General features: G+C 36.0%; 1 pseudogene; it reads left to right on the plus strand.

Annotated features, from left to right (window-relative positions):
* Positions 1–5134: 5134 nt before the first annotated feature.
* LOC141390431 (low-density lipoprotein receptor-like) lies at positions 5135–39516 on the plus strand (annotated as a pseudogene).
* Positions 39517–72089: the final 32573 nt, after the last annotated feature.

Consider the following 72089-nt stretch of genomic DNA (forward strand, 5'->3'; position numbering starts at 1 on the left):
TTTTCTGTAGGAAAACTTTAATTCAGCCTGGCTGAATAAGGTTTTCTGTAGGAAAACTTTAATTCAGCCTGGCTGAATAAGGTTTTCTGTAAGAAAACTTTAATTCAGCCTGGCTGAATAAGGTTTTCTGTAGGAAAACTTTAATTCAGCCTGGCTGAATAAGGTTTTCTGTAGGAAAACTTTAATTCAGCCTGGCTGAATAAGGTTTTCTGTAGGAAAACTTTAATTCAGCCTGGCTGAATAAGGTTTTCTGTAGGAAAACTTTAATTCAGCCTGGCTGAATAAGGTTTTCTGTAGGAAAACTTTAATTCAGCCTGGCTGAATAAGGTTTTCTGTAGGAAAACTTTAATTCAGCCTGGCTGAATAAGGGTTTCTGTAGGAAAACTTTAATTCAGCCTGGCTGAATAAGGGTTTCTGTAGGAAAACTTTAATTCAGCCTGGCTGAATAAGGTTTTCTGTAGGAAAGCTTTAATTCAGCCTGGCTGAATAAGGTTTTCTTTAGGAAAACTTTAATTCAGCCTGGCTGAATAAGGTTTTCTTTAGGAAAACTTTAATTCAGCCTGGCTGAATAAGGTTTTCTTTAGGAAAACTTTAATTCAGCCTGGCTGAATAAGGTTTTCTTTAGGAAAACTTTAATTCAGCCTGGCTGAATAAGGTTTTCTTTAGGAAAACTTTAATTCAGCCTGGCTGAATAAGGTTTTCTTTAGGAAAACTTTAATTCAGCCTGGCTGAATAAGGTTTTCTTTAGGAAAACTTTAATTCAGCCTGGCTGAATAAGGTTTTCTTTAGGAAAACTTTAATTCAGCCTGGCTGAATAAGGTTTTCTTTAGGAAAACTTTAATTCAGCCTGGCTGAATAAGGTTTTCTTTAGGAAAACTTTAATTCAGCCTGGCTGAATAAGGTTTTCTTTAGGAAAACTTTAATTCAGCCTGGCTGAATAAGGTTTTCTTTAGGAAAACTTTAATTCAGCCTGGCTGAATAAGGTTTTCTTTAGGAAAACTTTAATTCAGCCTGGCTGAATAAGGTTTTCTTTAGGAAAACTTTAATTCAGCCTGGCTGAATAAGGTTTTCTTTAGGAAAACTTTAATTCAGCCTGGCTGAATAAGGTTTTCTTTAGGAAAACTTTAATTCAGCCTGGCTGAATAAGGTTTTCTTTAGGAAAACTTTAATTCAGCCTGGCTGAATAAGGTTTTCTTTAGGAAAACTTTAATTCAGCCTGGCTGAATAAGGTTTTCTTTAGGAAAACTTTAATTCAGCCTGGCTGAATAAGGTTTTCTTTAGGAAAACTTTAATTCAGCCTGGCTGAATAAGGTTTTCTTTAGGAAAACTTTAATTCAGCCTGGCTGAATAAGGTTTTCTTTAGGAAAACTTTAATTCAGCCTGGCTGAATAAGGTTTTCTTTAGGAAAACTTTAATTCAGCCTGGCTGAATAAGGTTTTCTTTAGGAAAACTTTAATTCAGCCTGGCTGAATAAGGTTTTCTTTAGGAAAACTTTAATTCAGCCTGGCTGAATAAGGTTTTCTTTAGGAAAACTTTAATTCAGCCTGGCTGAATAAGGTTTTCTTTAGGAAAACTTTAATTCAGCCTGGCTGAATAAGGTTTTCTTTAGGAAAACTTTAATTCAGCCTGGCTGAATAAGGTTTTCTTTAGGAAAACTTTAATTCAGCCTGGCTGAATAAGGTTTTCTTTAGGAAAACTTTAATTCAGCCTGGCTGAATAAGGTTTTCTTTAGGAAAACTTTAATTCAGCCTGGCTGAATAAGGTTTTCTTTAGGAAAACTTTAATTCAGCCTGGCTGAATAAGGTTTTCTTTAGGAAAACTTTAATTCAGCCTGGCTGAATAAGGTTTTCTTTAGGAAAACTTTAATTCAGCCTGGCTGAATAAGGTTTTCTTTAGGAAAACTTTAATTCAGCCTGGCTGAATAAGGTTTTCTTTAGGAAAACTTTAATTCAGCCTGGCTGAATAAGGTTTTCTTTAGGAAAACTTTAATTCAGCCTGGCTGAATAAGGTTTTCTTTAGGAAAACTTTAATTCAGCCTGGCTGAATAAGGTTTTCTTTAGGAAAACTTTAATTCAGCCTGGCTGAATAAGGTTTTCTTTAGGAAAACTTTAATTCAGCCTGGCTGAATAAGGTTTTCTTTAGGAAAACTTTAATTCAGCCTGGCTGAATAAGGTTTTCTTTAGGAAAACTTTAATTCAGCCTGGCTGAATAAGGTTTTCTTTAGGAAAACTTTAATTCAGCCTGGCTGAATAAGGTTTTCTTTAGGAAAACTTTAATTCAGCCTGGCTGAATAAGGTTTTCTTTAGGAAAACTTTAATTCAGCCTGGCTGAATAAGGTTTTCTTTAGGAAAACTTTAATTCAGCCTGGCTGAATAAGGTTTTCTTTAGGAAAACTTTAATTCAGCCTGGCTGAATAAGGTTTTCTTTAGGAAAACTTTAATTCAGCCTGGCTGAATAAGGTTTTCTTTAGGAAAACTTTAATTCAGCCTGGCTGAATAAGGTTTTCTTTAGGAAAACTTTAATTCAGCCTGGCTGAATAAGGTTTTCTTTAGGAAAACTTTAATTCAGCCTGGCTGAATAAGGTTTTCTTTAGGAAAACTTTAATTCAGCCTGGCTGAATAAGGTTTTCTTTAGGAAAACATTAATTCAGCCTGGCTGAATAAGGTTTTCTTTAGGAAAACTTTAATTCAGCCTGGCTGAATAAGGTTTTCTTTAGGAAAACTTTAATTCAGCCTGGCTGAATAAGGTTTTCTTTAGGAAAACTTTAATTCAGCCTGGCTGAATAAGGTTTTCTTTAGGAAAACTTTAATTCAGCCTGGCTGAATAAGGTTTTCTTTAGGAAAACTTTAATTCAGCCTGGCTGAATAAGGTTTTCTTTAGGAAAACTTTAATTCAGCCTGGCTGAATAAGGTTTTCTTTAGGAAAACTTTAATTCAGCCTGGCTGAATAAGGTTTTCTTTAGGAAAACTTTAATTCAGCCTGGCTGAATAAGGTTTTCTTTAGGAAAACTTTAATTCAGCCTGGCTGAATAAGGTTTTCTTTAGGAAAACTTTAATTCAGCCTGGCTGAATAAGGTTTTCTTTAGGAAAACTTTAATTCAGCCTTGCTGAATAAGGTTTTCTATAGGAAAACTTTAATTCAGCCTGGCTGAATAAGGTTTTCTTTAGGAAAACTTTAATTCAGCCTGGCTGAATAAGGTTTTCTTTAGGAAAACTTTAATTCAGCCTGGCTGAATAAGGTTTTCTTTAGGAAAACTTTAATTCAGCCTGGCTGAATAAGGTTTTCTTTAGGAAAACTTTAATTCAGCCTGGCTGAATAAGGTTTTCTTTAGGAAAACTTTAAATCAGCCTGGCTGAATAAGGGTTTCTTTAGGAAAACTTTAATTCAGTCTGGCTGAATAAGGGTTTCTTTAGGAAAACTTTAATTCAGCCTGGCGGAATAAGGGTTTCTTTAGGAAAACTTTAATTCAGCCTGGCTGAATAAGGTTTTCTTTAGGAAAACTTTAATTCAGCCTGGCTGAATAAGGTTTTCTTTAGGAAAACTTTAATTCAGCCTGGCTGAATAAGGTTTTCTTTAGGAAAACTTTAATTCAGCCTGGCTGAATAAGGTTTTCTTTAGGAAAACTTTAATTCAGCCTGGCTGAATAAGGTTTTCTTTAGGAAAACTTTAATTCAGCCTGGCTGAATAAGGTTTTCTTTAGGAAAACTTTAATTCAGCCTGGCTGAATAAGGTTTTCTTTAGGAAAACTTTAATTCAGCCTGGCTGAATAAGGTTTTCTTTAGGAAAACTTTAATTCAGCCCGGCTGAATAAGGTTTTCTTTAGGAAAACTTTAATTCAGCCTGGCTGAATAAGGTTTTCTTTAGGAAAACTTTAATTCAGCCTGGCTGAATAAGGTTTTCTTTAGGAAAACTTTAATTCAGCCTGGCTGAATAAGGTTTTCTTTAGGAAAACTTTAATTCAGCCTGGCTGAATAAGGTTTTCTTTAGGAAAACTTTAATTCAGCCTGGCTGAATAAGGTTTTCTTTAGGAAAACTTTAATTCAGCCTGGCTGAATAAGGTTTTCTTTAGGAAAACTTTAATTCAGCCTGGCTGAATAAGGTTTTCTTTAGGAAAACTTTAATTCAGCCTGGCTGAATAAGGTTTTCTTTAGGAAAACTTTAATTCAGCCTGGCTGAATAAGGTTTTCTTTAGGAAAACTTTAATTAAGCCTGGCTGAATAAGGTTTTCTTTAGGAAAACTTTAATTCAGCCTGGCTGAATAAGGTTTTCTTTAGGAAAACTTTAATTCAGCCTGGCTGAATAAGGTTTTCTTTAGGAAAGCTTTAATTCAGCCTGGCTGAATAAGGTTTTCTTTAGGAAAACTTTAATTCAGCCTGGCTGAATAAGGTTTTCTTTAGGAAAACTTTAATTTAGCCTGGCTGAATAAGGTTTTCTTTAGGAAAACTTTAATTCAGCCTGGCTGAATAAAGTTTTCTTTAGGAAAACTTTAATTTAGCCTGGCTGAATAAGGTTTTCTTTAGGAGAACTTTAATTCAGCCTGGCTGAATCAGGTTTTCTTTAGGAAAACTTTAATTCAGCCTGGCTGAATCAGGTTTTCTTTAGGAAAACTTTAATTCAGCCTGGCTGAATCAGGTTTTCTTTAGGAAAACTTTAATTCAGCCTGGCTGAATAGTGTTTTCTGTAGGAAAAAAAACATGCTATTCAGCCTTTTTTATATTAAAAGTTCTGTATGAAAGCTAAGGGAGAGTCAAATATGCTTTTCCTTTCATAATATTTTTACTATTCACTATTTTCTGTTCTAAATATTTAGCATTGCTTTCACTAATAAGTAGACTAGAAAAAAGAACCCTCAAAAATAAATTCCAATTCCTCTTGTTGCTTTTATTATTCTGATTGTTTTATAAACTCTTTTAACAAAGTAAGGAAAGCAGGCAAAGGAAAACATTGCAAAAATGCATTGTCATTGCTTTTGGGAAGTATGTATGTGTGAGCCCATGGCAGTGGTGTTGTTCCTTGCTTCTTTGGTTGCCAGGCATAGGTTGTGGATGTAGAAGTATTTGAGGCAAGTAGAATCGTGTTGAACATTGTTTTATTGTACAATTCCCCAAAGTTTTTTTGGAAGGCTTCAAGGGAAATGAATTTGATATTGTTTGGCAGCACATGCAAGCGGGAGTCGGATTGGTATCTACGTTCGAAAGTAAAAGGGGGTCTGTAGAGAATTTTAAAATTGAAATGAAAATGCTTTTGTTGTTAAAGTGCCTATTTGATGTACTGCAGGTTTTCTAAAGCCTTCAAATGGGTGATTGCAATAGTACCTGGGGAGAGGAAACGGGTAATCCGGATTGTTAGGTTTTCATGTCTACAGGGTCAGAGCTCATTTCTCAACTCCTTTCATTCCGGTCCATTTAACAGAAAGGACCTCCGTCAAACTCCAAATAGAAGACAGACCTATCCGTACTTGATTTCCGTGCAATAATTTTTTATTGTGTTCTTCTTCACAAATTTCTAATTTTTTCTGATTGTCCTTCCTTGATCTTTCGACAGCACAACCCTATCACTGGCTACTTAATTTCAAAACGAATTTAATCCAATTTTTCTACAATGGCAAATCATTCAATCACACCGAAGAACTAAAAACTCAACAAAGAAGGATAAGTAGAACAGAATTCGTGGAAAAACTCCTGCCAGGCTGAATTGAAGATTTCCTACGGAAACCTCTATTCAGCCAGGGTGAATTGAAGTTTTCCTACGGAAACCTCTATTCAGCCAGGCTGAATTGAAGTTTTCCTACGGAAACCTCTATTCAGCCAGGCTGAATTGAAGTTTTCCTACGGAAACCTCTATTCAGCCAGGCTGAATTGAAGTTTTCCTACGGAAACCTCTATTCAGCCAGGCTGAATTGAAGTTTTCCTACGGAAACCTCTATTCAGCCAGGCTGAATTGAAGTTTTCCTACGGAAACCTCTATTCAGCCAGGCTGAATTGAAGTTTTCCTACGGAAACCTCTATTCAGCCAGGCTGAATTGAAGTTTTCCTACGGAAACCTCTATTCAGCCAGGCTGAATTGAAGTTTTCCTACGGAAACCTCTATTCAGCCAGGCTGAATTGAAGTTTTCCTACGGAAACCTCTATTCAGCCAGCCTGAATTGCAGATTTCCTATGGGAAACCTCTATTCAGCCAGGCTAAATTGAAGATTTCCTATGGGAAACCTCTATTCAGCCAGGCTGAATTGAAGTTATCCTACGGAAACCTCTATTCAGCCAGCCTGAATTGCAGATTTCCTATGGGAAACCTCTATTCAGCCAGCCTGAATTGCAGATTTCCTATGGGAAACCTCTATTCAGCCAGGCTAAATTGAAGATTTCCTATGGGAAACCTCTATTCAGCCAGGCTGAATTGAAGATTTCCTACGGAAACCTCTATTCAGCCAGGGTGAATTGAAGTTTTCCTACGGAAACCTCTATTCAGCCAGGCTGAATTGAAGTTTTCCTACGGAAACCTCTATTCAGCCAGGCTGAATTGAAGTTTTCCTACGGAAACCTCTATTCAGCCAGCCTGAATTGCAGATTTCCTATGGGAAACCTCTATTCAGCCAGGCTAAATTGAAGATTTCCTATGGGAAACCTCTATTCAGCCAGGCTGAATTGAAGTTTTCCTACGGAAACCTCTATTCAGCCAGCCTGGATTGCAGATTTCCTATGGGAAACCTCTATTCAGCCAGGCTGAATTGAAGTTTTCCTACGGAAACCTCTATTCAGCCAGCCTGAATTGCAGATTTCCTATGGGAAACCTCTATTCAGCCAGGCTAAATTGAAGATTTCCTATGGGAAACCTCTATTCAGCCAGGCTGAATTGAAGTTTTCCTACGGAAACCTCTATTCAGCCAGCCTGAATTGCAGATTTCCTATGGGAAACCTCTATTCAGCCAGGCTGAATTGAAGATTTTCTTTCGGGAACCTCCACTCAGCCATGCTGAATTGAAGATTTCCTATCAAAACCTCTGTTCAGCAAGGCTGAATGGAAGATTTCCCATAGGAAACCTCTATTCAGCCAGTCTGAATTGAAGATTTCCTATCGGAAACCTCTTTCTGCCAGACTGAATTGAAGTTTTCTAGTGGAACCATTGTGTATACTATTTCTTCATGTCGCTTGTAGCTCCTTTTAGTTAGCTTTGTATAACTTTTTGCTCTGTTTTGTGATGCTAACAAAACAATCAACTTTGACATTGATTGTATAGATGAGAAATGTAAAGGAGTCCAGGAAAAAAACCTGCCATAGAGAACTGTTTAATTCATGTTGTAATTTATCCCCAAAGTTGGAAGGCAACTGCAGTTTCAGGACAAATGGAATGTTCTTCAATGTGTTTGATGTGTCCTGCGGATAATGAACCTTTGATTGCTTGGATTACTTCTGGGCTGCTGTGACCACCAATGGATTGCAAAACTTTCTGTGCTTTATTTTGTGAAGTTGAAGTTGTAGTTTCAGAATTTTTGCTTGCTTTGATTTTTTACTGGGTTTTCCCTACTCGGTGGGGCATGAACTGAAACACAATTGCTTTTATACTGGGGTTCGTTGGAAGCTTTATTCAAATCTTATTAATACTTATCCAAATTAGTTGTTTGTCTCCCTTTAACGATTTCTTCCTCTCTCTCTTTCTCTCTGTCCCTCTTCCAGGGTTTTAAAAATTTAACCAACACCAAAATCCCCTACCTGGCCCATGAATACCAGTGCAAAGACCGCATCACCTGCCTACACTCCAGCTGGTTGTGTAACGGAGATGATGAAGTCCAAAGTAATTGCAAAAATAAGACATGCCGTCCAGATCAATTCCAGTGCAGTGAACGTTCATGCATTACCGGCCACCTAATGTGCAATGGCCAATATGATTGTGCAGACAAGAGTGATGAACTTAATTGCGGTAAGTGTGAGGTTTTATTGAGAGTTTAAAGGAAATTACAGCAAATTCCAATTTCCTTTGGTTAGCTTACTCTTCTCCCCCTTTCAGGCGTTCGTAAGAAGACTGTGTGCAATTCAACAACTCATTTCGATTGTGATGGTGGCCAATGTATTTCCTAGTCAAGGGTGTGTGACAAACGCAAAGATTGTCCCGTTGGCGAAAATGAACCGACCAATAACTGTGGCATTAATGAGTGTGCCGAGGAAAATGGTGGATGTATGCATAAGTGCGTGGATCAACCGCTTGGCTATAGATGTGAATGTAAAACGGGGTAAGCACGAAACATGTGAATGTGTGTTATATCCCATGGAAACGCAGCCTAGCTGAATATAAGTTTTCCATTAGAAAACGCTATTCAGCTTTACTGAATAGAAGTTTTCCCTTAGAAAACGCTAATCAGCCTGGCTGAATGGAAACCTCTATTCAGCCAGGCTGAAGGACGATTTCCTATGGAATAGAAGTTTTCCTATGGCTGAATAGATGTTTCCGTAGGAAACCTTCAATTCGATAGAGGTTTCCGTAGGAAAACTTCAATTCAGCCTGGCTGAATAGAGGTTCAATTCAGCCAGACTGATTAGCGTTTTCTAAGGGAAAACTTCTATTCAGTAAAGCTGAATAGAGGTTTCCTTAGGAAAACATCAATTCAGCCTGGCTGAATAGATGTTTCCGTAGGAAAACTTCAATTCAGCCTGGATGAATAGAGGTTTCCGTAGGAAAACTTCAATTCAGCCTGTCTGAATAGAGGTTGCCGTAGGAAAACTTCAATGCAGCCTGGCTGAATAGAGGTTTCCGTAGGAAAACTTCAATTCAGCCTGGCTGAATAGAGGTTTTCGTAGGAAAACTTTAATTCAGCCTGGCTAAATAGATGTTTCCGTGGGAAAACTTCAATTCAGTCTGGCTGAAAGAGGTTTCCGCAGGAAAACTTCAATTCAGCCTGGCTGAATAGAGGTTTTCGTAGGAAAACTTTAATTCAGCCTGGCTAAATAGATGTTTCCGTGGGAAAACTTCAATTCAGTCTGGCTGAATAGAGGTTTCCGTAGGAAAACTTCAATTCAGCCTGGCTGAATAGAGGTTTTCGTAGGAAAACTTTAATTCAGCCTGGCTAAATAGATGTTTCCGTGGGAAAACTTCAAATCAGCCTGGCCGATTAGAGGTTTCCGTGGGAAATCTTCAATTCAGCCTGGCCGAATAGAGGTTTGTGTGTGAAATCTTCACTTCAGCAGGGCTGAATTGAGGTTTCCGTAGGAAAACTTCAATTCTGCCGGGCTGAATAGAGGTTTCCATGGGAAATCTTCAATTCAGCCTGACTGAGTAGAGGTTTCCGTAGGAAAACTTTAATTCAGCCTGGCTGAATAGAGGTTTCCGTAGGAAAACTTCAATTCAGACTGTCTGAATAGAAGTTTCCGTAGGAAAACTTCTATTCAGACTGGCTGAATAGAAGTTTCCGTAGGAAAACTTCTATTCAGACTGGCTGAATAGATGTTTCAATAGGAAATCGTCAATTCAGCCTGGCTGAATAGATGTTTCAATAGGAAATCGTCAATTCAGCCTGGCTGAATAGAGGTTTCCATTGGAAAACTTTTATTCAGCCTGGCTGAATAGAGGTTTCCCTGGGAAAACTTTTATTCAGGTTAACTGAATAGAGTTTTCTATGGGTAAATTGTTATTCTGCCTGGTTGAATAGAGTTTCCTAACGGAAAACTGTTATTCATTATCATTTTAAAACATCAATGATTAAACGCCTACTCGTTCAACTAACCTCCCACACATTTTCCCTTTTATGGCTTATTCTAGTCCCCAGACAATTGTTTAATTTTTTATTCATTGTCTGTTTTGTTGTTGTGTGACCACAATTCATTTCTATACCCTCAGCCTTTAGGCTAAAGAGGGTATTTACACTTTGATACCACCAAAAATGTGCCTCATCGAAATAATGGTTTTAGACCCCAAGTATGTTTGTACGATATCCGTTTCAGACAATTTTGAGTAGATCTAGCAATGTCCGTCCGTCTGTCTGTCTGGCAGGCTGGTGCGCACGATAACTCTCGAACGGATCAATCGATTCGGTTCAAATTTTGGGTATCGAAATATTTTGTCCAGATTCGATTTAAGTTCGAAATTGTCGCAAATCTTGTGCGCACGATAACTCTTGTAGGGAATAACCGATTTGGTCCATACTTTGCACGTCGTGTAATTTCTACCAAACGTAGATGAGGTTCCAATATGGACTCAATCGGTCCACTCCTTCGGGTACCTCCCACACAAAATTTCGGAAAAGTTCAGTTTAGGACCTGGTCTCGAATCGCTTTGATTTTTATTTACGCAAGTTGTATTCGCTGTCCTCTATACGATGCTGTAAGTTTCATTAGGGGCAAGTCCATACTTCCTGAGAAAATAGCCTGAAAGTTACAAAAAACCCTATGACACCATGTGTAGTAGTTGGAGCGCAAGATAACTCTCGAACGGATCTGCCGATTCGGTCCAAAATTTGGCTTTCGTAATATTTTGTCCAAACGTAGTTCAAGTTCAAAGATGGATTATATCGGTCCACTCCTTCCGGTACCTCCCCCACAAAAGTTCGAAAATGTTCGGAAAATTTGTGCGTACGATAACTCTTGAAGGGAGTAAACGATTTGTTCCATACTTTGCACATTATGAACTTTCTACCAGACTTAGATGAGGTTTCATTATGGACTCAATCGGTAAACTCCTTCGAGTACCTCCCACACAACATTTGGGAAAAGTTCAGTTTAAGACCTGCTCTCGAATCGCCTTAGTTTTTGTTGTAACATCTTGTATACGAAGGTACAAGCTTCCTCCGGGGCAAGCCCATACTTCCTGAAAAAATAGCCTGAAAGTTGAAAAACAAACCCTATGACACCATGTTTATGGGTGGAAGCGCAAGATAATTCTCGAACGGAAATGTCGATTGCTTCCAAAATTTGGCCTTCGTAATATTGTTTCCAAACTTACTTTAAGTTCGTAGATAAGCCATATCGGTCCACTCCTTCAGGTACCTACCCCACAAAAGTTCAAAAATAATCGGAAAAATTGCGTGCACGATAACTCTTGATGGGAGTGACCGATTTGGTCCATACTTTACACATTCTCATAATATCTACCAGATATAGATCAGGTTCGAATATGGACTTATTTGTCCATTCCATCCCGTACATCCCACACAAAATTTTGGATGAGTTCACTTTCAGACCTGCTATTGAATCACTTTGATTTTTGTTGAAGCAACTTACATTCGCTGCTTCAATTACGATGGTAAAAGTTGTTTCAGGGGCAAGTCCATACACCTTGAGAAAACAGCCCGAAGGCTGTAAAAACCCCCTATGGCACCCCCATGATCTATGTCGGTCCATTCCTTTAAGTACCTTTTCCGCAAAATTTTTGAACTTTAATCCTAATCAACATTTTTGTCGGTTCATACGACCAAAATTTTGAAACCCCCTAAATACATAAGTTTTTTGTGAAAAAAGTGTTTCAATTTGCACAGGCTGAGGGTATATCTCTGTCGGCAAAGCCGACTGATACTTTTTTACTTGTTGTTTAATCTTTCAGGGCACCAGGCAGTGATACCTTGCACTCAAGGTGGATACTGTTACATCAAATGGTTTGGCTGTCGATTGGATTTACAAATCACATCTACTTCACCGATACACAGAAATGTACCATTGAGCTGACAAACTTTGATGGTAATATGGGAAAGTGCTCATCGAAGATAAATTGGATATACCACGGTTAATAGCATTGGATCCCATAGAAGGGTAAGTAATGCAAACAAACAAACAATCAATAAAGGAGAATATAGAAGAAGAAAAATAAAAAATCTCAAAGAAGACTTCTCTTGAAAGGAGAACAATAAGTATAACAACAAAAACCAGGCCACCATGATTGCCACTTCACATTATGATGAAGAAGAATAAGTGGTTGACATACGACCTTAAACACTTACATCCTCCCCAAGCCCCCTCTTTGGGAAATGGAAGCCATGACATGGTCCTTCCAGCCAGCACAAGCAAATGCTTGTAATAAAATCCCAAATAAATGGTTGTGCTTTAGTTGGCTCTTATGCTCTTATGCTCGAGATATTTCATTTTCTTATTTTCTTCTCCCTCTTTCCGATGTTAAATAGCCAAATGGCATTACTTTGGATTTGATGCGAAGACGCATTTACTGGGTCGATTGTAAATTGAACATCATCTCTTCGGCCAATTATTATGGTTCGCAACGCCGTCAGATTTTATACTAAACGGAATATTTACGTCATTCATTCTCCATAACCACATTTGAGGATAGCATCAATTGGACAGATTGGGATAAGCAGTCCTTTTTTAAAGCAAACAACTTTAATGGTAAAGTTGTTCGACCCATTACAGAACTGCTTACTATGGTGAGTACCGCAACATGCATTATGGGAAATAAACAGGGAGGGAGAACCTAAAGGCCCGTCTAAAGGAAAACGGAAAAAAAACTTTGAAAATTCAAAAAATCTAAATCTCTAACCAGAACACACGCAAATCTTCAAAGAATGTTCCAAACATGGATTTTTTAAGAATTTCCCAAACGTGGATTTTTTAAAAAATATTCCAAAACTGGATTTTTAAAGAATTTTGCTGCCGTGGATTTTTTAAAGAATTTTGCAGACGTGGATTCTTTAAAGAATTTTCCAAACATGAAGTTTTTAAAGAATTTTCCAAACATGAAGCTTTTAAAGAATTTTCCGAACATGAAGTTTTTATAGATTTTTCCAAACGTGTATTTCCTTAAAGAATTTCCTAAACATGGATTTTTTAAAGAATTTTCCAAACGTGGATTTTTTAAAGATTTTTCCAAGCGTAGATTTTTAAAGAATTTTCCAATCGTGGATTTTTGAAAAAAAATTCCAAAGGTGGATTGTTCAAGAATTTCCAAACATGGATTTTTTAAAGAATTTTCCAAACGCTTATTTTTTAAGAATTTTCCAAACGTGGATGTTTTTTTAAGAATTTTCCAACGTGAATTTTCCAAACGAGGATTTTTTAAAGACCTTTCAAAACGTGGATTTTTTAAAGAATTTTCTAAACGTGGATTTTTTAAAGAAATTTCCAAACGAGGATTTTTTAAAGAATTTTCCAAATGTGGATTTTTAAAGAATTTTACAAACGTGGGTTTTTAAAGAATTTTCCAATCGTGGATTTTTTAAAAAAAATTCCAAACGTGGATTTTTCAAGAATTTTCCAAACATGGATTTTTTAAAGAATTTTCCAAACGCTTATTTTTTTAAGAATTTTCCAAACGTGGATTTTTTAAAGAATTTTCCAAACGCTTATTTTTTAAGAATTTTCCAAACGTGGATTTTTTAAAGAATTTTCCAAACGAGGATTTTTTAAAGACCTTTCCAAACGTAGATTTTTTACAGAATTTTCCAAACGTGGATTTTTTTAAAGAATTTCCCCAACGTGAATTTTTTAAAGAATTTTCCAAACGTGAATTTTTTAAAGAATTTTCCAAACGAGGATTTTTTAAGAATTTCCCAAACGTGGATTTTCTAAAGAATTTTCCATACGTGGATTTTTTAAAGAATTTTCCATACGTGGATTTTTTAAAGAATTTTCCATACGTGGATTTTTTAAAGAATTTTCCATACGTGGATTTTTTAAAGAATTTTCCAAATGTGGATTTTTAAAGAATTTTCCAAATGTGGATTTTTAAAGAATTTTACAAACGTGGGTTTTTAAAGACATTTCCAAACGTGTTTTTTTAAAAGAATATTTCAAACGTGGATTGTTTAAAGGATATTCCAAACGTAAATTTTTTACAGAATTTTCCAAACGTGGATTTTTTTAAAGAATTTTCCAAACGTGGATTTTTTAAAGAATTTTCCAAACGTGAATTTTTCAAACGAGGATTTTTTAAAGACCTTTCCAAACGTGGATTTTTTTAAAGAATTTTCTAAACGTGGATTTTTTAAAGAATTTTCTAAACATGGATTTTTTTTAAAGAATTTTCTAAACGTGGATTTTTTAAAGAATTTTCCAAGCGTGTATTTTTTAAAGAATTTTCCAAACGTGGATTTTTTAAAGAATTTTCCAAAAGTGAATTTTTTAAAGAATTTTCCAAACGAGGATTTTTTAAGAATTTCCCAAACGTGATTTTCTAAAGAATTTTCCATACGTAGATTTTTTAAAGAATTTTCCATGCGTGGATTTTTTAAAGAATTTTCCAAATGTGGATTTTTAAAGAATTTTACAAACGTGGGTTTTTAAAGACTTTTCCAAACGTGGTTTTTTAAAAGAATATTTCAAACGTGGTTTTTTAAAAGAATATTTCAAACGTGGATTGTTTCAAGAATTTTCCAAACGTGAATTTTTTAAAGAATTTTCTAAACGTGAATTTTTTAAAGAATTTTCCAAACGAAAAGAATAAGAATGAAAAAAACGAAAAAATAAAAATAAAACAACCTACGCTTTTTTTAAATTAAAACATGATGGGAATTGGATTTTTTTTTTTTGTTTGGAATATCCAAACGTAGATTTTTTACAGAATTTTCCAAGCGTGGATTTTTTTTAATGAAATTTCCAAACGTGAATTTTCCAAACGAGGATTTTTTAAAGACCTTTCCAAACGTGGATTTCTTAAAGAATTTTCTAAACGTGGATTTTTTAAAGAATTTTCCAAACGTGTATTTTTTTAAGAATTTTCCAAACGTGAATTTTTTAAAGAAATTTCCAAACGTGAATTTTTTAAAGAATTTTCCAAACGTGAATTTTTTAAAGAATTTTCCAAACGAAAAGAATAAGAATGAAAAAAAAAACGAAAAAATAAAAAAAAACAACCTACGCTTTTTTTTAAATTAAAACATGATGGGAATTGGATTTTTTAACAAATTAAAAAAAATTAAGCCATGTTATAAAAGTATCTATTTTCTTGTCGTATTTTTATTTTTCTGTGATCATCTAGCATTAAGAACCACTGTGATATTTACATATTTTATTAATTATTGTTTGCATTTATTTATCGTTTATTTGTGTCATTTTTATGAAAAAACCCCTTCAATTTAACAAAACTAAATGTAAAACCTGACGAAAGAGTATATATTTAATAAATAAATTATCCCTGAAGATGGAATGGAATTGAAAAATGGAATAAATAATCTTTATTTTCATTGACACATTAAAGACCTCAAAGCCCGATAAGACAAAATCTAAACAAAATAAATAAAATTTTTTAATAATTTAAACGAAATACAAATTTTTTTAAAGAATTAAAAAAAACTAGTTTTGTAAGAATTTAGGAAAAAATAAATTTCAATATTTTTTAGAGAATTAAAAAAACTTAAACGTACGTGCCTTTTTAAAAAATTTAAAAATTAAAAATTTATTATTTTTAAAGATTAAAAAAATAGTTTAAATTTTACAAAAAAATTAAAAACGAAATAAATTTAAACATGGATTTTTAAAGACTTTCGAAACAAATTAGACGTGGATTTTTTAAAGACTTTCCAAAAAAATTAGACGATTTTTCTAAAGAACTTTAAAACAAATAATGGTTGATTTTTCAAAGAATAAAAGAAAATAAGGAATTTAAAAAAATAAGAACTTAAGAAAATTAAACGTGGTTTTTTAAAGATTTTTTTAGAGATTTTTTTTTCACTTGCAAAAATTTTAAATCAAATTTAATATTAAAATGAAATTCGCCCTAATGGGCACAATTTTCAAATGAATAAAAATAAGCTTGAGCCATGTTGGGGTTTGAGCCCACATCCTTAAATAACATATGAAAAAAGTGTTATTACGACCTGTTAGAGTCAAACTCGTATCTTCCGAAGGCTGCGCCAAAAGCATGGAGGCCATACAAACTGAACGAGAAAAGAGCTCTTCACTGTAAAAAAGAACTTACATTTGAGAAATTAAAAGTTCAATGACAGAGAAGCCACTACGCAGCCGATATGTCTGGTGAGCTGCGACCAACAGCGAAACCGGTCATATAATGGCTGTGGTGTGGTTTCGATTCATCGGCTTTCCTTTTTCACTTCCAAAAAAATCGTCCGTCCAACGAGAAATTAATTAAAAATTTAATTTTTTTAAAAATTGTTAACACAAAACCAAAATAATAAATTTTAAAAATAAATTCTTAAAAAAAACTTATAAACAAAAAAATAATTTTTTAAATAATTTAATTTTTTTGTATAATTCTTTGAAATATTTAAATTCCATAAAATATTAAATTTTTTTAATTATTTAAACAATTACGTTTTTTTAATTCTTCAAGAAATTTAAATTCTTTAAAAAATTTAAATTTTCAAATGAAGTAAAAAAATATATTTTCAATTTCTTTATAAAAAATAAATTTTTAATAGTTCTTTTTTAAGTCTGGAGTATTACTCCAATGGCTTAAACTTCATCATTACTTTCCGTTACAGAGAGTAATGTTTTTCAAAACAAACTGACAGTGTTGTAAAATTTTACTGATCGCTTCCAATATCATGATTTCATCCCGGCGATTTAATTCCTTAAAAAATCTACGCCTTATTTTTTAAAAATTCTTTAAACAATTGAAATTTTCGAATTAATTCCCTTTCGAGTTGAGCTATTTTGACCTAAGAGGTACATTGAAAAATTGGGAATCCACCGAAGCCCCACACATTCAACCACTATGCTACGTTTCGCGGGTGGTTAGACCGATCATCAGGCATATTGAATGGTGTTTTTAGTGGGTGGAGAAGGCTATGCTTGGAAACTAGCATTTATATCACAAATCATTCAAATTATTTATTTTATTTTAATGTAAGTCATTTAATTCCAAAATAGCTCAACTCGAAGGAGAACTAATTCAAATATCACTCTAAAAAAAACCTTCGCCTTAATAAGGAAAAAAATTTAAATTTTCATTTTTTAAATTCTTTGAAAAACGTTTTTTAAATTTTTTATGAAACCATGTCTAATTTTAAAATAATTCCTTAAAAATCCACGAAAAAAGTTCTCTCTTTTTTTTTAAATATTTCAAAAAATTATCGTTTTATTTTTTTAAAAAATCTTTCAAATCTTTCTCTTAAAATTTTTAATTTAAAAAAAAACCACGTTTGATTTTTTAAAAATTCTTTAAAGACACCCTAAATGCATTAAACACGCAAATCCAATTCACGACGGAAACTGAGGTAGATAACAGATTGCTACACCTAGACGCAATAGTTATAAGAGATGGTGGTGAGCTTAAATAGTCCGGTCAAAATAGACATTGAAATAGCAAAAATTCCCACAAAGCTGAATTTTGCTGGAGAGCTAGGGTTTGCCATTAGAAGCAACGTCCTAAAAGTCCCCATCGATCCCATGTGTGCAAAAAAAATTATTCGGGGTCAAAGGTCAACATTTAAGGGTTTTTAGGTTTTCGGATTTATTTTTTGAAAACGGTTGATAAAATCAAAAAGTGGCTAAAAGAAATATTGTAGACAGAAAAATTATCTACAAGTTTGACCCTTATAATTTTTTTCTTAGAAGGAACCATTCTTGAGATATAGCTGTTCTAAAAAACACATGATTTTTATGCACTTATAAGTAGACATCGGATTTTGCATATTTGCATATTTTTTATTAATAAAGATACGAAAATTCTGATTGGACCAAAATTCGTTTTGAAAAAAACTGAATGCAATGACAGGCTCATATTTTTTATTTTTTTGCATATTTGCATATTTTGCATATGCACAAAATATGCAAAAAAAATATGCTAAATATGCAAAAAATATGCAAAATATGCAAAAAATATGCAAAATATGCAAAAAATATGCAACTAATTTTTTTGACGAAAATCGTCAAATTAAATTTGGAAAGTCATCAAAAAGTGTTCTAAATTAAGTTTATTGTCGTTAAACGTCGATTTCTTAACAGATTATTATGTTATTAATTATTATCCGCCACAGCAATAAATCTGGACTAAAAGACTTAGAAAATTTCCTATAACCCAGCCTTCTTATTACAACATAAGTTGCTTTCTAATACAAATTTGTTCAAAAACTCAATCAGAAATGTCAAAATGAACGTATCCAAATATGTTGATAGTTTCTGCTCGGCCAAATTGTGTGACAGAATAAGCTACTAGATTCGCTTCATGATGGCATATTCTAGTCGAATCGACAAAAATATTCCCTTTTTGGGTATAAATATGGAAAAAAAATTGTGCAATTTGGGAAAGGAAACAAATTATGCACGGAATTTTTATTCATGATTGCACTGATAACTATATTTTAATACCCTAAGGGTATTTTGTCTTAGTGAATGAGTTTGCGACATGCAAAAGGAAACGAAATAGACCCACAGTTCCTTTTGATGATCTGCATAGATTCGCACTTATCCACCTGTCAGGTCTTTTTGAAAACAAAGTACAGGTCACATTTATAGACCAATTCGCATAAAAATTGTAGATTTTTTGGCCCTAGGGCGATCCCTGTTTATTTTGGTAAGAATCGATTCAGATTTGGATATTGCACCCATATATACAGTATAATCTTGATAATCCCTACACCACAGGTTTTGGCGGTGTCCGAATTATCAAATTGTCCGGATTAACGAATAGTAAAGAAAATAAATTATTTTCTATGATTAAATAACTCGTGGTAGTTATATAATACTCTACGTGCTCTAAGTGTTAAAACTAGTGAGATTTTTCTATACGACAATCAGGACATTTTTATTGGCATTGCCCGTATTTGTTCCTTTCCTTACTTTTTACCAATTTACCATGCAACAAGACTCAATTTCCCAAATTACAGAGAACGCCAATCAGATTGTGAAAGTAGAGCTAGAAATATAACGTTTTTAAAGTATACCTGATGTATACTTTATGTAAGCAAAACACGGACAAGTGTGAAATTTCATTTTTTTGACAACAACAAGACTAAGGTGTTATAAAAGGTGTTATATCCTTGTACTCGATCATTTTTTCTATATGTTTCTGAAACAATTTTTACAGCAACTCCTCCATTAAACAACTGTCCAAATTCGAAACATTTGTAATAATTAGTTCAAATTATCGAGTACACGGTCAGGTATAATTAATTGTATATTTTCTTTTCGACTGTGTTATCAAAATTGTTTTCCTGTAGCAGAAAACTATATTTTTTTAGCATTCCAAATGCTTTTCTAGCAGAAATATGTGAGTGGTTTTGCCATGATAAAGATAATTCCAAGGGTTTGACTTATTTTATTTGAAAACAACAAAACCCGAGATTATGCTAAAATTATTTTACAACAATAATAAATACACATCTCAACAAAACTGGCAAAAGTGAATCTAAAAATAATGCATTACTTTTCGCCGAGGAGTGAACATTTCCCAATTCTGCATTAAGCGGTTGTATACTTACAATACACATATAAAATTATGTATTTTTAGTGCATTAAACTAAAACCATGTCATCGATATTAAAGCTGCAGTTAGAACATTTTTCCAAAGAAACTTTTTGACCACAAGTATAGGACTAAACACTAAAAAATATATTAAATTCTAATAGGTGGATATTCAAAACGTATACTTCTAATTATAGTTATATTCCAGAACCTGAAATCGTAAATGGTACTTCAGTACTTTTTCCCATTTTGCGCTAAAAAACGAACCCTTTTTCCAAAAACTAGAAAAAATTGCGCTTTTATCTAAAGAAAAATAGCGATGACTAACTCTAGCTCCTTTTTTTTGCTAGACAATTTTGGCCGCTTAGACTATCACCATATTTGGACATGTTGACTTTGACATTTCTGATTGAGTTTTTGAAATTTTTCCATTATCTATCTACATTTGTATAGAAGGCAAATTATGTTGTAATAGGAATGCTGGGTTATTTGACATTTTCTCACCTTGTGAAAACTGATTTAAGTCTTGTTAGTCTAGATTTATTGCTGTGGCGGAATATCTGGAGAGTCTCAATAACATAATAATCTGCAAAAAACAATGTTAAACGTCAAAAAACTTAATTTAGAATGCTTTTTTGATGATTTTCTAAATATCGAAAATTTGACCCTCAAAACGCCTAGATCCAAAATTTGAGTCCAATCGGATAAGAAATAAAAAACATGCTAAAATCCGATGTCTACTTATAAGGGAAATATGCACATATTCAGACGAACCGGCTAAAATAAGCGAAGTAATCGGGTCTGTCCCCCAAAAAAATATATATTTTCTTGAAGAGCGAAATTATAGCTATCTTCTAAAAAAATTCCAACAAAATCGGAGTGTGTTTAGTAGAGTTATTCAATGTTAGAGTCATTTTATGCAAAAATAGCCCATATAACCCACATGTATAATCGAAAGCCCAACGGGAACGACCCCAACGAAAACTCTCCGATTTTTTTTTTTTTCAAGTTTTGTCCGAAGGTAGGGTTTGTTGCGCTGATTACGGAAATGTATAATTTTGATCGGTTGCGGATCCGGTTCGCCGGTTATTAGACCTGAAAGTCCAAATTTAAAAACCGGGTTAGACCCGGTTCTACTGAACCGATTACTGCAAAGTGGATATCGTTTGAAAGCTTACGGAAGTGTCTAACACATAGTGTCGTTACTTTAACCGGTTCGCCTCATAATGTACTTACGCGGCTAATTTTTTATTTGACCTTTAGATCGAGATATATCGAAAATGGTAAGTCTTTTTTGAAAATCATAAACACCAATCTTGTAGACAATTATTGAATCTACAACTTTTACTTTAGCGGGCTTTTGCTAAGTATTACCGTTTTTGGGAAAATTAAAAAAAAAAACTGAATAATGCCTCCAAAAATGATCTTTGACCCCGAATAACTTGTTTTGCACACATGGGATCGATGGGGACTTTTAGGACGTTGCTTCTAATGGCCAACCCTAGCTCTCCACCAAAATTCAGCTTTGTGGGAATTTTTGCTATTTCCCCCTTATACGCATGTCTATTTTGACCGGACTAAAAGTGAACTGGTACCAAAAGCCCATAGCAACGGGTAGATCAATTAACTTCACCTCAAAACACCCTAGGAAACCCATTATTAATACAGCAACGAATTTTTAATGAGATTACCAGACATCAGCGACAAAGACTTCCACATCGAGAACATTAAAATAATTAAAACTATTTTAAAGAAAAAACAATTTTCCCATAAAAACCATTGACGACTTGCTTTCGCTGGCAATAAAAAGAGACAGAACGCAAGCCACAGAGAAGGAGCCAAAAATCTAGAAAACAATGACATACACAAGGTGTTTCTCAGAAAGAATAAAACCATCCAATATATATGAAGATTTTAGATATGAACTGACATTTAAATCCCATAACACCCTCCATAATGTTTTCAGTAAATTAAAGGATAAAATTAAGGACGAGGATAAATCCAATATAGTATACCAAATTAACTGTAAAGGGGACTTTTGGCACCACCAAAAGTAAGCTTAAAACAGAGTATCGGGACACAGACCAAACCAAAAAGCCACTAACAAACCCCTGGCACCAAAAACTGCATTAGCAGCCCACTGTGCCGTAACAGATCACACATCTGATTTTAACAATATTAAAATATTAGCTCAAGTGGCAAATTATAACAAACGTTACACTCTGGAGATGTTGCACATCATAAACAGTCTAAATGATATTAGAATGAACTACAAATCAGACACAGACAATTGTGCTCAAATGTATAGACACACGGTAAAAAAATAGAGACGGGACAAACTTCAGTTGAAAAAAAGCTCTTGGAAGCAATTAAACCAAATTCTTTCAAGTAATATAACTGCCAATAATTTTGTAATTACATCCATTAACAACATTATTATTTGTAGTTTTCTGGGGACGATTGGAGATTCCAATCGAAATACTGGATAATAAAAACAAAATTAAAATAAACTAGTTTTATTAAAAAAAATGTAGCCGAACAATACCTAAAACACAATTATTTAAACAATTAAAATTGATATTTTAATTCTTTAAAAATTTACGCTTAATTTTTTAAAAATTCTTTAAACAATTGAAATTTTAAATTCTTAAATTCTTGAAAAACTTTTTTTAAAATTCTTTGAATTTTTCTTTAAAAATATTCTTTATGAAACCACGTCTAATTTTTAAAAAATTCCTTAAAAATCCACGATTATTTTTTTTAATTCTTTGCTCCACTTTTACATTTTTTCTGGAAAATCTTTCAAAAAGTTCTCTTTTTATTTTTTTTTAAATCCTTCAAAGAATTCTCATTTTATTTTGTTAAAAAATGTTTTAAAGCGTTTTATTTTTTTTTTTGTTTTTTGAATTTTTTAAGAAATCCGCTTTTTATATTTTTAAAAATCCAGGTTTCATTTTTTATAAATTCTTTAAAAAATTAATTTTTTAAGTCATTAAAAAAATTTTAATATTTAAAATTTTTAAAAATTATTTCAACGAATTATTCTTCATTAATTTTTTCTTTAAACAATTCATTTTTTTATTTTTAATAATTGAATTATAATAATTATTAATCGATTTAATAAAAAACATTAAAAGTTAATTTTTAAAGTTAAAAAAAAATAAAATTGAAATTTTTAAAGCATTTAAAAAATTAATGGTGGATTGTCTAAAAAATTTAAAAAAAATTAAACGTGGATTTTTTAAAGAATTAAAACAAAACAAGTAAAAAGTCGTTAAGTTCGGCCGGGCCGAACTTTTTATACCATCCACCATAAAATAGTCTTAATTAAAATGGAATAATTAGGGTCCTTTTACAATTTTAGGTGGAACAACTTTTCGACAATGGTTAGACTCCTACTGCCTCCCACAATTGCTTAAATTACACTGTGAACACAAATGTTGGGACAGAGATAATTCCTTTTGGAGATGAAAGCCCTTGATGTGTGTATATTAAAAACCCCGAAGGACAGATGCGCCGTGATTCGAACTTCCGCGTTATGGCGTGATGAAGTTTTTGCAAGAGACCCTGTAAGCCATCATGAATTAGCATTATATCTTTGTTTGTTGTTTTTGTAGAGCACTTAAGCAACAGTGAACAAAGATATAAGGCTAATTCCTGATGGCCACAGGGTCTCTAACAAAAATTTCATCACGCCATAACGCGGAAGTTCGACTCACGGCGGATCTGTCCTTCGGGGTTCATAATAAACTCACCAAGGCCTTTCTTCCCCAAGAGCAATTTTCCGTGCACAAACTTTCACTCCATTTTGTTGCACAGTGTTATCTGATCTAATCTAAAAAAATGTGTTCAGCTAGGGGAAAGGTACCACCTACGGGGCTATATCAAAGAGTCAACCTATCTTTAAATTTTTTGGCGGAAAAGTTTTATAGCTGCAGGGAACTTCAAGAGTCAAATTGAGGGTAGTTTCATCAAAACAATGTAGACCCTCAAAAATGGACCCATGTTGACGAATTTTAGTGAAGATATTTCGTGACCACTGAAAATTCCCGAAAATCGGGAGGTACAGTTATATGGGGGGATATTCCAAAACATGGACCTATATTGACGATTATTTTTGAATAGACAAAATTGTACCTAAAATTCTCAAAATACCGATCATTACAGCTAGTTCGGTTAAAAATTGCAGCTAAAATTCTCAAAATACCGTAAATGGGGAGACACCGTTATATGGGGGCTATACCAAAACATGGACCTATGTAGACGATGTTTCGTTGGAGATGTTTTATGACCACTGAGAACTTCAAATGTCAAATTACAGCTATTTCGGTTAAAAACTGTAGCTAAAATTCTCAAAATACCGAAAATTGGGAGGTACCGCTATATGGGGGCTATACCAAAACATGAACCTATGTTGACGATGTTTGGTGGAGATATTTCATGACCACTGAGAACCTCAAATGTCAAATTGCAGATATTTCGGTTACAAATTGTGGTTAAAATTCTCAAAATACCGAAAATCGGGAGGTACCGTTATATGGGGGCTATACCAAAACATGGACTTAGGTTGACGATGCTTGGTGGAGATGTTTCATGACCACTGAGAACCTCCAATGGCAAATTACAGCTAGTTCGGTTAAAAATTGTAGCTAAAATTCTCAAAATACCGAAAATCGGGAGGTACCGTTATATGGGGTCTATACCAAAACATGGACCTATGTTGACGATGTTTCGTGGAGATACCGTTATATGGGGGCTATACCAAAACATGGACCTATGTTGACGATGCTTGGTGGAGATGTTTCATGACCACTGAGAACCTCAAATGGCAAATTACAGCTAGTTCGGTTAAAAATTGTAGCTAAAATTCTCAAAATACCGAAAATCGGGATGTACCGTTATATGGGGGCTATATCAAAACGTGGACCTATGTTGACGATGTTTGGTGGAGATATTTCATGACCACTGAGAACCTCAAATGTCAAATTGCAGATATTTCGGTTACAAATTGTGGTTAAAATTCTCAAAATACCGAAAATCGGCAAATTACAGCTAGTTCGGTTAAAAATTGTAGCTAAAATTCTCAAAATACCGAAAATCGGGAGGTACCGTTATATGGGGGCTATACCAAAACATGGACCTATGTTGACGATGCTTGGTGGAGATGTTTCATGACCACTGAGAACCTCAAATGGCTAATTACAGTTAGTTCGGTTAAAAATTGTAGCTAAAATTCTCTAAATACCGAAAATCGGGAGGTACCGTTATATGGGGGCTATACCAAAACATGGACCTATGTTGACGATGTTTCGTGGAGATATTTCATGACCACTGAGAACCTCAAATGTCAAATTGCAGATAGTTCGGTTAAACATTGTGGCTAAAATTCTCAAAATACCGAAAATCGGGAGGTACCGTTATATGGGGACTATACCAAAACATGGACCTATGTTGACGATGTTTCGTGGAGATATTTCATGACCACTGGGAACCTCAAATGTCAAATTGCAGATAGTTCGGTTAAACATTGTGGCTAAAATTCTCAAAATACCGAAAATCGGGAGGTACCGTTATATGGGGACTATACCAAAACATGGACCTATGCCCATATCCTTTGGGATATAAGTTTGTTGATCACTAGGAACCCTAAATCCAAAATTTTAGCCAATTCGGTCTGCAAATGTGGCGAAGAACGTCAAAATACCTGAAATCCGGAGGTACCGTTATATGGGGGCTATACCAAAAAGTGGACCGATATAGCCCATCTTCGAACTTGACCTGCCTATGGAAAAAAGACCTTCGGGTGCAAAATTTCAGCACTCTATCTCAATTATTGCGGACGCTAGAGTGATTACAACAGACGGACAGACAGACGGACAGACGGACAGACGGACAGACGGACATGGCTAGATCGTCTTAGAATTTTATCCTGATCAAGAATATATATACTTTATAGGGTCGCAAATGATTAGTTCGATGTGTTACAAACAGAATGACAAACTTAATATACCCTCCATACTATGGTGGAGGGTATAAAAAAATTATTTTTTAAGAATTACAACAAAATTTAAATGTTGTTTTTTAAAGAATTTTAAAAATGTTTAAAAGTGTTTTTAAAAATTTAAAAAATTATACGTGAATTTTAAAAAAATTTTAACGTGGTTTTTTAAAGTATTAAAAAAAATTCAACTTGAATTTTTTCACAAAAATGTAAACATATATTTTTAAAGAACTTTTCAAAAAATTAAACATATATCTTTAAAGGCGAATTAAATGTGGATTTAAAAAAAGTGTTTAGGTAACGTGGTGCACTTCGAGCTGAAGAAATGATCTAAGTCAGCGGGGGTTAAACTGTATGCATAATATTAATAATTTTTCCAGAGTATATCTGAATATTCCATGTCCAGGTCCTTTAAACATTACATTCTCTATCTTTGTTGTTTCCAAGTACAATCAACAACATTGCCACAACATGACCAAGTCATCGGAACCATTGCATTATTACTAGATCAATTACTTGAAAAAAATCATCACTTCATATACTTTGTTAGGGGGAAATCGTTCATGTTTTTAGTTCGGGCGCGTCTACAATTCAATTATACAGCTTAGAATTAGTTTCTCAAAAAATCTATATTGATTAGCACATTTAGGGGAGAATATTTTAATTGTATCAGTTGAAGTCGATTACGCCATGTTCAGGTGTAAATCCAATTTTAGGCCAACTCTCAAATCTTCTCTGATCGTGTGGAAATTTTAACTGCGGCCCACTGTTTACTGTTTAACATTAGGGATCTATTTATAGGACACTTCGATCCACCCCTCATGTTATTGTTTTTTAAACAGTTATGTTTTTATGTCTAGCACCATCTACATTTCAGTTTTATGAATATATTGAATAGGTTGTCTGAAAACCCCTTATTGATAAGACCTCTAATAATGACCATAGTTTTTTGGGCGGAATATTCACATTCTTACACTTTCCTATAAAAATCTCTTATAACACCTACGATGTTAGTGGAGCATGACTCTTTAATTTTGGCACCATCTACACTTCAGTTTTACGAATAGTGTTGCATGAGTTATACGGGAAACTTATATTGATGTTGATACTTTTGGGCGAATATTTAATTTCTAATAAATGCCGAATTGCGGAACCGACACCTCAACCAAAGTTATGATCGTCCTTATAGGTAAAATTGTTGCGCGGCTTATGAGAGTTAGAGGTAGCTTTTCAGGTAAAACCACGAAGAGTTTTAATTCTAGCACCATCTATGTTTCAAATTTACGAATATATTTAATAAGTTGTCGGATAACCCTTTATTGATGGGAATATATTTTTGGCGGACTATTTAAATTGTAAAATGTTTAATTTTGAAAAAAAAACTCTTATTATCCCATCTACGAAGTTTCTGAAGAAAGACTTATTAATTCTAGTGCCATCTACATTTTAAGTTTAATATGCTTATGGGTGAAATATTTAATGTGTAATAAATGCCAAATTACTAAACCAATACCGCAACCCCAACATTACCATTGATCAAAAATAACATCGTCCTGCAGCCTTTGATATGAGCTAAAAATTTCCCTTAACTCTTTTGATATGTTGATGCTAAATAAGTTTAAATAATAATAATTATTCCCCCCATAGTAGTTATACATAATTACCGCATTGTTATATATTACATACTTGTTTCGTTTTGTGTTTTTTTTCTTGCAACAATTGTTGTTGTTTTTCGTTTTGTACCACACCTTATGGTGTTGAAGTACCGTGAGGGTGTTAATAAATTTTCAACATGAAGTGAAGCATATTCATGTGTGTATGCATACTCCTATATGTTGTGATGACACACCATGGCGCCTTGTAACTTCTGTCTTTAGCAACTGGACAGCAGTTATGTTGGGCAGCAAATTAAAAGCCACTGTATTTTGAGTGTGAAAACTGTGGCCATTGTTGGTATCATTTGTTTGCCTTTTAATTTCCATTCATGTTTTTGTTGCTGCTGGGTCTCCTCAACAACATTACCGCTACAATAATAATTCATGATTTTAATTTTTTCCAAGATATTCTTTGGGGAATACATGCAGCTATATATGTATGTGTGGGTGTGCGGGCATGTGTATAACTTTGGGTCTGAGTGCACGGGTTTAACTTTGCACGTGCATTCCTTTACTCTGATATTGAAAAGTCACAAACTTGCTTGTGGTAGGGAATATTTTACTACAGCTCGAGCACGTGTGAGTGCGTGTATATATCTTGTAAATTATGAAAGATATTCTGACACCAGATTGGATAAAACACAGTTTTCTCTTATATTCATGGAAACTCTCGCATGCATACATACATGAATTTATTCTTGCATATGAACACACAATAATTCCCAACACACACACAAACAAAAGCGCGTGGTGTGCAGGCAAAGTACCATCCAGGATTTCCATACGCACATAAATTATGCAATAACCAGCCACGCAACACCACAAGCGTATGCAACTGCTTCGCTGACGGGCTTGTAAGACAGGCGAACGTTGTACATAAATACTCGGTAGAATAAAAGTAAAAAAAAAAATTAAGGCATCATAACAGCCATCCAACACTAGTTGAAACCGGGGGCCGGGAAACTATAGCAGCTGTAAATCCGTTTCAAGCAGTTCCACTGACACACTCCCCATTTCTGCTATACTGCCATTTTAACTACCAACACAGCACATCGCAGAACATCACAGCCAACTTCACCATTTCAAGGAAATACAACAAATTTGTGATGCGTTTATTCTTCTTTTCTTTTTTGCTGGGAAGTAGGTTTGAGCGTGGATGGGCATGAAATATTATAATTTGATTTAAACCCATCCACAAGAAGAAAACAGAAAGTGGCAAATGATGGAGTTTGTGCTGAGATAAGACGAACATTGTGAATTACATACATACATATGTATATCAAGCTAATGTGATTTATTTAAAAACTTTATGTTTCTGTGGGTTTTTCCGACAAAGGAGAATATTTTGTACTTTTTCATGTTTCATTGAGAAGGACGGAGGATGTTTGGGTGTTTACCACAGATATTCTTCTTTCACATTTGGACATTAAATTTATATCTAAATCAGGCCAGAGTTCTTTCAGTTGCTACACGAAGCCGAAGCCTTGTTCTAGCACCATCTACACTTCAATTTTAGAATGGTGTTGTTGTTATAAAACGAAAAAAATTTCGTTCGTATAGTTTATTCATTTACATGGTTCCTCTGTATTCAGATTCAAAAATTCTGCAACCTGGACTGGCTGCGTCCATAAAGAATCAGAATCCTCAGTCCAACTTAACCTATGTAGGCGTGGGTTTTTTAAACAAATTATTCAGCCCAGCTTCAGCTACATATCGTCGGTGTCATGCTTAAGTGTTCCATACGCCATTTGCCTGATTCGAGAAAAACTCAAGTTAATGTTTAAGGCCATACAGGATAAAAATGGTGCAATAATCCAATACTTTAAGAACTCAGTTCTACTTAACTAAACTCATAGAATATATCAGTAGTTTATTTTAGTCAGAAATCCGTGATAGTCTAGAAGTTATGGCCAATTTTTAAAATAGCAAAAAGTTGCAGAATTGTTCCATGGAATCTTTTTTTCGTGTTTTTGGCAGTTTGTGTCACATGGAACACGTTTTGTCACATTTCAACCAAAACACTTTTTATCAAACGTGTTCCACCTCCCTTATATGAAGTGCTACTGTGAAGTTTAAAAATCAGGACTTTAAATGAAACATTTATTTTTCTCATATAAATACAATAAGGACCATTATTATAGGTTTCCTTAACATTTATTTAAGGGATTGCCTCCTCTTTTATCACTACTGTTTGTGGTAAAAATTTCGATCGGACAAAACGGAATGATATTTTGCATTTCCAAGGTAACATAAAACATTTAAACGCGTTTTTCTTATAATACCATTTTTGTAGTCGGTGTCCACACCACCTTCAAGTCGAATGGACGTTTTTGCGTATATTTTTTGTTAACTTCCAGCAAAATTTTGTATTTAAACAAGGGATTTTTTGTTTAAACGATTGATAAATTTTAGTTTTCGTATAATAATACAATATACAAAAATATTTGGATTTAGAAACTATTACTCTTCAGTTTTTAAAGCAAGTCCTTTAAAACAATTTGTTCCATATGCCACATTATTCGTAACTTGGCAAAAATGGGCAATTGTTTGTTCCAAACGCCATCATTTTTGATGCGGAACAATTCGTTTTTGTCTCTTTTTGTTCCATACGCCAAACGACATGGATATGGAACTAAAAAGTTCAAAGTTGTTTTGTTCCATACGCCAGGCTTTATGGATATGGAACAAAACTACAAGATTTTTTGGGTCACAAAGCGGATATGGAACATGCTGGCATCTGTATATCTCAGAAACTATAAGAGATAGAGAAAAACCGACCAAAAAATCTGAAAGAGCATGGTTCAAAACCTTGCAAGGTACCTTTATCTCAAAATGTCAAAAATGGCGTATGGAACACTTAAGTATGACACCGACGATATGTAGAGGGGGGTTTTTATGTGTAGGCGAGGGTTTTTTATAAAATTTTTTCAGCAAAGCCTCAGCTATGTAGGCGTGGGTTTTTAAACCAATTTTTCAGCCAAGCCTCAGCTATGTAGGCGAGGGTTTTTACACAAATTCTTCAGCCAAGCCTCAGCTACGTATTTTTTTAAACAAATTTTTCAGCCAAGCTTCAGCTATTTAGGCGTAGGTTTTTAAAACAAATTTTTTGGCCAAGCCTCAGCTACATATGTAGAGGGGGGTTTTTATGTGTAGGCGTGGGTTTTTTATACAATTTTTTCAGCCAAGCCTCAGCTATGTAGGGTTTTTTAAACAAAATTTACAGCCAAGCTTCAGCTATGTAGGCGTGGGTTTTTTAAATAACTTTATCAGCCCAGCCTCAGCTATTTAGGCGTGGGGTTTTTAAACAAATTTTTCAGCCCAGCGTGGCATGGGTTTAAAAAAAAAAATTCAGCCCAGCCTTAACTACGTAGGCGTGGGTTTTTAAACAAATTTTCAGCCTAGATTCGGATATGCAGGCGTGGGTTTAAAAAAAAAATTCAGCACAGCCTCAGCTATGTAGGCGTGGGTTTTTAAAACAAAATTTTCAGCCCAGCCTCAGCTATCTAGGCGTGGGGTTTTTAAACAAATTTTTCAGCCCAGCCTCAGCTATGTAGGCGTGGGTTTAAAAAAAAAAAAATCAGCCCAGCCTCAGCTATGTAGGCGTGGGTTTTTTAAACAAACTTTTCAGCCCAGCCTCAGCTATGTAGGCGTGGGTTTTTTAAACAAACTTTTCAGCCCAGCCTCAGCTATGTAGGCGTGGGTTTTTTAAACAAAATTTTCAGCCCAGCCTCAGCTATGTAGGCGTGGGTTTAAAAAAAAAAAAATCAGCCCAGCCTCAGCTATGTAGGCGTGGGTTTTTTAAACAAATTTTTCAAACCAGCCTCAGCTATGTAGGCGTGGGTTTTTTAAACAAATTTTTCAAACCAGCCTCAGCTATGTAGGCGTGGGTTTTTTTAACAAATTTTTCAGCCAAGCCTCAGCTATGTAGGAGTGGGTTTTTTAAACAAATTTTTCATCCAAGCCTCAGCTATGTAGGCGTGGGTTTTTTAAACAAATTTTTCAGCCAAGCCTCAGCTATGTAGGAGTGGGTTTTTTAAACAAATTTTTCAGCCAAGCCTCAGCTATGTAGGAGTGGGTTTTTTAAACAAATTTTTCAGCCAAGCCTCAGCTATGTAGGCGTGGGTTTTTTAAACAAATTTTTCAGCCAAGCCTCAGCTATGTAGGCGTGGGTTTTTTAAACAAAATTTTCAGCCAAGCCTCAGCTATGTAGGCGTGGGTTTTTTAAACAAATTTTTCAGCCAAGCCTCAGCTATGTAGGCGTGGGTTTTTTAAACAAATTTTTCAGCCAAGCCTCAGCTATGTAGGCGTGGGTTTTTTAAACAAATTTTTCAGCCAAGCCTCAGCTATGTAGGCGTGGGTTTTTTAAACAAATTTTTCAGCCAAGCCTCAGCTATGTAGGCGTGGGTTTTTTAAACAAATTTTTCAGCCAAGCCTCAGCTATGTAGGCGTGGGTTTTTTAAACAAATTTTTCAGCCAAGCCTCAGCTATGTAGGCGTGGGTTTTTTAAACAAATTTTTCAGCCAAGCCTCAGCTATGTAGGCGTGGGTTTTTTAAACAAATTTTTCAGCCAAGCCTCAGCTATGTAGGCGTGGGTTTTTTAAACAAATTTTTCAGCCAAGCCTCAGCTATGTAGGAGTGGGTTTTTTAAACAAATTTTTCAGCCAAGCCTCAGCTATGTAGGCGTGGGTTTTTTAAACAAAATTTTCAGCCAAGCCTCAGCTATGTAGGCGTGGGTTTTTTAAACAAATTTTTCAGCCAAGCCTCAGCTATGTAAGCGTGGGTTTTTTAAACAAATTTTTCAGCCAAGCCTCAGCTAAAAAAAAATTCAGCCCAGCCTCAGCTATGTAGGCGTGGGTTTTTTAAACAAATTTTTCAAACCAGCCTCAGCTATGTAGGCGTGGGTTTTTAAACAAATTTTTCAAACCAGCCTCAGCTATGTAGGCGTGGGTTTTTTAAACAAATTTTTCAAACCAGCCTCAGCTATGTAGGCGTGGGTTTTTTTAACAAATTTTTCAGCCAAGCCTCAGCTATGTAGGAGTGGGTTTTTTAAACAAATTTTTCATCCAAGCCTCAGCTATGTAGGCGTGGGTTTTTTAAACAAATTTTTCAGCCAAGCCTCAGCTATGTAGGAGTGGGTTTTTTAAACAAATTTTTCAGCCAAGCCTCAGCTATGTAGGAGTGGGTTTTTTAAACAAATTTTTCAGCCAAGCCTCAGCTATGTAGGCGTGGGTTTTTTAAACAAATTTTTCAGCCAAGCCTCAGCTATGTAGGCGTGGGTTTTTTAAACAAAATTTTCAGCCAAGCCTCAGCTATGTAGGCGTGGGTTTTTTAAACAAATTTTTCAGCCAAGCCTCAGCTATGTAGGCGTGGGTTTTTTAAACAAATTTTTCAGCCAAGCCTCAGCTATGTAGGCGTGGGTTTTTTAAACAAATTTTTCAGCCAAGCCTCAGCTATGTAGGCGTGGGTTTTTTAAACAAATTGTTCAGCCAAGCCTCAGCTATGTAGGCGTGGGTTTTTAAACAAATTTTTCAGCCAAGCCTCAGCTATGTAGGCGTGGGTTTTTTAAACAAATTTTTCAGCCAAGCCTCAGCTATGTAGGCGTGGGTTTTTTAAACAAATTTTTCAGCCAAGCCTCAGCTATGTAGGCGTGGGTTTTTTAAACAAATTTTTCAGCCAAGCCTCAGCTATGTAGGCGTGGGTTTTTTAAACAAATTTTTCAGCCAAGCCTCAGCTATGTAGGAGTGGGTTTTTTAAACAAATTTTTCAGCCAAGCCTCAGCTATGTAGGCGTGGGTTTTTTAAACAAATTTTTCAGCCAAGCCTCAGCTATGTAGGCGTGGGTTTTTTAAACAAATTTTTCAGCCAAGCCTCAGCTATGTAGGCGTGGGTTTTTTAAACAAATTCTTCAGCCCAGCTTCAGCTATGTAGGCGTGGGTTTTGTAAACTAATTTTTAATAATTTTTTTAAACAATTTTTTCAGCCCAGCCTCAGCTATGTAGGCGTGGGTTTTTTGAACAAATTTTTCAGCCAAGCCTCAGCTATGTAGACGTGGGGTTTTAAAACAAAATTTCCAGCCAAGCCTCAGCTATGTAGGCGTGGGTTTTTTAAACAACTTTATCAGCCCAGCCTCAGCTATGTAGACGGTTTTTTTTGTGTATGCGTTGGTTTTTTAAACAAATTTTTCAGCCAAGCCTCAGCTATGTAGGCGTGGGGTTTTTAAACAATTTTTTCAGCCAAGCCTCAGCTATGTAGGCGTGGGTTTTTTAAAAATTTTTATCAGCCCAGCCTCAGCTATGTAGACGGGGTTTTTTTTGTGTAGGCGTTGGTTTTTTAAACAAATTTGTCAGCCAAACCTCAGCTATGTAGGCGTGGGTTTTTTAAACAATTTTTTCAGCCAAGCCTCAGCTATGTAGGCGTGGGTTTTTTAAACAAATTTTTCAACCAAGCCTCAGCTCTGTAGGCGTGGGTTTTTTAAACAATTTTTTCAGCCAAGCCTCAGCTATGTAGGCGTGGGTTTTTAAACAAATTTTTCAGCCAAGCCTCAGCTATGTAGGCGTGGGTTTTTTAAACAAATTTTTCAGCCAAGCCTCAGCTATGTAGGCGTGGGTTGTTTAAACAAATTTTTCAGCCAAGCCTCAGCTATGTAGGCGTGGATTTTTTAAACAAATTTTTCAGCCAAGCCTCAGCTATGTAGGCGTGGGTTTTTTAAACAAAATTTTCAGCCAAGCCTCAGCTATGTAGGCGTGGGTTTTTTAAACAAATTTTTCAGCCAAGCCTCAGCTATGTAGACGTGGGTTTTTTAAACAAATTTTTCAGCCAAGCCTCAGCTATGTAGGCGTGGGTTTTTTAAACCAATTTTTCAGCCCAGTCTCAGCTATGTAGGCGTGGGTTTTTTAAACAAATTTTTCAGCCAAGCCTCAGCTATGTAGACGTGGGTTTTTTAAACAAATTTTTCAGCCAAGCCTCAGCTATGTAGGCATGGGTTTTTTAAACAAATTTTTCAGCACAGTCTCAGCTATGTAGGCGTGGGTTTTTTAAACAAATTTTTCAGCCCAGTCTCAGCCATGTAGGCGTGGGATTTTTAAACAAATTTTTCAGCCCAGTCTCAGCTATGTAGGCATGGGTTTTTTAAACAAATTTTTCAGCCCAGTCTCAGCTATGCAGGCGTGGGTTTTTTAAAAAAATTTTCAGCCAAGCCTCAGCTATGTAGGCGTGGGGTTTTTAAACAAATTTTTCAGCCAAGCCTCAGCTATGTAGGCGTGGGTTTTTTAAACAAATTTTTCAGTCCAGCCTCAGCTATGTAGGCGTGGGTTTTTTAAACAAATTTTTCAGCCAAGCCTCAGCTATGTAGGCGTGGGTTTTTTGAACAAATTTTTCAGTCCAGCCTCAGCTATGTAGGCTTGGGTTTTTTTAACAAATGTTTCAGCCCAGCATCAGCTATGTAGGCGTGGTTTTTTTAAACAAATTTTTCAGTCCAGCCTCAGCTATGTAGGCGTGGGTTTTTTAAACAAATTTTTCATCCAAGCCTCAGCTATGTAGGCGTGGGTTTTTTAAACAAATTTTTCAGCCAAGCCTCAGTTATGTAGTCGTGGGTTTTTTAAACAAATTTTTCAGCCAAGCCTCAGCTATGTTGGCGTGGGTTTTTTAACAAATTTTTCAGCCAAGCCTCAGCTATGTAGGAGTGGGTTTTTAAAACAAATTTTTCAGCCAAGCCTCACCTATGTAGGCGTGGGTTTTTTTAAATAAATTTTTCAGCCAAGCCTCAGCTATGTAGGCGTGGATTTTTTAAACAAATTTTTCAGCCAAGCCTCAGCTATGTAGGCGTGGGTTTTTTAAACAAATTTTTCAGCCAAGCCTCAGCTATGTAGGCGTGGGTTTTTTAAACAAATTTTTCAGCCAAGCCTCAGCTATGTAGGCGTGGGTTTTTTAAACAAATTTTTCAGCCAAGCCTCAGCTATGTAGGCGTGGGTTTTTTAAACCAATTTTTCAGCCCAGTCTCAGCTATGTAGGCGTGGGTTTTTTAAACAAATTTTTCAGCCCAGTCTCAGCCATGTAGGCGTGGGTTTTTTAAACAAATTTTTCAGCCCAGTCTCAGCTATGTAGGCATGGGTTTTTTAAACAAATTTTTCAGCACAGTCTCAGCTATGTAGGCGTGGGTTTTCTAAACAAATTTTTCAGCCCAGTCTCAGCCATGTAGGCGTGGGATTTTTAAACAAATTTTTCAGCCCAGTCTCAGCTATGTAGGCATGGATTTTTTAAACAAATTTTTCAGCCCAGTCTCAGCTATGCAGGCGTGGGTTTTTTAAAAAAATTTTCAGCCAAGCCTCAGCTATGTAGGCGTGGGGTTTTTAAACAAATTTTTCAGCCAAGCCTCAGCTATGTAGGCGTGGGTTTTTTAAACAAATTTTTCAGTCCAGCCTCAGCTATGTAGGCGTGGGTTTTTTAAACAAATTTTTCAGCCAAGCCTCAGCTATGTAGGCGTGGGTTTTTTGAACAAATTTTTCAGTCCAGCCTCAGCTATGTAGGCTTGGGTTTTTTTAACAAATGTTTCAGCCCAGCATCAGCTATGTAGGCGTGGTTTTTTTAAACAAATTTTTCAGTCCAGCCTCAGCTATGTAGGCGTGGGTTTTTTAAACAAATTTTTCATCCAAGCCTCAGCTATGTAGGCGTGGGTTTTTTAAACAAATTTTTCAGCCAAGCCTCAGTTATGTAGTCGTGGGTTTTTTAAACAAATTTTTCAGCCAAGCCTCAGCTATGTTGGCGTGGGTTTTTTAACAAATTTTTCAGCCAAGCCTCAGCTATGTAGGAGTGGGTTTTTTAAACAAATTTTTCAGCCAAGCCTCACCTATGTAGGCGTGGGTTTTTTTAAATAAATTTTTCAGCCAAGCCTCAGCTATGTAGGCGTGGATTTTTTAAACAAATTTTTCAGCCAAGCCTCAGCTATGTAGGCGTGGGTTTTTTAAACAAATTTTTCAGCCAAGCCTCAGCTATGTAGGCGTGGGTTTTTTAAACAAATTTTTCAGCCAAGCCTCAGCTATGTAGGCGTGGGTTTTTTAAACAAATTTTTCAGCCAAGCCTCAGCTATGTAGGCGTGGGTTTTTTAAACAAATTTTTCAGCCAAGCCTCAGGTATGTAGGCGTGGGTTTTTTAAACAAATTTTTCAGCCAAGCCTCAGCTATGTAGGCGTGGGTTTTTTAAACAAATTTTTCAGCCAAGCCTCAGCTATGTAGGCGTGGGTTTTTTAAACAAATTTTTCAGCCAAGCCTCAGCTATGTAGGCGTGGGTTTTTTAAACAAATTTTTCAGCCAAGCCTCAGCTATGTAGGCGTGGGTTTTTTAAACAAATTTTTCAGCCAAGCCTCAGCTATGTAGGCGTGGGTTTTTTAAACAAATTTTTCAGCCAAGCCTCAGCTATGTAGGCGTGGGTTTTTTAAACAAATTTTTCAGCCAAGCCTCAGCTATGTAGGCGTGGGTTTTTTAAACAAATTTTTCAGCCAAGCCTCAGCTATGTAGGCGTGGGTTTTTTAAACAAATTTTTCAGCCAAGCCTCAGCTATGTAGGCGTGGGTTTTTTAAACAAATTTTTCAGCCAAGCCTCAGCTATGTAGGCGTGGGTTTTTTAAACAAATTTTTCAGCCAAGCCTCAGCTATGTAGGCGTGGGTTTTTTAAACAAATTTTTCAGCCAAGCCTCAGCTATGTAGGCGTGGGTTTTTTAAACAAATTTTTCAGCCAAGCCTCAGCTATGTAGGCGTGGGTTTTTTAAACAAATTTTTCAGCCAAGCCTCAGCTATGTAGGCGTGAGTTTTTTAAACAAATTTTTCAGCCAAGCCTCAGCTATGTAGGCGTGGGTTTTTTAAACAAATTTTTCAGCCAAGCCTCAGCTATGTAGGCGTGGGTTTTTTAAACAAATTTTTCAGCCAAGCCTCAGCTATGTAGGCGTGGGTTTTTTAAACAAATTTTTCAGCCAAGCCTCAGCTATGTAGGCGTGGGTTTTTTAAACAAATTTTTCAGCCAAGCCTCAGCTATGTAGGCGTGGGTTTTTTAAACAAATTTTTCAGCCAAGCCTCAGCTATGTAGGCGTGGGTTTTTTAAACAAATTTTTCAGCCAAGCCTCAGCTATGTAGGCGTGGGTTTTTTAAACAAATTTTTCAGCCAAGCCTCAGCTATGTAGGCGTGGGTTTTTTAAACAAATTTTTCAGCCAAGCCACAGCTATGTAGGCGTGGGTTTTTTAAACAAATTTTTCAGCCAAGCCACAGCTATGTAGGCGTGGGTTTTTTAAACAAATTTTTCAGCCAAGCCTCAGCTATGTAAGCGTGGGTTTTTTAAACAAATTTTTCAGCCAAGCCTCAGCTATGATGGCGTGAGTTTTTTAAACAAAATTTTCAGCCAAGCCTCAGCTATGTAGGCGTGGGTTTTTAAACAAATTTTTCAGCCAAGCCTCAGCTATGTAGGCGTGGGTTTTTAAACAAATTTTTCAGCCAAGCCTCAGCTATGTAGGCGTGGGTTTTTAAACAAATTTTTCAGCCAAGCCTCAGCTATGTAGGCGTGGGTTTTTAAACAATTTTTTTTCAGGCGTGGGTTTTTAAACAAATTTTTTCAGCCCAGCCTCGGCTATGTAGGCGTGGGTTTTTTAAACAAATTTTTCAGCCAAGCCTCAGCTATGTAGGCGTGGGTTTTTAAACAATTTTTTTTCAGGCGTGGGTTTTTATACAAATTTTTTCAGCCCAGCCTCGGCTATGTAGGCGTGGGTTTTTAAACAATTTTTTTTCAGGCGTGGGTTTTTAAACAAATTTTTTCAGAACAGCCTCGGCTATTAGGCGTTGATTTTTAAAATAATTAAGATACTTTTAGGCAGAATAATTCTATTCAAACTAATTTGTACATCATAATTGTAGAGGTTTGCGATTCATATTTTCTAAACAAATTTGCACAATCGATTTCCTACAAATTCTAATCGTTTACTTTGTTTTTCCCATTACAGCTACAACATCCCATGGAAATTCATGTCTATCATCCATATCGCCAACCCGATGCAACCCGATGACGTCAATCACTGTGAAGCTGTTAATGGTCATTTTTCACATTTATGCCTGCGGGCGCGCACTGATCGAAACCACTGATCTAGCAGGGTGAAAGTTGAAAAATCAAACTATGAAATTGCGAAATGTTTTCGATTGTATCGATTACAGACACTCTGCTGACTATAATGTTGTTTTTACTTTTTTGTTGTTTTAAATATTTACTCAGTTATTCCCAATCAAATACAAGAAATTTTGCTACATCAGATTTTAATAAAATTGTGGATAAAAAATTTAATTCATATTTGTTTAATTCTTAAATAAAGTTAATAAGGCTAAACGAAATTTATTTTTAATTAATAGTGGAGGGTGTGATTTAAATTTTAAAAAAATGTTTTGGGGTCTGGAGGCTATAATTATATATCAATACATTTTCAAAAATTATTATTATTGTGTTTTAATATACCTTGTTGATGGAGTGTATCTACAAATGTTCTGTGATGTTCAGTCCAATTCTTTATACCATCAGCATTTATGCTAACAAGAGTATATAAACTTTCATACGGACAAAATGTTTTCAAACGAAATCCCTTTCAGACAATTTGGGGTCGATTGAGCAATGTCCGTCGGTCTGTCCGTCTGCCTGGCCAGTTGGAGCGCACGATAACTCTCGAATGGATGAACCGAATTGGTCCAAAATTTGGCTTTCGTAATATTTTGTCCAAACCTAGTTTAAGTTCTAAATGGGCCATATCGGGCCACTCCCTTGGGTACCTCTCCCACAAAAGTTCAAAAATGTTCGGCAAAAATTGTGCGCACCATAACTCTTGAAGAGAGTAACCGATTTTGTCCATTCTTTGCACGTCGTGAAAGTTTTACCAGCCACACATGAGATTTAACATGGACCCTATCGGTCCACACCTGCGTGTACCTCCCACAAAAAATTTCAGAGAAGTTCTGTTTAGGACCTGCTCTCGAATCGCTTTGATTTTTGTTTTAACAATTTGTATTCGCTGCCCCCGTTACAAGAGTACAAGTTTCATCAAGGGCAAGTCCATAGAGTCCGGAAGCTGTAGAAAACCTCTATGGCACCGTGTGGAAAATGTAGCATACATCCTCAAAATAGCCAAAATCGGGCGGTATAACTATATGGGGGCTATATCAAAACGTAGACTTATGTTCACGATTTTTGGTGGATAATATGTATGACCACCGAGAAACTTCAATGTCAAAATTCAGTTTATTTGGTCTGAAAATGTGGATAAAATTTTCAAAATACCTTTACCACATTTCCTCCTTCCATTATATATACCAACCGATATTTACCAAATTTGGCAGATTAGTTTCTAGGCCTATTATGAACATCTACACGGAATTTTGAAGGTCTAGCTTGCCCCTGTGGTTTGTTGCCTTATAAACCTAGATTTGGCCCCACAGCGCACTGTGCGGCGCCGCGAATTAATGAGCGCAGTCCACGCATCTCATGTGCCTGTCCCACAGGCCTAAAGCTTATGGAATATAGGCTGAAGTGTGTTGAAGATCGTAAATAAAAAAATAATAAAAAAATGTTTTAGTAGTTATTTACATTAGACAATTTAAATAATAGGAATTTTTCAGTTTGTGGGGAAGATACCGACAATCAATTTGCAGTATGAATTAATATGAACGAAAGAAAAAATCCATCTTGAAGTTATGTCGGTATATCCGGTTCAAAATTGGGATAACTGGATCTATCCTCCAAGAAAATTTCTTATTAATGTCTTCATGATTACAAGAGCTATTTGTGGTAAGTATTTCAGAAGCGCCTCAGATGTCCATATTCTACGAAAATATTCGCCATTCGAATTGACTGAAAACATGTGATCTCAAAACAACGATACAATAACGCCGTCCGTCCGTCTGTCCGTCCATTAAATGTTGTACGCGCCATACAGGCCGCAATTATGGACCAATCTTAACGAAATTTGGTATGGAGGTTGGGTTTAGACCAGAATAGGTGGCGATGATCGTAAAATAATTAGGGGGTGAAATTGACCTTCTTCTTCTTTATTTGCCGATCCGCATTCGGATTTTGGCGATCATACAATAACAAATTAAGTATTTTTTTAGCTGTATATATAGATATATGTTTATGAATATGTTGTGGTAAATTATTCAGCAATGGTGATCTCTCTATTCCTCGCAGCGTTGATAAGGCTTCTTTCATTTGGTTGATTTGTCCACTCCAAAATGTTTTTTATCCAGGATATTTCTCTTCTTCCTCTTGGCCTTTTTCCCTCAATTTGACATTTAATTATGCTCTGGATGACAGAATACTTTTCGTTTCTCATTATGTGTCCCATATAGGATATCTTCCTACTTTTTATGATATCAAGAAGTTGTCGTTTAGTGTTCATTCTTCTCAGGACTTCTTCATTTGATACTCGGTCAGTCCAAGGAATTTTCAGTGTTCTGCGATAAATCCACATTTCAAATGCGTTCAATTTTTGTTCGTCTATTGACTTTATTGTCCATGTCTCGGCAGCATATAGTAGAGTGGACTATACATAGCATTTTATGAAGCGCATTTTTGTTGTGATGTAGACGTCATGACTTGTTAATATTTTGCGATGGTTAAAAAAGGATTGCCTAGCTACTTCTATTCGGCATTTTATCTCTCTCGAGGCATCCCATTGGTCATTTATAAGGACCCCAAGATATTTAAAACTCCTTACCCGTTCTATTTCGTCACTTTTTATTTTCAATGATGTGTTGTTTTGGTAAGTTTTTCTACTTATTACCATATATTTCGTTTTCTTAATGTTAATCTTAAGACCGTACAATTCGCTTTTTTGAGTAAGCGAGTTAACCAGTTTCTGTAGACCATATAGGCTAGTGGCAATTAATGTTGTGTCGTCGGCGTATCGTATATTGTTTATTAATTCAGAGTAATTCACCCTTACGCCAATTTGCTCGTTTTCAACTGCTTCTTGAAATATTTTGTTGGAGTATAAATTAAATAATAGAGGTGATAGGATACACCCTTGTATAACGCCTTTGGATATTGGGATATTGTCAGTGAGTTCTCCATCAACTTGAATGTTTGCAGTTTGTTGCCAATAAAGGTTTTTTATGCATCTTATTTCCTTTTCTGTTATTCCGGTATCCATCAAGATATCCATCATTTTTTCATGCCTGACCGTATCGAAAGCTTTTTCGTAGTCGACGAAACATAAGAATATATCTTTTTGAACATCTCTACATTTTTGAATAAGGACTTGGATACTTAGTAGTGCCTCTCGCGTTCCCATGCCTTCTTTGAAACCGAATTGTGTTCTCCCCATATTTGGCTCACACTTAGGGTAGATTCTTTTATGTAGTATTTTAATAAATATTTTTAGGGCATGACACATTAGACTAATTAGTCTATAATCACCGCATTTTCGTGCATGTGCTTTTTTTGGTATAGCTATAAATGTAGATTTTAACCAGTCGTCGGGGTACTGTCCTGTATCGTAAACATGATTGAAGAGTTTCAGCAGTAGTTGTATATTGTTTCCCTCTATTAATTTCAAAATCTCTGCGGGTATTTCATCAGGGCCGACGGTCTTCTTATCTTTCATTGACTGAATTGCCGATTTGACTTCATCTTCCGTGATCGGGTTTCCTGTTATGTCTGATTCAGTATTAGTGTTATTTTCTGGCCTTTCATCATCAGTGAATGTTGTTTTGATATATTTGTGCCAAACACTTTTTCTTTCTTTGGTCTCGAAGATGGCTTTACTGTTTTCGTCGACAAGTAGAGCCGGATGAGTTTTGCGGTATATTCCGGATGCTTCTTTTAATTTCTTGTGTAGGTTGAAATCGTCGTGTAGTCGGTGTAGCATTTCGATTTCTTCACATTGTTTGTTAAGTTGAGCGTTCTTTGCAGCTCGTGTGGCATTTCTAATCTCTTGGTTTATTTCCCAATACATTTCATAGTTGGTATTTTTGTGTATTTTTCGCTTTTCGCGAAGTTCGAGGATTTCTGTTGTTATCCAAGGTTCTTCTTTTCGGGTGGTTTTTGTCCCTAATATAGTTGAGCTTGTTTTAAAGACAGTTTTCATTTCATTCCACAACTCCTCAGTGCCTTGTCTGTTGACGTTATTAAGATTGGTGTTTATAAATTCTTTTACTCTTTCTTTTGTTGATGGGTCTTCTAGTTTTTCTAGATTAAGTTTAGTTTTTGGAGCCTTTTTTCTTGGCATTCCAAGTCTTATTCGCATTTTGCATAATAAAAGATTATGGTCGGAAGGGACGTCCGCTCCGGGATATGTGGAGCATGTTACAACACAAGAACAGTAGCGTCGATTTATTAGTATATAGTCAATTTGATTTCTAACTGGATTTTCTGTACTATCTTGTGGCGATCGCCATGTATACAGACGTCTTGGGTGATGGCAAAATAGAGTATTTACTATTTTCATGTTGTGTTCTTGGCAAAATTGTATGAGCCTGTCCCCTCTTTCATTTCTGGTGCCTAGTCCAAATTTTCCCGTGATATCCACTGTTTCTATATTTCCTACCTTAGCGTTCAAATCTCCTTGAACAATCGTGATTTCATGTGGTTTTGTCATTTTCATGAGTTGTTCAACATCGCTGTAAAATTGTTCTATTTCCTCGTTATTTGAGTCACACGTTGGTGCATAGACTTGGATAATATTCATATTAAGTGGTTTTGCACATATTTTTATCATCATTACTCTATCGGATAGTGGGACAAATCCATTTATGCAGTCTGCTATCTTATTTTCCACAATGATTGCAACACCTCTCCTGTGAACGTCATCGTAGTTTCCCGAGTGATATATTTTAGTATTCTGTGACCTAAATTCGCTACTTTCGGTCCACCATGTTTCACTGATTCCTAGTATATCTATATTCGGTCTTTTCATTTCATCTATGGTGTTGTTTAGTTTTCCAGGTTCGTACAGACTTCTTACATTCCATGTTCCGATATTAATTTTTGTTTTATTTTTACCTCCGGGGATTCTTAGCACCCTCGTTTTGCCGGAGACTGAGGGCCGTATATTACCTATTGTATTCATTGCGTTTGTATGATTTTTCTAGGGATGTTACTTTAGTGGTTTCCCGTTGCCTTCTAAAGGGTTTATAGTTTTCCTTCTTTCGTTCAGCCGCTCCTATGAAGTACAGACGCTGTTTGCAGCCGCCAAAACTTGGACAGACGCTGCCTTTTTCCTTTTTTTTTTTTGGTTCACCCCGCATATTTTATTTCTGCGGTACCCGCCATATCTGATGAGCATTCCCCTATCCACCACCTGGGGAGGCGTCCGATGGGAGAAAAAAGAGGAAAAAAAACAACTCCGCACGGAGAAATTGACCAAAAACAAAATTTTTATCCAATATTGTAGTGGCTCTGTAGGTCGCCGTGGTAGTCTGATCGGGCCGAAATATTATGTAAGCTTTGGGTTTACGACAGAGAAGTAGCTTGCAATTTAAAGTGATGATCATATAATATTTAGAGGGTTAAATGGACCAGAAACTTTATGTGAAAGGACTAATCTTTATTGAGATTGAAGGATTTCTCACTGATGATATGAGGCGCTCAGCGCCAAGACGGCCTAACAACTAGAGTTGGGTAATCTCGTTCCTAGTTCCTTGTACTAGTTCCAAAACGTATGATTAACATCATGAAATGTAACGTGATCTGTTAAGTATACGCAATTTGTTCAAAGAAAATAAGTGGGCCATTGGAACTGCGAAGTGAACTAGATCGTTCCATATAGTTCTTTTGGTACAACTCTACTAACAACCCACATGTTCAAAAGAATCAACGTGACTAAAGATATCTAACTAGAAATTTTTAAAATAAATAACACTGTGCAGCAGCATTTTTGGGGGGTGGAAAATTTCTTTTGGAGATGAAAGCCCTTGATGAGTATACTAAGAACCCAAAAGGAAATTTTCGCCATAGGTCAAGTTTCTGAGAAATCGCGCGATGAAGTTTTTGATTTTTTCCCTATAATACTTTGGAAAATAGCTCCATATCTCCGTTAGGCGTTGTTGTAGCTTCATTTTGAGGTGACATGTCTTCAGTCAAATCGATTGGCGAATCTTTTTGTAGAACATTTCATTCTTCTAACTCAATGCCTTTCATGTCCTTTTCGTCCTTTATTTCTTGAACCGTAGTGAAAGTACCACAAAATTAGATTTTTCAGCTTCCAAATATTCTACAAAAATGTTGCTCAGAAAATTTTAGGTACGGTTCTCTTTGACAACTAATCGATTTTGTCCCGTTTTCATTGTCCTTTTTGAGATTTAATCGGCTTTGGTTCAGAAATAAACTAAGTTTTGTTTTTCTGTATATTCGTCATTGGGTATTTATTGGTATGTACACATAACCATTGGTTATTGCTTATGCAGACATCTGGGGTGCTTCTGAAATATTTACCACAAATAGCTATTGTAATGTTGAACACGTTAATAACAAATTTTCTTGGAGGATAGATCCGGTTATCTCAATTTTTGAACCGGATATTCCGACATTAAAACCGATTTTTGAACCGGTTTTAAGTAACCGATTAAACTTATATGTATACCGTTAAAAAGCTTATAGAGTTGTCAATCAAATTAAATTATTTCGCTTCTGAAAACTTTGTTAGTTGCAGTTCTAGAACAAAAAACCGTTTTCTTAAACCGTTTTTAAGGAAAAATGTCAATATGCGCAAATATGGAGATCAAAGGCTGGGGGCCGAAAAATTCTTTTTGGGGATGAAAGTCGATGAAGATAACATTACGAACCCGGAAGGACAGTTAAGCCGTAGGTCAAACTTCTGAGTTATGACGCGATCAAATTTCGTTAGGTTTTTTGTCATGTAGGTATGTATAGTTTGTCAAGAAATTAATTTCGCTATAACTCAGAAGTTTGACCTACGGCTTAACTGTCCTTCCAGGTTCGTAATGTTATCTTCATCGACTTTCATCCCCAAAAAGAATTTTTCGCCCCCAGCCTTTGATCTCCATATTTGCGCATATTGACATTTTTCCTTAAAAACGGTTTAAGAAAACGGTAATTTTTTCTAGAACTGCAACTAACAAAGTTTTCAGAAGCGAAATAATTTAATTTGATTGACAACTCTATAAACTTTTTAACGGTATACATATAAGTTTAATCGGTTACTTAAAACCGGTTCAAAAATCGGTTTTAATGTCGGAATATCCGGTTCAAAAATTGAGATAACCGGATCTATCCTCCAAGAAAATTTGTTATTAACGTGTTCAACATTACAATAGCTATTTGTGGTAAATATTTCAGAAGCACCCCAGATGTCTACATAAGCAATAACCAATGGTTATGTGTACATACCAATAAATACCCAATGACGAATATACAGAAAAACAAAACTTAGTTTATTTCTGAACCAAAACCGATTAAATCTCAAAAAGGACAATGAAAACGGGACAAAATCGATTAGTTGTCAAAGAGAACCGTACCTAAAATTTTCTGAGCAACATTTTTGTAGAATATTTGGAAGCTGAAAAATCTAATTTTGTGGTACTTTCACTACGGTTCAAGAAATAAAGGACGAAAAGGACATGAAAGGCATTGAGTTAGAAGAATGAAATGTTCTACAAAAAGATTCGCCAATCGATTTGACTGAAGACATGTCACCTCAAAATGAAGCTACAACGGAGATATGGAGCTATTTTCCAAAGTATTATAGGGAAAAAATCAAAAACTTCATCGCGCGATTTCTCAGAAACTTGACCTATGGCGAAAATTTCCTTTTGGGTTCTTGGTATACTCATCAAGGGCTTTCACATTCAAAAGAAATTGTCCACCCCCCAGACTTTGAGTTCCATTTTGTGTCACAGTGTAATAAAAACGCTCCTTATTGTATTGTATAACACTGGGTTATACTGCCTGCTAAAACAATGCAATATGAAGTTTATTAGTAGTTATTTCAAAAGGTACCCGTTAGATCTTTATACTCACATTAAATGTTTTGTACATATGGGTTAGGCCATACCTTCTATACCTTTTCCTTACTTCTTCTATTATTATTTTACTTAAAAATGGGTGTTTTGAGATAGATAAGTGTATAATCTATCTCAAAACACCCATTTTTAACAACCAACGGAAATATGTTTACTTGAATTTCCTATCGTTGTTGTTTTTTGTGTTTTCTACTCAACACTCATTTGTACTACTTATAAATGTAAACACTTCCGTTTTCCGTTTTCAGATTTGTTTGTTAGAAAAAGTACCCTGCACTTCTATCATTTATTCCCCACATTTGCTATTTGTGTGTGTCTTTCTGGAGAGTACTGGACAAAATTGTTGTACATCTTGGCAAAAGAGTAATTTGTGATTCATTACATTTTCCATGCCTGTATGAATGTTATTTTGTGTCTGTCTGTTTGCCACCTGCTGAACTGACATCATTAATTCATTATGGTATTCCATTTTTTCTGTTTCTTTTGTTTTCATCATCACAATAATCTCATCCGCATCATGATTACTATCACCACAACACCATCACAATAACAACATCATCACAACTACATTTATAATGACCATGGTTTTCTTTTGTGTAAACATTTCTACTCTTTATCATATACATATAACTTACCTTAACGATGATGGAATGAATTCTTATTATGACGACGAGGAGTATACAGATAATGATATTTCTATAGAAGATCAGACTGCTAATGTGGTTGCGCCTGATGATGACGACAACAATTCAACTCATCACCAGCCAACCAATTTCCATGTGGAACATAAAGAGAATAAGTAAAAAAGTATCAGTTGGCTTAGCCGACAGAGATATTCCCTAAGCCAATGTGAATTGAAATAATTTATTCCAAAAAAAAAACCTATGTATTTGGGGGGTTTTAAAAAATTTGGGGTATGAATCGACAAAAATATGAATTTGGATTAAAGCACAAACGTTTTGCAAGGGAGGTGCCTAAAGGAATGGTATGTTGGTCCATTTTAGATGTGGGATATTTTGGGATTCATTCCTCTCGATAGATATCGCACCGATTTGTCATTTCAGTTGGTCACCATATAATTTAGAGCTTTTAGACCAGTGCCGATTTATGATAGTGCGTGCGGGTCACTTGTGTGATTTGCCGAAAAACTTCGTAATCTCAACAAAACCAACGAACGCCATCGGCTTAGACACATATCAGGAAACATGTGCTTGCCTACAAAAAACTTAAAATCACTTTAAACAGGGCCACGGATTACCTTCGGTAAAAATTTCAAAGGATCCTCGAACATTCCTTTAACCGCATAAAAATGTTGAAAAGTTATGTAGGTGGTAATACCCTCAGCCTGTGTGAATTGAAACACGTATTTCCCAAAAAAAAAACTATGTATTTAGGGAGTCTTCAGAATTTTGGGCATATGAACTTGCCGACAAATATGTGGATTAGGTTAAAATCTCAAAAGTTTTGCGGGGTAGGTGATAAAGGAATGGGCCGATATAGTCCATTTTGGAAGTGGGTCTTATTTTGAGAGTCATTCTTCTGGATAGGAACATTATATCAGGAAACATGGACTTGTCCACGAAAAACATCATATAGTTGTAAACGGGGCTACTAGGAGTACCTTCGGTAAAAATATCTCGCACAGGCCCTTAGCCATATATAAACAAAAATGTTGCTCAATTGTGTGGGTGGTACTCCAAGGAGTGGACAGATAGGGTCCACTTTTGAACATAAAATAAGTTTGGACAAAATATTTCAATATCAATCGGTTAATATGTTCATAAGATATCGCGCGTACCATTTTAACGAATATTTTAGAACTTTTGGGGGGAGGTAACGGAAGGAGTGGACCTTTAAGCACTACCATCGAATTTAATTAAGAAATATTACGATATGCAAGGTGTGGACCAACCCAGTATTCGGTTCGAGAGTTGACGTGCGCACCAGCCACTATACATGCTGGCCGTAGGGGGTTTTTCAGTCTTCGGGCCATATTCTCAAGAAGTATAGGCTTGCACTAATAAAAAATTTTACCATCGTAAAAGGGGCTTTGAGTGCAAGATAAATCAGAACGATTTAAGAGGAGGCCCTTAACTGAATTTTTCCGAAATTTTGTGTGGGAGGTACCCGAAGGAGTTGACATATATAGTCCATATTCTAACCGGATCTATATCTCATAGGAAATGTTACGATGTGCAAACATTGGTTAAAATCGGTTACTGCCTTTGAGAGTTATCATAGGCACTATTTTAGCAAAGAGTTTTGAACTTTTGTGGGGGAGGTACCCGAAGGAGCTGACCGATATGGCCCATCTTAGATTTTGTTTTAATTTTGCGCAAAATATTACGACTGCCAAATTTTGGACAGATTCGGTTTATCCGTTCGGGCGCTCCATCCACTACACATGTGCCGTAGCGGGCTTTTAGAGTTTACGGACCATTTTCTCAGGAAGTATTGATTTGCCCCTGAAAAAAAACTTGTACTGTCGTACAGGAGACGGCAAATACAAGTTGTTACTAGAAAAATCAAAACGATTCGAGAGGAGGTTTTAAACTGCACTTTTTCAAAATGTTGTTTTGGAGGTACCCGAAGGAGTGGACCGATATAGTTCATATTCGAACTTGATCTATGTCTGGTAAAAATATTACGATGAGCAATGTATGGGTTAAATCGGTAAGTCCCTTCGAGGGTTATCGTGGGCATAATTTTTGCGCAAAATTTTGAAATTTTGTGGGGGAGATACCCGAGAGAGTGGACCCAACTCTCCCCCACATCTCGGGTATCTCCCTCACCATCTTCAAACTTAAACTAAGTTTGGACAAAATATTACTTACTTACTTAGCTGGTCCATAACAGAACATTTGTTCCATAGACAAAACTAAGAAAATATCTCCAATTCTCTCCGTTTAGTGCTTCGCTGTCTGGAATACCGCGCCTTGTCATCTCTTCATCCACATGTTTGCGCCATCTATTCTTTGGCCTGCCAATTCTGCGTGTATTCTTCGTTCATTCTTATTATATGGCCTAGCCAATGCAATCGCTGCATCTCGATACGTTAAACTATATTGATGTTGTTGTATAGCAGATACAGCTCCTGGTTCATATGACGTCGATATTCACCGTCAACGCAGATCGGTCCGTAGATCTTTCGAAGTACCCAGGCTTCGGAACCATACATCAGCACGGGTAGTATAAGTGCTTTGTAAAGCGTTATTTTTGTTTGACGAGTTGTGACTTTGTTTTTGAAGTGCTTACTTAAGCCAAAGTAGCATCTGTTGGCCAATACAATTCTTCTTCTTATTTCACAACTAATGTCGTTTGTTGTGTTTACGGCGGCGCCGAGGTATACAAAATATTTTACTACCTCAAAATTATAGGAACCAACTTCAACAGTCGGTCCAATCTTAATGGACGCATTGCGCGTCGACGCCATCAACTTGGTCTTCTCGCCGTTTACCGCCAGACCCACTTTAGCAGATTCTCCATCGACCTTCATAAAGGTATCGGTTACTTCTTTTACTGATCATCTCATGATGTCTATATCATCAGCATAAGCAAGTAACATGTGGCTATTGGTGTAGATTGTGCCACTTCTTTTGACGTATAACCTTTTCTGAGCAGGATGTTGAAAAGATCACACGAAAGGCTGTCTCCTTGCCTGAAACCTCTTTTGGTACAAAACTCTTCGGAGAGGTTCTTTACTATTTCTACTGAAGATCTTGTGTCAGTTAGTGTCATTTTACAAAGCGGAATGAGCTTTGCGGGGATACCAAATTCAGACATGGCTTGGAATACCTTTGAGCGAAGAGGGCTGTCGAAGGCTGGTAGGTGTCGATCTGCATCTCTTGGGTCTTCTCCAGGATTTGCCGCAGGGTAAATATCAGGTCAATGGTGGACTAGCCAGGTCTAAAGCCGCATTGGTATGGTACAATTATTTCGTTGACCATGAGCTTTAGTCGTTCACACAATATACGTGACACTACGAGGGCGGTTCGGAAACATCCTAGCCTATCAATGAAAGAGAATAGTTAGTTTTTCAAAAATATTTTTATTTTTCAATATAATCTCCTGAAACTTCAATACACTTAGTCCATCGCTTTTCTAGCAATTCTATCCCTTAATTAAAATAGTTTTCCTCAAGGTCTTCAAAATAGTGGTTTACAACTGTAATTGCATCTTCATTTGAGGTAAAAAGCTTGCCAGCAAGGAATTTTTTTAGATTTGGGAACAAGTAAATGTCGCTGGGAGCTAAATCAGGAGAATAAGGTGGGTGGTCAAGCAACTCGTACTTTACATCTTTGTGTTTATTTCAGCTTTAGTCCATATTTTGTTGTATTCAAGTATTTGAATAACAACAAAATGTTTTACAGTGGATATGAAATTGATTAGTTGCGGGCGGAGGGTAGGGAATACTATAGTTTCAGTTGTCACCAAACAACTTCATCAGTTCCCTTTTCCGCCGACTCTGTATCGATAAACAGGTCAATAAGCCCATCCAGCAAATTAAACAAAATGAGAAATTTGCCATATGGCCCTAAAACTGATTACCCTACAATTTGAGTCGAACTAAAGAATTTTATATCCACCACTGTTTTTATGTCGTCTTTGCTTTGCAAAGAATACGAACATAGGAGTGTTGCTTCAATAAGCGGGGGTAAAACAACGAGAAAGTTGTTGTTTTTGCATTACGCATTGATCAACAAGGCCGTGCTGATGCCTATTATTGTTGTTGGCGTTTTTTATTGTTGGACTGCAGAATTTTACATCTTTGTGTTTATTTCAGCTTTAGTCCATATTTTGTTGTATTCAAGTATTTGAATAACAACAAAATGTTTTACAGTGGATATGAAATTGATTAGTTGCGGGCGGAGGGTAGGGAATACTATAGTTTCAGTTGTCACCAAACAACTTCATCAGTTCCCTTTTCCGCCGACTCTGTATCGATAAACAGGTCAATAAGCCCATCCAGCAAATTAAACAAAATGAGAAATTTGCCATATGGCCCTAAAACTGATTACCCTACAATTTGAGTCGAACTAAAGAATTTTATATCCACCACTGTTTTTATGTCGTCTTTGCTTTGCAAAGAATACGAACATAGGAGTGTTGCTTCAATAAGCGGGGGTAAAACAACGAGAAAGTTGTTGTTTTTGCATTACGCATTGATCAACAAGGCCGTGCTGATGCCTATTATTGTTGTTGGCGTTTTTTATTGTTGGACTGCAGAATTTTACATCTTTGTGTTTATTTCAGCTTTAGTCCATATTTTGTTGTATTCAAGTATTTGAATAACAACAAAATGTTTTACAGTGGATATGAAATTGATTAGTTGCGGGCGGAGGGTAGGGAATACTATAGTTTCAGTTGTCACCAAACAACTTCATCAGTTCCCTTTTCCGCCGACTCTGTATCGATAAACAGGTCAATAAGCCCATCCAGCAAATTAAACAAAATGAGAAATTTGCCATATGGCCCTAAAACTGATTACCCTACAATTTGAGTCGAACTAAAGAATTTTATATCCACCACTGTTTTTATGTCGTCTTTGCTTTGCAAAGAATACGAACATAGGAGTGTTGCTTCAATAAGCGGGGGTAAAACAACGAGAAAGTTGTTGTTTTTGCATTACGCATTGATCAACAAGGCCGTGCTGATGCCTATTATTGTTGTTGGCGTTTTTTATTGTTGGACTGCAGAATTTTACATCTTTGTGTTTATTTCAGCTTTAGTCCATATTTTGTTGTGTTCAAGTATTTGAATAACAACAAAATGTTTTACAGTGGATATGAAATTGATTAGTTGCGGGCGGAGGGTAGGGAATACTATAGTTTCAGTTGTCACCAAACAACTTCATCAGTTCCCTTTTCCGCCGACTCTGTATCGATAAACAGGTCAATAAGCCCACGTACTTTAATTCGTTGATTTTAGCCATTGTCAAAACACTCTTGTGCGCTGGTGCGTTGTCTTGATGAAAAATTATTTTTTTGTGTTGTAAGCCAGGACGTTTTTCTCGAATTTGTACATTTACATACATATGTTCCCACAACATCCCTGAAGGGACAAGGGAGACTTCTCTCATATCCGGTTCATATTGGCTTAATGATATGGGACCTACTTTTTATTGCCGAGTCCGAACGGCGTGTCTAACGACACCACTTGTAGAGAAGTTTTTCATGGCTTAAATACTCAGGAAATGTCGCCGGCATTACTGAGTGGGAATTTTGCCACCGTTGAAAATTTGATGTTGCTTGGCCTGGGATTCGAACCGCAGACCTTCTGAGTGCAAGGCGGACGTGCTAACCATTGCACCACGGTCGCCCCATTTTGTACATTTAATTGATCTAAAAGGTTGCAATAGTACTCTGAATTTATTGTTTAACCCTTTTGCAGATAGTTAATCAATAAAATACCTTTGAAGTCCCAAAAAACCGTTGCCATAACCTTACCAGCCGATTGAATTATTTTTGCCTTCTTTGGGGCACTTCCTCTAGCTTCAGTCCATTGTTTGGATTGTTCTTTTGTCTCTGGAGTATAGTGGTGGATCCATGTCTCATCAACAGTTATGAAACGACGCTTAAAATCCATTTTATTTCGCTTAAAACGATCCAAACAAGATTGAGAAATGTTCATTCTTATGCGTTTTTGATCGACTGTTAACAAATGCGGCACCCATCTTGCAGAAAGCTTTTTCATCTGTAGTTCTTCATGCAAAATTAAATGGACTCGATCATTTGAGATGCCCATGATATTAGCAATTTCACGCACTTTTATTCGTCGATCATTTAATACCATATCATGCACTTTGACTACAATTTCTGTTGTTTTTGCTGTTTTTGGACGTCCACTACGTGGTTCACCTTCAATGCTTGTACGACCACGTTTAAATTCAGCAACCCAATTTTTTACTGTTGCATATGAAGGAGCACTTTCACCTAACACATTCACCATATCATTATGAATTTCTTGTCCCGATAAACCTTTTTATGTAAATAATTAATGACAGCACGCATTTCTAATTTTTCCATTGTAAAAAAATTGCGGATGCGTCTTTTTTGAACACCTGTTTCTATATGAAGGAGTAGCCAGATCGAAACAAAATTTAACATGTGTTCATAACAGAGATGGAAGTTTCCAAAACACTTAACTTTTTTCTGTTTATACCGCGCTTTTTGTGCTAGGCTAAGAAGTTTCCGAACTGCCCTCGTATCTTGTAGGCGATAGGGAGATGACTTATACCCCTATAGTTGGAGCATAAAGTCTTATCTCCTTTCTTATAGACGGGACACAGGATGCTCAGGTTCCAATCGTCGGGTACGCGTTCTTCCTGCCAGATGGAGCTAACTAGCTCATGCATACACCTTATCAGCGTGTCGCCTCCGGTTTTAAACAGCTCGGCTGGTAGGCCTTCAGCTCCTGCTGCCTTATTATTCTTCAGTCGGTTTATTTCTGTCTGTACCTCATCTTGGCCGGGTGGTATACATTCAATACCATCTTCTGGGATTGGATCTGTGGTATCTTCGTCGACTTCACTACTATTGGATACCAACAGTTTGGGAAAATGCTCTTTCCATATCCACACTATCTGTATCAGTTACCAGATTACCTTGCTGGTCTTTACAGGAGGATGTGCCAGTTCCAAAGCCATCAGTTTGATGTTTCACTCTTTGGTAGAAATTTCGGACTTCATTCTGTCTCCTGTACATCTCGATTTGTTCACACTCCCGCTTTTCCATATCTCTCTTTTTCCTGCGGAAAAGACGTTTCTCCTCTCTCCTTTACCACTACCGTGCGCTACGCGTTGCTAATGATTGTAAAGTAGCCCTATGTGCCGCATTTTTCTCTTCGGTAGCAGCACGACACTCCTGGTTATACCATCCTTGGTGGAGGTCTCTGGTATCCTAGTATGGATTTTTCGGCTGTTTGCATGAAGTGGGCAATACTTTGCCATTGTGCTGATATGTTATCGGGATGAGGAGTGCTTTTATTAAGCAATTGGGCTAGTTGAGTGGAATATGCTGTGGCTATCTATTGTGATTGCAGCTTACCGATGTCTAACTTTCGTGTTGTGTCTGTTCGTACTTGGTTTGCTACGTTTAACCGGGTGCGTACCTATGCTGCAACAAGGTAGTGGTCCGAGTCTATGTTTGCTCCTCGGAACGAACGCACATCCAACACGCTCGATGAATGTCTTCCATCTATCACAACGTGATCAATTTGATTTCTTGTTTTCTGATCTGGAGACAGCCATGTGCCCTTATGAATATTGAGATGCTTAAATTTGGTGTTGCTAACTATCATGTTTTTTGCCGCAGCAAAGTCTATCAGCCTCATACCCTTGTCAGATGTTTCACTGTGGAAACTGAATTTCCCGACTGTTGGGCCAAGGATATTCTCCTTTCCAATTTTGTCATTAGAATCGCCTAGAATAATTTTAATGTCATGGGCAGGGCAACGGCCATAAGTTTCTTCTAAGCGCTCGTAAAATATATCATTGGTCTGTTCGTCCTTTTCGTCAGTGGGAGCATGAGCGCAAATAAAGCTGATGTTGAAGAATTTTGCTTTTAATCGAGTTGCTGCGAGTCTTTCATTCACTGGGGTGAAGCTGGAGACCAGATGTTTTAACCTCCGACCAACTACAAATCCGCAACCAAATTCATGCTTTGTGTCATGGCAGCTATAATAAAGTGCAACCTTTAGGTGTTGTTGTGACGCCTTTCCCAATCCATCGAATTTCCTGCATGGCAGTAATGTCGGCCTTTTACTTTTCAAGTATATCTCCCAATGCGTAAACTGCACCTTCTCTATAAAGAGTGCGAACATTCCAGGTGCAGATTCACAGATCATGGTCCTTAAAACGTTAAATGTTCTTATTTGTGAACGCGCGGCAAATATTAGATCACTACCATTAATGGGTGTTAAAGGCAGTTCCCCAGGTGACACCACGGGGAGGTCAGTGTCCACTTGAGATGAAAAAGGGACCAAGATAAATCGTGGGCTTTGCCATGTTAAAGCCGGTCAGGACCGTTCCTTGGTATCTTCCATCCCCTACGTCACCCTTGGACAAAATATTACGAAAGCCAAATTTTGGACCAAATCGGTTAATCCGTTCGAGAGTTATCGAGCGCTCCAGCCAGACAGACAGACAGACGGACGTACATTGCTAAATCGACTCCAAATTGTCTGAAACGGATTTCGTTCAAACATACTTGGGGTCCAAAACCATTATTTCGATGAGGCACATATGCCCATATTAAAGTGTATATACCTTCGATAGCATAAATGCTGAGGGTATAAAAATGCAATAATTTATGCTGAAACTCCAAAATTAATCAGCCATCCAGTCAGCAACATCACTGAACATCCTCCTGCTCCTCTTCCACCACAGCTGGTGAATGTAAAGACCCAACAGATACAGATTAAAGATTTCAATGGCATCGAAGAGGAAGATGAGCATTTAACAACAACAACACTAACACATGATGATTATCCGTTATTGTATCTGCACATCATGTGCGAAATGTTGGAAGAATATGATTTAGAGGAGGAAGGGGGGAGTAACATGCAACGAAACGATGGTGATGATGATGACGATGTTGCCATTATTGACGATGATGTTGATGAAATGCAGCAACACCAGTCAACGTCGTCATCATCATCACAGCATCATATTATGAACAGCAGTGATGATGGAGATGTGCAACAATAACAAATGAGTGACAATGAATCTGTTATGAATGCAAATGACAAAATGAATAATCACAGTTTTAATGCACACGACGACTATGATGATCATAATGAAGTTTTAACTAATGATAATTTGTCTAATCTAACTGTTGCAAATCTTCTACATGACCATCAGACATCCATCATCAATTCTGTTGCTGCTGATGATGGTGATAAGGGATAGTCGTTTGGTCCAACTCATAATCAAACATTTAACATTATAGACATTACAAGAAAATACATGGGAATACGGAATGAAACATTTGTAATAAACAGCAACAACAACAGCAAAGACAACCAGGAAGGCAGGAATGTGTATGTGGCCATGGACAATACAAACGAGTCCTTTGATGGTCATAATATGACACAAATTGTACAATCAGTGATTATGGAAATATCAATGAATGGGAATTACAAGAATAATAAAACAGAAATTACAACAACAACCGCATTACAAAGTGATGATGATGATAATCCTTTGGAAGTTGGATGAATCTTTAATTACAAGCATGGCGGAGAAAAGGAAAAAAACAACATGATAGCCAAAGTTTGCATGAAACCACCACAGAAAATATTGAAATTTTTAACCGGGAAGGTTATCAGCTAGAGGAGACTTTGCTCAAAGAACACCACTATCAGCAAGGATATAGAAAACAAATGAAAATAAATAACACTTGTAAAAAATAACAACAACAAACTTACATTTCAAAGAAAGTAAAAATCCATGAAAATTCCACAAAATATAGGCACTTTAAATCATTATTCACATCATCATCGCGCATCCTCACAGTTGTATTTGTGAGAATGCGAGATGCTGATGACATGTCATGTGGTGTGGATGTGTTGTGGTGAGAATATCCAGGAATGTAGGAATGTCCTTGTTCTTCATTGCTCCTTTAGTTTCGTTCTGAAAATCATATCTTTCACTTACCCTCCACCGTATTGGAAATATTTCATAATTTTCTGTAAGGAAATTTTATCAAGATTTCTATTATAATTATGATATACCTTTGGGCTATTTACGTCATTTGTGTAAACGTATCACATTGTATGAATCTCAGGTGATATAAACATTTTAATATTATGACAAGTAGTATATTTTTGTTTGTTATATTTTGTCCTCAAGTATTTGTGTTTGTATATAAATTTAGATATTATTATTTATTGTCGTTGTTTTTTTTTATTTTTATACCCTACACCCCTATGTGGAAAGGGTATTATAAGTTTGTTTTAAGAAAAATTCATTTTTTTTTTCAAATTTAATTGAAAGATATTTACATGAACATAATCTCAAAATACTTTAACCAGAAATTTTGGTTAGAAAAGAAAACAGCTAAGTTAACAAATTTATAAAACCATATTAAATATTAAACAAGTAAGCAAAGGCTATAGTCGGACGGGGCCGACCATGTGATACCCTACACCACTACCCCTGGGAATTAGGTTTCAACAAATCAAAATTTCTTTACGGAACAAATTCTCTTCTCTCATATCAATGAGTGCACCCAGATTCATATTGGTTCAATGATATGGGACCTACAGTTTATGGCCGAAAGGCGTGTCCTAAGATACCACTTGTAGAGAAATGGCTGAAATACTCAGAAAATGTCGACAACCTTACTGAGGGGTTGAACAATTTATGTTGCCTGTCCAGGAAATGTTTGTGCAATTTTCCTGAACATCAGGTTCCTTTTTAGAGTACAAATATTCCCAGTTACAATGACACTCCTCTAATTTATTGAACACTACAAATGCTATATAAAAATTGTCAAAGGGACAATTGATAGATTATTGAAGATATATAATCCAAAAATTGTGCACTTGTGCCATGCTTTTCAGGGTGATATCATTGTGATATAAACTAAAATATGAGTGAAAGACAAAAAATTTAGTTTACATGAAGCCAAGCTTTGCACTATTTAATACGAGAACTATTGTAATTTACCAGTAACTATGACTATTGCTTGATCAAATTAAGTGTTTTTGAACAAAGCTAAAAAAATTGACAACAAAATTTAATTTGCGCGGGAGTTATGACCGAGTAAATGAATAAGAATATGTAAAACACGTCGGGTATTTCAAAAAACCAAAAACAGGATTAAAGTACTCGCGATTACCCATAATTTGATAAGTATATTGACTATGTAGTCCACAGCGCATCACAGTAATTTACTGCTAAAGCCGACATTTAGTGCAATATTTTTTCTAAAAAACCTATTTTTTGGGTAGAGTATTTACAATATTCTTTTGCATGTGCTGGTACCTCGCGATATTTTAGTTCCGGATCATATAAATCAATCATACTGCAAAAATTAAAAAATTGCGAAAAATGTTTTTGAAAATATCGCAGATTAGAGTTGTAAAAAGTTTAGCGGTATGGAAGCTGTTCCGATTTATCCCAATAATTGGTTGTGAGTGTACATCCACGGTACATCCACGGTGCCTTCACCAAAATTAGTACTTAAAAAAAACTTTAACGGTAGCGACATCGAGAACTTTTTGACAACAAGGTGGCCAAGCGACCCTATGCTGCAATATATGTATAAAAAACCCAATTGGACAATTAATACGCTATGGCTTCACGTAATTTGCAATAATGCAAAAACTTGGCTTCTGTAATGATAGGGACAATTTGTAGCATGGAGGAAAATGTGATTCTCTACACAAAACACATTATATATTAAGCAGTAGGCGCGTTATCTAGCAGACAAGTGATTGCAATTTGCATCAGGGGGAAGATCAGTAGTCCTATGTAGTCTACTTGCCGGCATATGACCTCCAGGAAATAAAAAATAGACCAAAAATATTTTTTGTATTTTTCATACTAAAGTAATGGTCCATTTCACCCGCTAAATAATATCAGATCATCATGCAAAATTTTAAGTATCTTCTTCTACCTAAACTTTTACCTCGTGCAAAATTTAGTGATTATTGAGCTATAATTGCGAACTCTAGCGTGTTTATGATAACACTACAAACAAATAACTGGGTATATTAGGCTGTAACTCTGTTATCTTATCATGTACACCAACACAATTGAAATCAATAGAAAGGTCAAGCGTTCCTCTTCCAAGTATAGCTTACGTGCCCGGAATATCTCTTCAAGGAAAAAAGATATAAGGTGTATATTAAAAATTTTCACACAAAAGTTGTGGTCCATTTAACCCTCTAAATATTATCTGATCGCCATCTCAAATTGCATGCTTCTTCTTTGTCATATACTCTTACCTTATTTAAAATTTCAAGGCGATCGGACTATTATTGCGACGTACAGAGCAGCTACAAAATCGAATAAAAATTATGTTTTTGGTGCATTTCACCCGCTAAACATTTCACGATCATCACCAATTAAAATAGCGATCTATTCTAATGTGAAACCGACCTCCATACCAAATTTCGCGAAGATCGGTCCATAATTGCGGCCTGGAGTTTGATTACAATTTATAATGGACAGACGGACACACGGACGGACGGACGGACACACATCTCAAAATCGCTTTATCTCGCCGAGATATGAAGATTGGTATACCACATGGGGAGTCTACGACGGATATTTCGCGGTGTTACACGAATTTTTTCGAAATACAAACTTATAATCCCCTTTCCACATTGTGGTGTAGAATATACAAATTAAGAAAATCGAAGAGTACAATCATTGGCAAAAATCGCAAAAATTTTATCCACGTCCAATGTGCAATTTTTTATTAGATAGCTGATATAGAAACAAGAATTAAAACAAGTAAAAAGTCGTTAAGTTCGGCCGGGCCGAACTTTTTATACCCTCCACCATAAAATAGTCTTAATTAAAATGGAATAATTAGGGCCTTTTCACAATTTTAAGTGGAACAACTTTTCGACAAAGGATAGAAGCCTACTGCCTCTCACTATTACTTAAATTACACTGTGAACACAAATGTTGGGGCAGATAATTCCTTTTGGAGATGAAAGCCATTGGTATGTGTATATTAAAAACCCCGAAGGACAGATGCGCCGTGAGTCGAACTTCCGCCTTATGGAGTGATGAAGTTTTTGCAAGGGACCCTGTAAGCCATCATGAATTATCATTATATCTTTGTTTGTTGTTTTTGTAGAGCAATTAAGCAACAGTGAACAAAGATATAACGCTAATTCCTGATGGCCCACAGGGTCTCATCAAAAATTGCATCACGCCATAACGCGAAAGTTCGGGGTTCATAATATACTCACCAAGGCCTTTCTTCCCCTAGAGGATTTTTCCGTGCCCCAGACTTTCACCTCCATTTCGTTGCACAGTGTTATCTAATCTAATCTAAAATAATCTAAAACAAGTAAGCAAAGGTTATAATCGGACGTGGCCGACCATGTGATACCCTACACCACGACCTGTAGGAATTAGCTATGTGCAACCGCCTGAATGTCCGGGTTCGATTCCCATCAAATTGTCAACGGTGGTAAAATGTTGGCGATATTTGCTTCAAAAAAAGTTCATTGTGGGCATATATTGTGATATCATAACAAATTTATAAGTCCCAAAATTATTCATATTCAATTACATACCAAAGAAGATAGTATAAGTCAGCTGCGCTAACGGTGATATTCTTTCAGCCTCTAAAAATATATTTATTTTGTAACACGAGTTTTCTTCAAAATACTTGGAATCTGTAGGTATCGTAGTATGGGGCTATACCAAATTATTTTTATACCCTCCACCATAGGATGGGGGTATATTAAGTTTGTCACTACGTTTGTAACTACTCGAAATAATCATTGTAGACCCCACAAAGTATATATATTCTTGATCAGCGTGCAATTCTACATCGATATAGCCATGTCCGTCCGTCTGTCCGTCTGTCCGTCTGTCCGTCTGTGGAAATCACTCTAGCGTCCGAACGGATTGACGTAGGTTGATGAAATTTTGGGAAAATATGTTATATTTACGTAGGACTTTTGGTATTGAAAGCGGGCTATGTAGGTCCACGCTTTCGTATAGCCCCCATACAAAATGACGCGTGACGCGTCGTCGTTTTAAGGAATTTTTAAGATATTTGGCCCATTTTACCACCGAATTGGTTGTAATTTGGTACTTTGTGTCTCCAGAGACCAAAAAATATTCCTACCAAAGTTGGGTTATATAGGTCCACGTTTTGGTATAGCCCCCATATAAGGCCCCATATAAAGTACGCGTCATTTTAATATATTTTGAATGTATTAGACCCATTTGACCACAGAATTGGTTGTGATTTGGTATGTTGTGTCTTCAGAGGCCAGAAAACATTCCTACCAAAGTTGGGTTATATAGGTCCACGTTTTGGTATAGTCCCCATATAAGGCCCCTTATAAAGTACGCGTCATTTTAATATATTTTGAATGTATTAGACCCATTTGACCAAAGAATCGGTTGTAACTTTGTATTTTGTGTTTCCAGAGGCTAAGAAACATTTCTACCATAAAATGTTTATATAGGTCCACGTGTTGATATAACCCCCATAATACAATATCTCCCAATTTTCGATATTTTGAACGTTTTAGCCTCATTATCACACCGATATGGCTGAAATTTGGTATTTAGTCTTCTTTATGCGTATAAAACTTTCCCCCAGAAATTTGTAGGTATAGGTCCACGCCATCATATAGCCCCCATAGAACGGTACCTTCCGAATTTCGGTATTTTGAAGGTTGTGGTCACATTAGTCCACCGAATTGGCTGAAATTTGTGGTGGAGGGTATAAAAAGTTCGGCCCGACCGAACTTAACGCTTTTCTTACTTGTTAGTAAGCTAACTTCAGATTTTTGGAAATATTTGAGAATTACTTTTTCAGATTTGTAACTTTAGTTGGAGCCGGCAGGGGTTTCTGGAACTTCTGGACTATTATCAGGAAGTAATACTTACCCCGGGAAAGGGACCAGAATAGGGGCCGTAAAAAGAACCTTCTTCAAAAAAAAAATAATAATAATAATTATAATTATTATCAAATAGATCCTATATGGGTCCTCAAACTGCACTTTTGCAAAATTTTGTGTGGGAGGTACTCGAAGGACGAACCGATATAGTCCATATTCCGAACTGACACATGACTGGATGAAATAATACGATGTGTAAAGTTTCGACCAATCAGAAAATCCCCCTGAGAGTTAACTTGCGGATTTGCGGCGCATGTACAATATGCTGAAAAAATTCATAACGATTCGAGAGGACTCTTAAATTTCCCTTTTCCGAATTTTGTGTAGGAGGTATCCTAGGGATCGATATAGTCTTTTCCGATCTATATCTGGAAGGAATAATAATATATGGAAAGTTTGGAGCAAATCGATTGCTCACTTTGCCAGTTATCGTTCACACAATTTTTCGAAAACAATTTTGAACTTTTTTGGGGGAGGTGTGGACCGACATAGCCTACATTCGAACTTAAACAAAGTTTGGGCAAAATATTACGTTGTATAAAATTTGGTTCTAATCGTTAGATCCGTTCGAGAGTTATCGTGCGCACCAGCCACCTAGTCATTAAGAGAGACAGATGAACGGACAGCGCTAAATAGACTACAAATTGTCTGAAATTTCGTCCAAATATACTTGGGGTCTAAAACCAATATTTCGATGAGACACATCTTTGGTCGTATTTTGTTTGTATCAAATTTATCCTAAATCCTGAGGTATAAAATAGGTGGCGAGGCGACCCCATGTTTCAATATTTGTATAAAAATCCAATTTGACAACTGAACTGAAAATTTCTTTGTCATGATAGAGACAATTTGTAGCATGGGAGGAAATTGTGGTTCTCTACACAAAACAGATTATATATCAGGCAGTAGGTGCGTTATCTAGCAGACACATTATTTCAATTTGCATCAGGGGAAAGATCAGTAGTTATTTTTCCATATGTAGGCTACTTTGCCGGTATATGCCCTCCAGGAATGAAAATATGGACCAACAATAAAATTTGTATATTTTTCATACAAAAGTAATGGTCTATGTCAACCGCTAAATAATATCAGATCATCATGCAAAATTATAGGCATTTTCTTCAACGTAAACTCTTACCTCGTGCAAATTTTCGTGACTATTGAGCTATAATTGCGACCTCTAGCGGGTTTATGATTACACTACAAACAAAAAACTGGATATATTAGGCTGTAACTCTGTTATATGATCACGTACATCAACATAATTGACATCAATTGAAAGGTCAAGAGATCGTCTTCCAAATATAACTCACGAGTGGGGAATGTGTCTTTCAGGAGCAAAGATATAAGCTGTCTATTAAAAATTTTCATAATTTTCACACAAAAGTTGTGGTCCATTTAACCCTCTAAATATTATTTGATCGCCATTTCAAATTGCAAGCTTCTTCTTTGTCATATACTCTTACTTTATTTAAAATTTTGAGGCGATCGGACTATTATTGCGACCTACAGAGTAGCTACAAAATCGGATAAAAATTATGTTTTTGGTCCATTTCACCCGCTAAATATTTCACGATCATCACCAATTAAAATAGCGATCTATTCTGATGTGAAACCGACCTCCATACCAAATTTCGTGACGATCGGTCCATAATTGCCGCCTGGAGTTTGATTACAATTTATAATGGACAGACGGACACACGGACGGACGGACGGACGGACACACATCTCAAAATCGCTTTATCTCGCCGAGATATGAAGATTGGTATACCACATTGGGGGTCTCCGACGAATATTTCGCGGTGTTACATGAATTTTTCCCAAAACAAACTTATAATACCCTTTCCACATAGTGGTGTAGGGTATAAAAATTTGTTCAGCTAGGTGAAAGGTACCACCTACGGGGCTATATCAACCCAGCAAAATTTGACGGAAGGGGTTCTTTGCGATGACGTGATTTCATGTCATCTTTTGCATTGGTTCAAAGGAAGTCATGAAAGATCCGATCTTTTCATTAGGATTTGAACCAATGCCAAGGAAGTCGTGAAAGATCCGATCTTTTCATCAGCATTTGTACCCATTCCATCGATCCAATAGAGATGATGTTTGTGTTTTTATTTACACACCTGTTTATTTTCATTTTGGTATGTTCCAGTACTGCAAAAATCTACTAATTTTTACTATTTTTTCCGATAACATAAAGGAAAAATTGTTATCGTAGTAAAAATAAGTAGATTCTTGCAGTTTCTGGAACAGACCAAAGTTGTTAGAACTGTCGTCGTGATGTTGTCTTACATTTCCTGCATATCAAACAAATAAAATTTCTAAACAATTGGTATTATATGAAGTCCCAACCATCGAGCTAAAAATAGAATCGGACTGCACACATTGCTATTTTAAAAGTTCCCTTGTCTGTTCTAAATCTGACATAGAATGAAATCAATCAAATCTCGCTTCTTGGAATTTGAAAAAAAAAGTCCGAAACGAAAAGGAACAAGAATCTGAAAATAAAGAAGAAACTACTTTTGGAAAGAAACAATTAAAAATAAATTAATTAAGCATAAATGGTATTTTCCATAAAAAGTCTCTCCTTCCCGTTCGTTACATTTTGTTCTTAGAGATCCCTAAAGCAAGCCGGGTTGTAGATCCCTACATATTTCCGTCACTAAACAAAAGAGTATAAATTACCAAAATGTTGTTATAAAATAACAAAATTATAAAATAAAAGTAATTTACGAAATAAAAATGCTTAAAGGAGTGCATTTGGAGTCCATGTTGAAATCTGAACTGGTGATGGGAAGATAATTGAAAAAACCTTTTGTAAGATGAAAGAATATCAGTTGCGGAGAACGGAGTAAGTAATCTTTTGCGTTCCAGCGGTGGTGATTACATTGCAATTTTGGATGTAAACTTTTGAAAAACTAAACTGATAAATTAATTGTAGCTATTTCATGAATTCGTTTGAATTAATGAAGAGTTTTGTTTTTCATGAAAACCATATTTCAATACAGCATTTCCATTTTCCAAACAAGACATGAAAATTTCATGCCAATGGGTTGGTGAAAATGACATGCCAAAGCATTGGTTAAAATGACATGTCAAAGCATGGGTGAAAATGACGTGTCAAAGCATTGGTGAAAATGACATGTTAAATCATTGGTGGAAATGACATGCCAAAGCATTGGTGGAAATGACATGTCAACGCATTGGTTAAAATGACATGCTTAGGATCCAGAAAAGAACGTCATCTTTTGGGGTCCATGCTCATATAAAATTCATCGATGAAGATGCTAAAAAGATGACATGCTAGATTACTTGCACCCATGATTGAATGTCATCTTTGGCATCGAACATTTTGCTGGGTCGGTACCTCCCGATTTTCGGTATTTCAGCACTCTATCTCAATTATTACGGACGCTAGAGTGATTACAACAGACGGACAGACAGACGGACAGCCAGACAGACGGACATGGCTAGATCGTCTTAGAATTTTATCCTGATCAAGAATATATATACTTTATAGGGTCGCAAATGGTTAGTTCGATGCGTTACAAACGGAATGACAAACTTAATATACCCTCCATACTATGGTGGAGGGTATAATAAGAATTATAAAAAAAATATTTCTTTGTTGTTTCTTTGCTCACGTATCTATGTATTTGAGCGATCAATTGACACTTGGGTATAAAAAGTTTCTTGTTGAAAAACAAGAAACAAGGGAACTGATGAAGATCTGTGGCGAGATCTGAAACTATAGTCTTCCCTGCCTTACCCCTTGGTAAACATCGCCAATGTTTTTCCACTAATAAATTAAGGTTGTTTTAATAAAATATTAAAACATCGACTATGGAATTAGGCCTGACTATTTTGAAAAACAAAATATTTTGGTTATTGTTGGTGGTTGTGTAAAGTTTTTAAGAAATATTTAAAAATACATTTTTGGAAATATTTGAGAATTATTTTTTCAGATTTTTAATTTTAGTTGGAGCCGGCAGGGGTTTTTGGAACTTCTGGACGATTATCTCAGGAAGTATGACTCACCCCGGGAAAGGGACCAGAATACGGACCGTAAAAAGAACCTTCTTCAAAAAAAAGAAAATAATAATCAAATAGATCCGATACGGGTCCTCAAACTGCACTTTTCCCAAATTGTGTGTGGGAGGTACTCGAAGGACGGACCGATATAGTCCATATTCCGACCTGACACTTGACTGGATGAAATAATACGATGTGTAAAGTTTCGACCAATCAGAAAATCCCCTTGAGAGTTAACTTGCGGATTTGCAGCGCAAGTACAATCTGCAGAAAAAATTCAAAACGATTCTAGAGGACTCTTAAATTTCCCTTTTCCGAATTTTGTGTGGGAGGTATTCTAAGGACCGATATAGTATTATCCGATCTATATCTGGAAGGAATAATAATATATGGAAAGTTTGGAGCAAATCGATTGCTCACTTTGCCAGTTATCGTTCACACAATTTTTCGAAAACAATTTTGAACTTTTTTGGGGGAGGTGTGGACCGACATAGCCTACATTCGAACTTAAACAAAGTTTAGGCAAAATGTTTCGTTTTATAAAATTTGTTTCTAATCGGTAGATCCATTCGAGAGTTATCGTGCGCACCAGCCAGCTAGACATTAAGAGAGACAGATGAACGGACAGCGCTAAATAGACTCCAAATTGTCTGAAACGAATTTCGTCCAAACATACTTGGGGTCTAAAACCAATATTGCGATGAGACACATCTTTGGTCGTATTTTGTTTGTATCCCTTTTACCCTAAATCCATAGGTATAAAATAGGTGGCGAGGCGACCCCATGTTGTAATATTTGTATAAAAATCCAATTTGACAACTGAACTGAAAATTTCTCTGTCATGATAGAGACAATTTGTAGCATGGGAGGAAATTGTGGTTCTCTACACAAAACACATTATATATCAGGCAGTAGGTGCGTTATCTAGCAGACACATTATTGCAATTTGCATCAGGGGAATGATCAGTAGTTATTTTTCCATATGTAGGCTAATTTGCCGGTATATGCCCTCCAGGACTGAAAATATGGACCAACAATAAAATTTGTATATTTTTCATACAAAAGTAATGGTCTATGTCAACCGCTAAATAATATCAGATAATCATGCAAAATTATAGGCACTTTCTTCAACCTAAACTCTTACTTCGTGCAAAATTTCGTGACTATTGAGCTATAATTGCGACCTCTAGCGGGTTTATGATTACACTACAAACAAAAAACTGGATATATTAGGCTGCAACTCTGTTATCTGATCACGTACATCAACATAATTGACATCAATTGAAAGGTCAAGAGATCGTCTTCCAAATATAACTCACGAGTGGGGAAGGTGACTTTCAGGAACAAAGATATAAGCTGTTTATTAAAAATTTTCACAAGTTTCACACAAAAGTTATGGTCCATTTAACCCTCTAAATATTATCTGATCGCCATCTCAAATTGCAACCTTCCTCTTTGTCATATAATCTTACCTTACTTAAAATTTCGAGGCGATCTGACTATTATTGCGACCTACAGAGCATCTACAAAATCGGATAAAAATTATGTTTTTGGTCCATTTCACCCGCTAAATATTTCACGATCATCACCAAGTAAAATAGCGATCTATTCTGATGTGAAACCGACCTCCATACCAAATTTCGTGACGATCGGTCCATAATTGCGGCCTGGAGTTTGATTTTGAATTTTTCCAAAAACAAACTTATAATACCCTTTCCACATAGTGGTGTAGGGTATAAAAATATTTTACCAAAAAATTTTAACGCTAAAATGTTATTGTTATGTTATTATTAAACATATATCCTTAACGAAATTTTTTAAGAAAATTTTTCTATTAATCTGGATTTCTTAAGATTTTTTCAATTAACGTGGATTTTCAACAACAATTTTATATTTTATTATTTTTTTAAAATATATATTTTTTAAATTAACTTGGATTTTTATAAAATTTTTTTAATTAACGTCAATTTTTTGAAAATATTTGTTTTCAATTAACTTGGATTTTTTAAAAACCATTTTAATTAAGCTGCATATTTTAAGAATATTCTTTCAATCAACGTAAGCTTTTTATGAATATTCTTTCAATTAACGTTGATTATAATTAATTGAATTAATCGAGCTAACATGACCTAAGCAGTTTTGTATTGAAAAAGTGAATTCTATCGAAGTCATCACACACCCAACCAATCTTCTACGATCGTTTCGCTGGTGGTTAAATTCAGCTCATCAAGCATATTGAATATGAATTTCTAGAAGACAAAGGCTGATTTTGATAACTTCTATTTATACAACCATTACTACAAATTTGCAGATATGAAGAATTTTTGAAGCCTTTTACTTATCAAGTCAATCTAGTGTCTTATCCAGAAAACCTTTCTCAATACATACATATTTACAATTTTTTAAGAAGATTTTTTTTTCAGTTAACATGGATTTTTTAAATAATTTTTTTCCGTTAACGTGGATTTTTAGGAATACTTTTTTCAATAAAAGTGAATTTTTTGAAAATATTGTTTCAATAAACTTTGATTTTTAAAGAAAAAATTTACAATAATCGTGGTTTTAAGGAAAATGTTTCCAATAAACGTTGTTTTTTATACCCTCAGCATTTATGCTAACGGGGGTATATACACTTTCATACGGACAAAATGTGCCTCATCGAAATAATGGTTTTAGACCCCAAGTATGTTTGGACGAAATGTGTTTCAGACAATTTGAAGTTGATTTAGCAATGTCCGTCCGTCTGTCTGTCCGGCTGGATGGTGCACACGAACCGATTCGGTTCAAATTTTGGCCTTCGTAAGATTTTGTCCAAACTTAGTTTAAGTTCGAAGATGAGCTATATCGGTCCATAACTTCCGGCACCTCTCCCACAAAAGTTCGAAAATGTTCGGAAAATTTGTTGCCATGACAACTCTTGAAGGGAGTAACATCGTGAAATTTCTACCAAACTTAGATAAGGTTCCAATATGGACTCAATCGACCCACTCCTTTGGGTACCTCCCACACAAAATTTCGGATAAGTTCAGTTTAGGACCTGCTCTCGAATCGCTTTGATTTTTGTTTTAGCAACTTGTATTCACTTCCCCCCATACGACGGTACATGTTTCATCAGGGGCAAGTCCATACTTCCTGAGAAAATGGCCGGAAAGGAGCAAAAAGCCCCTATGACACCTTGTGTAGTGGTTGGAGTGCAAGATAACTCTCGAACGGATCTGTCGATTCGGTCCAAAATTTGGCCTTCGTAAAATTTTATCAAAACATAGTTTAAATTCGAAGATGGGCTATATAGGTCCACTCCTTCAGGTACCTCCCCCACAAAACTTAAAAATGATCGGAAAAATTTTGCGCACGATAACTCTTGAAGGGAGTCACCGATGTAATCTATACTTTGCACATCCTAATATATCTACCAGATATAGATCAAGTTCGAATATAGACTATATTTGTCTACTCCTTCTTTGTCTAAATTCCGGATGTTCACTTTAAGAACTGCTCTCGAATCAATTTGATTTTTGTTGAAGCGATTTGCATTCGCTACCTCCATTCGACGGTAAAAGTTTTTTCTGGGGCAAGGCCATATATCTTTGGAAAAACAACCCGAAAGGTGCAAAAAACCCTTATGCCACCATATGTGGCGGTCGAACTGTTCAACCGATTTGGTCCAACATTTGGTCTTCGTCATATTATATCCAAACTTAGTTTCATGGGCAATACCGGTCCACAACTTTCGGTACTTCTCCCCAATATTTAAAAAATGTCACTAAACTGCTAGGATGATATCACTTGAATGGGGCAACCAATGTGGTCCAAACTTTGGATCTCTACGATTCGCATTTAAACGAATTCATCAGTCTCACTTATTGAGTAAATCTTTATCAGATTTTTTTTTTCAATTAACTTTTTTAAATAAATCGCTACCAATATCATGATTTCATCCTTCAGTTTTTGAAATGATGATTTTTTAGTGAAAACCTGAACTCTTTAAGCATCGAGTATTCTCATGTTAATGAGAAAGATGCTCACTTTTCGGCTTTCCCAAAAAAGGCCATACTTCCTGAGATAATGGCCTAAAAGCATCAATAGACCTTGACGACACCAACTAAAATGATTTTTGGTACACATCTTTGATTTCTTATATCCCCATATTACGGTACTACAGATTCACACGAATTTTGAAGCAAACTCGTCATACAAAATCAATATATTTTATATACTTTAAAATTATTGTGTTTGCCTCATTTTTGTTCAGAGGCTGTGGATATATCTTCTCCAGCACAGCTGACTGAAGCTCTCATACTTCTTCTTTGGTCAATTTGGTCTCGTTCTTAATGCAAATTTTAAAACAAAATATAGCGTGTCGCAATTATATAAAATGAATTTCCTGCAAAATAATGCTCAGGGGAAGTGGTGTAGGGTTATCACATGGTCGGCCCGTCCGACTGTAGACCTCTCTTACTTGTCAATCAGTAATTTAAATTCTGGCGGCATATTGCGAGAACTTACGAAAACTAAAATAGAGAACCAACTCTTGACCTCCCACTTGATGCAAATTATATCAATGTAGCAGTGAGATAAAGGAATTACTGTCTAACATCACGGTGCGTGTGAACCAACTTTATATAGAAGGTGCTTACACCTGGGCTTCTGAATCTGCAATGTTCATAGATGAGCAAAATAAAACAAAAAACAAGTAAAAAAGCATTAAGTTCGGCCGGGCCGAACTTTTCATACCCTCCACCATAAAATATTCATTCCTGTCCCCAACTTTAAGTGAGTACGTTAAAATGTCAGATAATGTACATAAAATGCTTCATCGGGAGGCCCTTTTTTATGGTGCCTATATCTAACTGTTGACAATTTTTGGTGGGCTAGAAATTGGGAGGTACTGTTATATAGGGGTTATAATAAAACATGGGCCTATGTTGACAGTTTTTGATGGGAGACTTTAATGTCAAATAACTCCTAATTCGGTTAAAAAATTAAGCTAGAATCCTCAAAATATCGAAAATCGGTACATAACGTGGGAACTTCAAATGTCATTAACAGCTAGTTCGGAGGTATCTGGGCTATACGAAAATATGAACTTAAATGAACAATTTTTGTTGCAGAATTTTTGTTGACTTTTAAATTTCAAATTACAGAAAGTTCGTCCAAAAAATAAAGCTAAGGTACGGAAAATCGGGAGGTTTGTTTTGGGGCTATACAAAAACATGGACCTACGTTCGGTTAAACATTTTAAGTAAAATCCTCAAAGTACCGAAAATAGGGAAGTATCGTTATATTGGGACTATGTTGAAAATTGTTGATGCAGATGTGTGGTGACCACTACAACCTTCATATGTCAAATTACAGTTAGTTCTGTTAAAAATTGTAGCTAAAATTGCCAAATTACTGAAAATTGGGAGGTACCGTTACATGGGAGCTATATCCGAACATGGACCTATGTTGACAATTATTGATGGAGAGGTGTTGTGACCACTAAGAACTTCAAATGTCAAATTACTGCTTGTTCGGTTTAATATTGTAGCTAAAATCATCAAATTACTGAAAATCGGGAGGTACCGTTATATGGGGGCTTTCTTGACAATTTTTGGTGGAAAGGTGTGGTGACCACTAAGAATTTCAAATGTCAAATCTTCAAACTACAGATAATTCGGTTAAAACTTGTTGGTAAAATTCTCAAAATACCTGAAATCGGGCGGTAACGTTATATGGGGGCTGTTCCAAAACATGGACCTATGTCCACTAGTTATATAAGTTTATTGACATTTAAGAATCCTAAATGTCAATTGATAGCTAAATCGGTCTGAAAATGTAGATAAAAACGTCAAAATGCCGTAAATCGGGGGTACCGTTATATGGGGGCTATACCAAAACTTGGACCTAGGTCCACAACTTTTGTTATATAAGTTTAGTTACACTTAAGAACCCTAAATGTCAAATTATAGCTATATCGGTCTGAAAATGTAGCTAAAAACGTCAAAATACCGTAAATCGGGGGTACCGTTATATGAGGGCTATACCAAAACGTGGACCTATGTCCACAAGTTTTGTCACATAAGTTTATTGACATTTAAGAACTTCAAATGTCAAATTATAGCTAAATCGGTCTGAAAATGTAGCTAAACCCGTCAAAATACCGTAAATCGGGGGGTACCGTTATATGGGGGCTATACCAATACGTGGACCTATGTCCACAACTTTTGTTATATAAGTTTATTGACTTTTAAGAACCCCAAATGTCAAATTATAGCTACATCGGTCTGAAAATGTAGCTAAAAACGTCAAAATACCGCAAATCGGGGGGTACCGTTATATGGGGGCTATACCAAAACGTGGACCTATGTCCACAACTTCTAATTTATAAGTTTATTAACACTTAAGAACCCTAAATGTCAAATTATAGCTACATCGGTCAGATAATGTAGCTAAAAACGTCAAAATACCGTATATCGGGGGGTACCGTTATATGGGGGCTATACCAAAACGTGGACCTATGTCCACA

This window comes from Musca autumnalis, unplaced genomic scaffold, assembly GCF_047663935.1.
Source record: "Musca autumnalis isolate F117 unplaced genomic scaffold, ASM4766393v1 scaffold_1, whole genome shotgun sequence".
NCBI classification, from domain to species: Eukaryota; Metazoa; Arthropoda; class Insecta; order Diptera; family Muscidae; genus Musca; species Musca autumnalis.